At 42.0% G+C, this 60,948-nt stretch overlaps 1 protein-coding gene across 1 annotated transcript; it reads right to left on the reverse strand.

The window, feature by feature from the left end:
* Positions 1–29,945: 29,945 nt before the first annotated feature.
* Positions 29,946–60,681, reverse strand: nsg2 (neuronal vesicle trafficking associated 2). The gene is made up of 5 exons (XM_062405505.1): positions 60,394–60,681; positions 59,913–60,089; positions 48,962–49,072; positions 32,502–32,612; positions 29,946–30,206 (listed from the first exon to the last, which is right to left on the reverse strand). The coding sequence occupies exons 2-5, from the start codon at positions 60,039–60,041 to the stop codon at positions 30,009–30,011; spliced, it is 549 nt and encodes a 182-aa protein (XP_062261489.1). The 5' UTR covers positions 60,042–60,089; positions 60,394–60,681; the 3' UTR covers positions 29,946–30,008.
* Between the last annotated feature and the right edge of the window lie 267 nt (positions 60,682–60,948).

The following is a 60,948-nucleotide window of genomic DNA, read 5'->3' on the forward strand; positions in this document are numbered from 1 at the left end:
ATATGGCCGACGCCAGGACCCTGAGAGAGAAGAAGGTAAACGGAATTTATCCATCGTTGCTTTTTATTGAACCATCATTATTTATATCATACTGTTGTTGTAAACACAGATCAATAAACCAAACATCCGACTGAGATGAACAAGTGATTCCAATTTTTTTATTTGCTGAATTAATTGGTTTCCTTCAGTGAGCTCCAGTGAAAATGCTCCCCTGCTGATGTCTCCCCCGTGTGTGGTGTCACTGTTTGTGTCACTCTGCCCTTGCATTGAGCGTAGAAGGAACATTTCCTCAGGAAGTTTCCTGCTGATTCACAGACCACTCTAGAACAACGTTTGCAGCACTGCAACGATCAGATATGGAAACAATGCTGACACTAGAAAAAACATTGGAACTGCATGAAACCAACACAATCAGCCATTGTTCCTCAAGTTTATAGAGACTCACATATGGAACAAGGCTGATTGTGCTTAGATTGAATATGGACGAGTGGATGTTTCATAAAAAACATGCATGAAGTATTAAAATGTTGTAGATGTAACCACGACACTGCCACCATGTTACAGTAATGTCGCTTCACAGGAGGAAGCTCTGGGTTTAGTGTGAGTGCGTGGGTGGTTTCCCTGGGTACTGGGACTTTCTCCCACTGGCCACAGACATACTGGGTGGGTTAACTGACAGCTTAATTGCCCGAAGGTGTGAATGTGAGCGTGAATCCGTTGTTTTTCTCTAAATGTCAGCCATGTGACAGACCAGTGACCTGTCCAGGGTGCAAAAACTGAGAATACTCTGCATCTTTGTTTTATGGGTGAACGGTGAGGATGCTGAGCTCCGAAAAACAAGCTGGTTGTTTTCTAATTGCATTAAAATGTCAGATAAGAGTAGTCAGTGAACCACTGCAGAGGATGCAGTTGTGAAATTTGAAGAATCGCAGAAGTTTGAAGGTTCTCTTGTTTTTCTTTTCGTAGAACAATTAAACTTGAGATCGATGGGTTTTCAGACCACCTCTGACACTTCCTTGTTTAAATTATGCCTCTCTACGTGTGGGCCTCGATTTGCTTTGTTCTCCGTTGTGTTCATCGATGCGTCTCCTTTGTGCTGCTTTTGGCAAAGTTAATGAATTTAGCGGTGCACCGGCAGATGGCCGTGGCAAGTGACAAATTTGATTTGCGTATTATAATGAGCTGGTTCATTACTGCAACTGTTTTCAATGGAGTTAGTTACATTTTGGCTTCAAAGTGTCTGCACAGCAGCTTCAGGTCAAAGGAGGAAGTGAAGTTAAGCTTTTTATATGTGATAAATGCCAATTTTCTCTAGATCTGTCGATTACAGTCGTTCATGAAGCCTTTATTGACCTATCTACCCAATATACTGTATATATAGATGGAAAACATGTCTCCTCTTCCTCCCATAAACAAAACGAGGCCAAAATATTCTGCATACAAACGCTGCTATCTAGTGTCAGTGGAGCCAGAGTCTGTGCAGTAGTGATCAAAGTCCTGCTAGCATTAAATAACAATTTAACCCAAACCTACTGGAAACACTAGAATACACATCAGTGTGATTTGCTGTACGAACAGTTTATTTGTTTTCATTATTATTATTCAAAAAGTAACTAAAATCACCGAAGTCTTCTTTCAGAGAGACCTATTAGATGTTTTTCTTTCAGTTTGGTCCATGTCCCATCCACTTACATGGAGGAGGTAAGATTTACGACCTATACTGCAGCCAGCCACCAGAGGACGATCTAGATGCTTTGGCTTCGGAGCAATGTTGTCCACCTTTACACACAGTCTATGATCTATGTGTCTGGTGGTTGGGTTGAACCTGCTGTGATGGGAAATTGTTTTTCACTCCCATCATTCTTAATAGTATGAAACATCCCATAATTCCCAGCAAAGCTTGACTAGAGATCTAATTAGACAAGGACACAAGGAATTAGATTTTTTTTACTTACCTAGAGTGTAGAAAAGTAAATGGCAGCCTTTTTAATGTCTCTGCCACAGTGAGATTATCTTAGTTAATTATTGAAATGTCTTTGGGATTAGTAGCTGCTCGGATCAAAGGAGCCTCCTCTCACCCTCACCAGCACATTCCCTCCTCTAGTTTGTACATTTCTTCAGTTTCTAGCCTGCGTGTATGTTCTCAAGTCGTGACGCTATAGGATCCACAGATATTCTGCCTGATATCCTTAACCCGTCAGCCTGGAGGCAACGGGTTTACAGGCTCTGTCCAGCAGAGACAGAAACCCACACAGGGGCAAAATGAAATCGCACATTTCATTTAACGTGTGTGTGTGTTTGTGTGTGTGTGTGTGTGTGTGTGTGTGTGTGTGTTTCAGCAGCCTGATCAACGACCATCTGACTGAATGTTAATTCAAGGACAAACTTACACAGAACTTGTAACTAGTGGAAATTCCTGCAGGTTCTACAAGAAAAAAGTAAATGAGAAAAGGTGAAATGTACCTTTTAAAGGAAATAAAGAATCTCTCTAAATAAGAGAAGTTAAAATCATTTTGATCCTCTGGAAGTTTTTCGAGCCGAGACTTGCTGCTCCACACCAATAATTACAACTCTTTTCATATTTCATCTGATCCATGGTTGATATAAAATGTGGTCTAGTGCCTTTTTAACAGCGATATTGAACTAACAATTAAACATGAATAGAAGCTAGTCGGATTCCAGCATCAGCGGCTTCAGATGCTGTTTCTTGTGCCAACACAACACACAATTCTCTGGAGTCAGTCACAAGTTGTGCTTTTATTGTTGCGGTTAATACCCACACAATAAAACAGCAGCTTCCACAACAGTCACACGTTTCTTCCTCGTGAGTTTTCTCCCAGAGTCGTTATCAGGTTTTCTCTGTTTAGTACCTGACTCGTGAGCAAAGCACCGTTCCGGGTGCACGGTGAAACCATTGCCATTCTCCTCCTCGTCGTTACCATGGTGATTACAATATGAACCGGCTGCAAGGGATTTTTTTTTTTTCCTCTTCTTTTAATTCATCTCTCCTTTGCCCTCTCCTCCTCTCTCCTTTCTCCCTCCTCTCTCCGTCTATCTTGCGGGGATGAAAGGCCCGGGTATCAGCCTCTCTCCTCTTCTTCCCAAAGCCAGTCGGTTGCAGACCCAAGCAGTGAGGGGGATTATCCCTCCATTTCTGTTAGTCACACACTCGTAAGCCGTGTATCACTCTGAAGCTTTGTGTCAGCAACTCCACACCCAGAGTGAGGAGACTTCTCATTATTGGAGGATTGAGAGGTTTTAGCTCACAAAGAGAGTGCAATATTCTGAAAGTCAAGTTGTGTTTGGAGCCGGGCGAATGCATTCCACAGATAACTACACGGTGTAATATCTTTTAACTCTCATCGCTCCGATGACGCCTTAATTGGTACGTTAGTTAAACTTGAGTTCTTTTCAGACGTGAACTGAAATCTGAGTTTTTTTTAAGAATTTTTCCAGAGGGGCTGATCTGGCCAACAAAAATACAAATATATTCACAAATATCTCAGGGCATTTTCCGGAGTTCATGTCTGAACATGATTTTAGACAAATGTGGGTGCAAAGAGAAATTCACTTTACCCAGAGTTACAAAAAAGTCTTGGACACTATTTTTTAACAGTGATCTCAGTCTCGGTGTTCTTATCAGGGTGCAAGATAATATCTGGTTTTGTCTATTAGCAATCATCATAGTTTGCAGTTAATGCAGTTTTAAGTGTTACGTCCCATATTGACATTTTGATGGATACATCCAGGCTCTTAACGGCAGCATTAAATTCCTTGTAACTGCAGCCTGGAGTCGCCAGTTACCCACAGACCACTGTTCCCTTCCTCCCCTGTTTCTTTACATCCCCACACTGTGAGGGAGAACGCTGCTTGGCACTCAGGGAGACTGCAGATAGCGAAGCTCTGACCTTGAGCGATTAACGCGACGGCTCCTTTCTCCCTCTTTCCTTTCGCAAGTTCTGAAGCCACAGCCTCTTATTTAGTCTCTCTATCATCGGACTGCTAAATGCATCTTGTATTTGGCAAGAATAACGAAACACATGGGAGCATATGAATATTTCTGACTGATGAAAGAGCATCTCGTCCATTAGCCCCCTCGTACTTTTTCTTTGAGGTTTGCTCGTACATGTGTTCTTTGGTGGATTCAACAAACTGCTTCACGTCTCCGCCTTCTTGATACAATAAAAAAAAACACTGTCAAAATTGGCAAACCATGATAATTGGGGCATGTCAATAAGGACAAGACAAAAAGTCACCCTACACATGGTTACCCTACTAACAACACAGAAACACTTGGCGACTTGAAACACCTTAAGAATACATCATATCGTGGCTCCATCATTAGACACAGGTTTTATTTTCCAGCTAAGGAGAGTTGGTTGCTTGTTTAGGGATTTACTGGTGATTTGAATCCTTATAGTGGAGAGTGGCAGGTTTTATAACAAGAACATAAATCTGTGTATATTCACAGAATAAAACACAAAAGCCACCAACGCAGCTGAGGGGCCAAGATGACGACCACGAACTGAAATGCGACAAGTGTCTTGTTTCCTATCATTTCTCTACTAACACTAACAAAGACCCTTAAAATGTATATTAAAAAAAAACAAATACTCCTCCTCATATCCATGATTATTGATACCACATCCACGCACACGATATAAAGTGGATTGTATAACTCATCTCTCTCCTCCTAAGAAGTGCTGATGATTTTGAGGACGACATGGTGATGCATATGTGACTGTCTGTAGCTGTGACTTTGGAAAATGTGTCAGATGTGATAGATGTCAAGCACAACCTAGGGAAGTGTGTCTGTGAGTGTGTCCCTCTGTGTGTGTGTGTGTGTGTTCAGGGATAAAACTTAATTCACTTCACATCACTCCGAGAAGTGGAGAAAGAACAAAAAAAAGTGCAGAATAGATGTTAATGCCCATTCATCTTCAGGCACAGGAGGCTGTTGTTGGCAGAGTCTTTGTGCATCCGAATGTGACAGATGCTCTTAAGGCTGAAGCAGAGGATCGTCTGATGTGATGTAGTAAACACTGAGTCAACGTAGCATGAAAAATCCTCCGCTCGATGCTGCAGGGAGGAATAAACATTTCATGGATCATTCTTAGGCGGGAAATAGTGAAGTAAATCTTTGTCTCAGTGAGGAGACAAATTGAAACTCCAGGTTAGGCTGCGTGGAGATTTAACCTTCTATGTACATTCCCCTCTTCCAGTGAGAGACTCCATCTTTTCCTTGTCTTTTCATTTGTTTCTTCCACGTCTCTTGATTGAGGGAACTGAGTGAATATTTGGTATCAAATCAGTGAGAGCATCTTGTTCTCAGCAGATTTTCAGTTACACAACCTGATTTTTGGTAAAACGAGCAACTACTTCATTAAAAGACAAAATCACTGTTAATAGATCAAGATGTTCTCTGACACATTTTCCAGTATCCCAGTGATTTGACCTCACTTTTGGGATCCATCTTATTCATTCAGAACCCTTCATCTTATTGGCTTCACACTTGGCAGGTCGGATTTTAGGGGCCAAAGGACGTTGAAAGATAAATGTGTTTTAATCCTGAATTATCGTATCATTTTCTCTTTGTTTTGACTCTTTCTGTCACTGGATTTGCATGACATGCCCAAAGTTGATCTCGGTGGTGAATTATAATGATTTTATTTGTTTGACAAAGTGCTTTTTCTTTCAGAAACGTATGTTGAAATGCTGCATTGCTCTCGTCCTGATGTTTTCTGTGTAAAGAGCATTATTTGTTCTATTGATGCATTCCTAATTGTTATCTGTTCAATATTTATAAAGTTTGAATAAACAGGTGAAGAGAACATAATCAGTTGTTTGTGCTGCAGCAGTGTCAGGGTCCTTCATGTCTCTTTTGCAGTTTCAGAAAGAAAACATTACCACAGGCAAAGCAATCAGCCCAGTCCTGACAGCGGCCGCACTGCTTAACTCAATTATACGAGTGACACATGTCATCGCAGGTGAAATCTCGATCGGGTCTCAAGTGTGTGAGACCAGTACGCCGGCACAGGTCACCGGTCGGAAATGATTGTTTCTTGATATTGAAAAACTCAAGAGTGTTTAAGATGAGTGCAAAACGCCACAGGAAAAAGAGCAAACCTCGTCTGCTAAGATGGACTGTGAATAAAATTGCCAGCTTCCTTTACACTTAAATGGGCGAGTCAGACATGAACAAGAGTCCCCAGAGAGAGAGAGAGAGAGAGAGAGAGAGAGAGAGAGAGAGAGAGAGAGAGAGAGAGAGAGAGAGGACGACGCAGCAGCAGCTCGCCTCATTTCCGATCCCCCTCACATCTCACTTCATTTACTGAGATCAATATTGTTTCCTGTGCTCCAGTGAGTGTGCAATAGAATTTCTCCCACATGACGTCAATGTCAACTTCTTCCTTACCAATACACTACATTAAAACTCATCTGTCTGTCTATCTATCTACACCTATCTATCTCGCTCTATCTCTCTATCACTAGGGTATCTCTTTATCTATTTGTCTGTCCCTCTAACCATCCATCCAAAACCTAATTTCTCCATCTCTCCATGCAGGCGATGAACTTAGGCCCTTTATTTTTGAATTGTGTTGTTTACTGGCGGATCCCGTTCCCGATGAGTCACAGCTCAAGTGTGTCTCTGTAACATAGGCAAAGTAACAGGCAACAAATGTGGTCACAAGCAAACTGAATCAGTAACAGCTTTTATGTTATGTTATAGTGTGTGGACATGTGAGCTTGTGTTTCGTTCATTAAATGTTGTGTTTGTCTCTCCAGGATTCATGCGCTCCACTCCAAAACATCTTAACACTTATTTAAACAACGGGTTCATTCTCATCAGAGATAATAACATGTGTCTTTCTCAGCTGCAAGTGATTTTTATGTGTTTTTTTATTTTATTCATGACCACAGCTGCTCACCTCTATGAATATATATTGAAAACAAAACACATATGCAATTCTCTGAAACTGAGAGCACCGTCATTATCTCTGAGTCTCTGGGTCACATGGAATCTGCCCTGTTGTTTTTTTCTAATGCAGAACAGGATGACGTATAGAAACCTGTGTGTGTGTGTGTGAGAGAGTGAGAGAGAGAGAGAGAGAGAGAGAGAGAGAGAGAGAGAGAGAGAGAGAGACAGGATGGATGACATGTGAAATAGAGGTCACTTCTACATCGGAAACACTAAGGGAAGACTTCACCTTCAACCCACAGGCTTTAACACTTCTGAAAGGAAAATATTTGAATGCATATGTAGAATTTCATGAATATTGTATGACTCTGGTTTTCTTTGACGTTTGATGGTGAACCAGCACGAAAGCCCGTCTTTTAAAACAGATTTGCTCAGCTGGTTATTTCCCTTTAACAATAGTAGCACAATTCTGCTCCAGTCTGGAGCCTGTGATCTGTCTTCTGTATTTAAATTTGCTTTATGTTTGGTATTAGGATTTGTGTCGAAGTTATTTTTACGTTGAGTTTATTACCTTCACCAAGGAGGTTGTGTTTTCGTCCTTTTCAGTTTGATACTTGGCAGGGTGACGCAAAAATGACTGAACAGATGATCACAAAACCCGGTGGAAGGATGGAGGGTGGGTCAGGGAAGAATACATTGAATTTTGGTGCAGATCTGGGACTTTCTTTTTCACTTTCAAATGTTATGTTAATATGTTAATGAAAATATTTTCAGGGATTTCTTGGGGCGGGGGACAAGTGGCAGAAAAATTGGACTATGGGCTGAAAATCAGACTGGATGGACTCTGGTTTGACTCCACGGAGTGACAACCAAAAAAAAAAACATACCTGGATGGACAATACCTGGATCTGTCCAAAAAAGTCCAAGAGGACTCTCCCTACCCCACTGTCTAAGTGCTCCTGAGCAAGGCACCTTACTCCCCCAACATCTGCTCCCCGGGCGCCGTGCATGGCTGCCCACTGCTCTGTGTGTCCTGCTGTGTTCACCAGATGGGTCATAAATGTATCTTGGATCTTGGATAGAAAGATACAAAAAAGTAACTTGCTGATCTGAAGAAAATGTGGGATCTTTTTGAAATTTATGTTAATTTTTTCTAGACTTTAGGCTTTTTCTAGACTGTTCCCCATATATATCAGCAACCAGACCATAGGAATAGTGTTAGGAACTTCAGAAATCCAAGTGGAGCCCACCTGACTCTTAAGACACTTCACATTCCCCACCTCACCCACCAACAGCACAGAGCATGTCAGTATTCTGGTCATCGACCTGGTCCACTCGAGGCAGGCAGAGTCACAGGGCTGAGCGCAGACACCCTGGAGGTACCAGCAGAACGACGGATGATTTATTTATCTGGTATAAAACCTCCCAACCTCTTTTCAGTGAGCTGCTGGTGCAGGTACATGTTCAAAGAAGTGCTCAAAGTGTTCATTTATAACAACTTCCCTCCAGCTACAGGAAAGCTTTCGGCCACACTCCGTGTCTCTGTCGACACCTCGGTACTCGGTTTCTCTATTCCTTAGTCCACAACCTATATACTTCCCTATATCTAGTGAAGATATCATTCTCCCTGAAGTGTGGAGAGATATCAGCCTATTCCAGCTCTGGGGACGAGTTTGAACCATCTGTCACTGGACACTTGTGCACACTCAAACAAATACTGCTGAGTAAATCCAAATGATTTTGAATCATACTTTCTATAAAAAGATGGACGATGCATCCTCACTTCCTCCCAGTGTGCACAAATTAAGATATTTCAGAATTAGATGTGAGCCCTCTTGCCCCATCTTTTGACATAATCTGGTTTCCTGACATGACGGACATTTTATAATCACATGTGGGCCTGGTTACAGTTACCAAGCCCCAATTTGTGTAATAAATATTTCAGGGAAAGACAATGACTGTACATAGGGGAGGTCTCTATTTGCTCCTGTTGTACAAACATTAATCCAAAACTACATCACAACATGTTCTTTGTCTTTTCGGTTTGGCTCATGTCTGCTTCCGCTAACATGGAGGACGTGGGATTCATGACTTACGCCGCAGCCAGCCAACATCAAGATGCTTTGGCTTCACTTTAGCGGTGCTCTCATGTCCTCCATCTTTATACACAGTCTTAGCTGGGTTAGTCTGTTTCATAAACCCAATCATTCTTGCGCTTAGATGCCCACGCTGTATGTAAGAACTGTAAAGTGTTTTATCCAATATTTATCCGTGAATTTAATTTCTGAGTGTGTCCCGAAGCTACAATGATCCCCGATCCCCAGGCCGCATTAAAGTTTCATTCATCTCCTTCTGATTGGGATAAAATGTGAGAAAACACTTCTTACACTCAAGTCATCAAAGTAGCACGACCATCATTACACTTGGGTCTGGATTTTTCTTTTTGCTCTGTAAAACCTTAAAAAACACGGTCGCCCCCGGGAGTTAAAAGAATGTCCTTCCTGTTCAAGACTCCCCAAATAAGTTCAAGCTTCATCCCTGCTTCATGAAGGACAAGATAAGCTTTGTTCTTTTAAACATCTGGCTCCAGCAGAGTGGTAATTACTCAGCAAGGGGAAGAGACGAAAACAGACGAGGGAGAGAAGAGGGAAAGGAACTAGTGGGGGGAGCCCAGGGAGTGAAATAAAGAAAGAGAGGTGGGTGTACTGAAAGGTGTTCATTATGTGGCGTCAGGATGCAACAGCAGAATTATAACAGTCCATGTTCGGTCGCAGCCTTCGTTTGGCAGCTTGTAATTATCACACCCACGATTTTTTACGAGTGAAATCGCAGCACCGGGTGTCTCTGAGGGGTCTGAGGTCTGGAGACACATTGCACACACAGAGAATTTTTTGTAAACCACAAACAAGCCACATGAGCGGTGTAACAAAACACTTGAATCACTCCATCAAATAGATTAAGGCCTTCATCCATATTCACAAGTCTGTGGTGTCAATATATGGTTATATATGGTTTTGTATATGCATGGTTCAGGGGAACTGATTCAGAAGCACTTCCACTCAGGTAGACTGTGTGTGGCCTCTGTCTTTTCTTTGCGAGAGAATAGAAACCTCGAACAGAAGGCAAAGTCCTCCTATGGAAAATACAAAGCATAATAAGAACTCACAATGGAGCGCACCGGGGCATTTCAGCTTTTTATAATTACATTTTGCTGCGAGTTCGCACACAGAGACGTCATAGGAGTTATTGGCGATGAGGGAAATACTAAAGGTGGCAGTGACTCAGCGTACTTTACTTCTTCATGATTAATAACAAGCTGCGGTAAAGAAAGACACAAATCAAACCATGTACAGAGATATTCATAACAGCTACACGTCTTGTCTTTTTAAAAGCCTAAATTCTATTAGACTGCATTAGTTTGAGCTACAGCATATGAACGTATTAATCTGGCACCTGTTTGTATTTACTGTTATGTCCAAGGAGACATGGATATATTAGGGTTGATACTTTTAATCTAGGTTATTACTTCATAAGGTTTACATGCTCTATCATCACTTTCCTTGGACTTTCCATTGCTGGAGCTTTTCTCTTCAGCCTCTGTCTGAAATACTTGTTTCAGCCCCCCCTGTTTGGACTGATGCAAAGAGGTTTGTTTACAAGGTTTATAAACACAGGGAATAAGTCTCAGATAATTGAATGCGTTTTATGGACAGGATGCTTTCCAGTGAATAGTTCTTCCATCCCTTTCCTCCTGCACACACTCCTCCCTTTCTGTGGCAACGGCATTGCACAGTTTTATGGACTTACAGCTTTGATTATTTATTTTCAAGATCTGATACAAGTCATTCTTTCCACTACTGTGTCTATTTTCTGCATTTTTATATCTGTCCCACTTGTATTTATATTGAATTTGTTTTATCATTTTAAAGCTGCCCACCTTGACCAGGACTCCCTGACAGAAGAGATAGTGTATCTCAGTGGGACCTAATTAACTAAGGAAGAGGGGGGGTGGGGAATAAGAATTTGATTAAAGTTTTGAGGGACGAAAGTCCATTTTTTGTAAATTCTTAGAAGCTGTATTATCACTTTATTCTGACTTATACAGTCAGAGGTTTGTTACCTGATAACACATGCTGGTACTGAAGTGTAGTCACTAGAAACCGGAGAGTGTTGGATCATCTTATCATGCAGGGCTCGGACTGAGTGTCTCAGAGAGCACAGGGTGTACGCCTCAAATAATGCTAACTTCTAAGCACCAGGGAGGATGTGACGGACAGAGCCAATGATTCTGATCTTCTGTTTCAGACTTTTTCAATGCTACTATAAATGCGTGCATGTGCATGTGTGAGAGAGAGAGAGAGAGAGTGAGAGAGAGACAGATCTTATTATCACATCCAGACTAGAGGCCAGAAGGTTTTCATCTCTTCACCCTAATTATGCCATTTACTGCTGCAGCTTGGGACAATCACAGATTTCATCTATTGAAACGGAATCGACGGTTTCTTCTTTTAATGACCTCGGATGTCTTCATGTGATTGGTGGTAATTCGGTTGAAAAAGAATTGTTCAACTTTTAGTATCTGCAGAAACCCTCGTGGAACATCCGAGCTTTGTTAGAGCATTCACAGACATGGTTGTTTTTTTTACTTTGTTTGTCTTTTCCTTTGTTCTTGTGCTATTAAAATGTGATAAAATTGGTAAAATATCCACGATTTGTGACGGAAAAATTACACAAATTGTCACAATTACGTATAAAGCACGGTAAAGTTTTGTTGCGTCGAAGTTTTGAGTTGATGTAAACGCTAATAAAGAGAAGGAAAGAAACAGACAAACAGACAAACAAAGAACAGAGGCAAACAAGTGTGGTACGTGTGAGTGTGTGGGACGACACAATGAGACACGTGCACTGTGTTTGCATCCAGAGCCCAGGCTTCAAACAATCGGCTCAATTCTGCCAAATGCTCTTGTGCCGTTTACTGAAAACACAATGAGTTAAACCTTCTGTCAGCGTGACTCTACAGTGCTACTGTACAGACGTGGAGGGACACTCCATTGGCTCAGGCTTCAGTTGTTGGGGGGGGGGGGGGGGCTTTGGGAGACAGATTTTAACTGCTTCTGTCTGTTATGCTACATTCTCTGCTTGTTACACACATTTTTAATCAGTCCAATTTAAATACATCCAGAATCCGTTTCCTCGTCAGTCTCTGTTTGTTGTTTGAAATCCACCATGAGGGATTAGTTTCACACTCCATGTTACCTCCCTGTCAATTCACATGAAGTGAAGTATTTTCCCGTTGCAGTTTATTCTCTGGGTGTTGGATGGAGCAGCGCAGACTGACATATGTATTCTTCTCTGTGTTGTGATATTTTGGCCACACACAGATTCTCAATGTTTATAGACGCCTGCTGATGTGCAGGTTTTAATTCCCTCTCATGGTGAAACTCCCCCCAGACTCAGGCAAGCATTTCAGAACTGATGATCCTTGATTGAAATAAAGGTAATTAATCCAGTCAGAATAATCAAAATTTAAACAACTTTGTGTTATCAATAATGTTTTGTTTAAAGTGTTACATGAATAAAGTTCAAGTTGAAAAATTATAAGAAAAGAACAAAGTCAAAGATAAAAAAAGGAAAGTTTTTATGACATCGAATGAATTAGTAATAATAAACTTGTCGGGAGATTTGACAAGAGCATAATAAAAAAACATGGAGGAGGCGAGATTTACAACCTATGCTGCATCCAGCCACCGGGGGCAGCGCAAGATGATTTGGTTTCACTAACAGCTAAAATGTCATCCATCTTTATATACGTATACAGTTTTGAGCAGCAAGGGGGGTTGAATGGTCAATGTGATGCTCCACTAACTTGAGAATCGTACTTTTCTCTGAATCCCAGAAAAGATCAGTGTTTCAGTGTCCTCGAGCGTCAGGCTAATCCACACCAGCCCTGGGTATCATCATTACAGGTTTCCATGCACACATCGAATACCACACTTGCATCACAGGCTCTGAAGCCGTTGGCTACTTAAAAACTAGCTTCTCACTCTAGCCTCAGGCACAAAGTCCAACATATTGCCAATACAGCTTAATAATAAGTCCTGCAGTCAAACTTCTCCCTAATCTACTTCAGGGTTGGTTTCTTAAATAGTCTGCTATTTGATGCCTGCATTAATATTGGACTCATGCATTTTTACACCAGTATGTCATTAGAAATGTGTCTTAAAGTTACCTTATCTTAATTTAGGAAAAAGCTATTGACTCACAATACTTGTTTATCATAGCTCTCTATGTTCTATTGATGCAAATCAGGTATTTTGAAAGAGCGATTGTGAAGATTTGTTAATCGATGATATTCACGGTTCCTGTTATTGAAATACTTGTAACAAAAAAAAAGTTGTGATATTTCTATTCCGTCTTGATCCAAAATCTTGAAAATATCTCAATGTTTCTTTAGAAACCATGGAACCCTTTTTAATAGCATGCAGAAGTAACTAAGAACCTCAGATTCTACCACAGCCAAACATTTCCTCCTCCAAAAAATATAATTTTACCAGAAGTCTGTGATGTTCTTTCCTCAGAGTAGACACAGTTTCTTTCACAATCCTGATATTTATATAATTATATTTATGCTAATGTGGCTCTGATGTCACAACAGATTATGAATACCATTATTTGTGAAACCTAAAGAAGAACTTCACAAGATGCTCCACGTTCCTCATTTAAATGCAGGCGACAAACTGATCTTCTGCTCTTCCTCCTTTAAAATGACACATGGCCTTAAATTATTATATTATTCTCAATCTCATATTGTTTACCCTTTAAATGGCCCTAATTCGTTATCATTATTTTAGTTCTATGTGTGATCGTCTTCTTTATTCGTCATGTTTTGATGTTATGTGCGTACATGCGGGAGTGATTCAGCTCAGTGCTCATTTGTCCATCCCAGTGCTGCAGATTTCAGGGAGGTCACAGCAACAACAGAACAGAGGATGCCAGTCAGCTCCACCTTAAGCTGCAGGCTGCTGCTGACGGACGCCTTATGAATGACAAGAGCCGGGCTCTGAAAATTGCTCAGACGGTGGGAGTGCAAATACAATACCACTGCTGGCCGAAGGCAAAATGTCCCATAATGTAAAGTGAAGTGTCTTGATCTCAGACCGGTATTACAGTTCCTGGGCGTAATCGTCTTTGCGGAGGACGTGAGCGATGCGATGCAATGATCCTCCGCCTGAACCACCCATCTTTATTAGCTTATGTGGGCTCCTCCCAGAGGTTTCCTGGCACCGCTGCAGATGAGTCAGACTCCTCACAAACACCAGAGAAAGAGAACCTGCTGCCTTGTGCTGTTATTGACAATTTATCCTCCTTCCGTCTGTTACAGCAGTCGTGTGAGCGTCACTTCTACTTCCCTCAAATTGAAGAGTTCTCTCAAAGCACGTTCATCTTCGAAGAGGCTATTTGCTCTCTTTGTGAGTGTGTGTGTGTGTGTTTACCAGTGTGTCTGCTCTGTGTGTGGTTTTCAGTGCAGCTTCTCTGATAGCACTCGTCTTTCAGTCTCTGGCTTTCATATGATAATCCAGGAGGCATTATTCAGAGCAGATATGACACCGGGGATGAGACATGAACAGGAGAGAAACAGATTGAAAGTGCACCGAGAGAAAGTGTAAATAATAATAGTGATATATTTTATTGTATCTTAAAGGGGACAGATGTTGCTTATAGGCTGTTACACCACTGATCTACTGCCGAGGTCTGTGAACTAACTCACTCTGTTGGAAATTGGGATACTCATGTAAACTAGCTGAGGCAGCAACAACAAAGGCAGCAGGGCAACAGTTTTTCATGAATAAATCTTGTAAACTCCTTATTTTTCACTTTGAAATACAAAACCTGTGCAAATCAAGAATGTTGAGGCTGTACCTGACACTGAAAAGCAAAAAACTGAGAAACTGGGACAAGAAAAACACGAAATTACCACATAAACCATAATGACTAGTGGTGGGCTTGGGCAGCGTAGGGTCCAGGGAGATGGGAACCGGAATGATTCTAGCCTAGACGAAGCTGGGGCTTATTACCTCGTTGTGTTTTCACCCCGGTCCAATTATTTGTGTGTTGGTTTGTTATTTTGTATTCAACAATGTTGCACAATGACTTCTCAACAGATTCCCACACAAATTGGTGGAAGGATGGGACATGGTTATGAGAGAGAAACCATTAGATCTGAACAAAGGGGGCATTTGACATTTTCACAGATTTGGCAGGAAATAATTCCTGGATCTTGATGAAATAAATCAGGGGTATGTAGGGGACTGTATCTTCCAGGTGCACAGTGTGAAATTAGGAATAACATGAGAAAAATGCAAATGAACCTTATAAACATAATATGTGTAACAGGGTACAATATCATGCGTCTCATAGCCTAAACAACAAAGACGTTTTTCATTTCCTAACCATATTCTACAATCTGTACCCGTACAATTTTGTAGATATTTCATTCCCAGGTTCAGTTTGCTTTTTCAATGGAGATTAGCTTCATCAGCATTTCAAAAAAAAATTAAAAAGGAGCCTGTGGTCCTGTTGAAACATACGGATGACGGAGGTTTTCCTGATACCAGGGAAATATCCGAATTTTACTCCGGCAGAGCAGTAAACAGCTTACATGGATTTTAAAAAGCTCTCCTTCACTCCTCCCTGCACATCTACACAGACCCCATATATAATAATCACACTCTGATATATTGTGTGCCCGGATGTGTCATTCATCTCGGAGGTGATTAAGTGCAAATTCCTGAAAAGCACACTGTGAGTGCAGTACAGCAGCACCAGTGGGTGTTGCAGGAGGATCTATAAAAAGGACAAATGAAGCAGGGGCAAGTATGTGATGTTTAGAATGAAGAGGTTTTCTTTGTCATTTCTTTATGAATATAGACATCTCTTTAAATAGTAAAATATCCAGCCGATGGTTCAGTGACTTTCAGCATTTCTTAGCATACTGCATATATACGTTTTAAAAAAAAGGCCCTGTGCCATGTTTCTGGGGTTAAGGATTTAATTTGCTGCAGACTTTGACCTTTGTAACTAATCAGACCGTTTTGTTGCACAAACTAGAAAGAGAACATCCCTCCTCTTAAGATGACTGGCTTCTGTATTACCATGGTGCATATATGCATGTATTAAGATTCTCTATATCCAGATCATCCACACCAGATTTCAATTGTTCAAATATAGTAGCACTCTTTGCATGTCTGATTTGAGGAGAAACATCTTGTAGTGTTCCGTCCCCTGTATTGAATCTGCTCCAAAGTTTATTTTGTTGCTTCTTGAACCAGAACCCACCCTGAAACCAAATTTTTAGAAAAAGCGTTTAGTATTGTTTGTGTATTACTGCCAAACAGACCCACACTGATGAAAACAGATGACAAAAGATGTACGACAAAGTACAGATAAAAGGCACACAAAAAAAATCGTAATATAGGCAGTTTTAATGCTTTGTAAAGATTTCTTTTAATCATATTCATATATATTCTATTTAAACTGCATTATTAATCTTACATAACAGGGAAATCAGGTCCAATAAAGCCTCTGTTCGGCATGCTCCACACAAATTATACTCAAGTCGCTATTCAAGATGCCTGGAGTTATTCTCGAAATCAATTAAAACTGAGATGATTAAAAACATATCATGGCTAATGAATTAATAAAAAGGAAGTATTTTTTAAACCTGGAATGGTAGAGTTGCTACAGCAACAACAATGATGAAGCAGATTACATATATACTTTAGACGTTTGTACTAACCAGGCACGAGGTCAGGTACATGACAGCAAGACGTTTGAAAACACAATGAAATCTGAGCTGTTTAATAGAAGGAAGCCAGTCCCGTCCTGTCTTTTAGCCATTCTCTTCTCCTCGTGGGGAATATGACGCATCATTAGAGTTACTGTGGCAACAAGGCAAGCAGAAAAACACAACCTTTTTCCAAAGTAGGGACTTCTAGTGTGAGATGATGGAGGCTACCAGCCAGGCATCGGTCCAGGAGCTTGATATTTTGATGGCGAGTCACTGAACTGAATGTCCGGCAGAGATTCTTCTTTTCAATTCACTTCTTTTAGTCATTTCTGAAATTTCTAAAATGTTTGAGTCATCGCCCTGAATCCAGGGATGATAGGTAGGGTGATACGTGAAGACTGAGCAGATCATTGAAAGCTTTGGTTGGTCAGTTGGGTCTGTACCACATGAGTCAAGATCCAAAGCCTATACAGTGCACTAAGCACCTGCATCTTTTTAAAGTGCAACAGCAAAAAGGAAACATAATCATAATATGTCCACAATCAAACCCTTTCAATCAGAACAATCATCCAATCATTCATACTTAGTCCTTACCCCCTTACATAACCAGTAAGAGAGTAAAAGATAAATTAGGTTGAGGCCATAGACTTTATCCTGCGTCTTAAAAAAATGAATCTAAGAAACAGGTTCCACCATCCTGTGCTTTTGACGTCAGCTGGAGTCAGAGTCTGTGCAGGACTGATCCTGGTGTGGAGCCATAATACCGAGGTACCACCTACACACGTCTGACCAATCAAAATGGGTCTCAGCTGTTAATCAAGACGTCCAATTTTTATAGCCTCACATAACTAAGTTACTAAACCTCAACTTGAACATCAGTGTGATGAGGACTATTCCTAAAATGAATATATTTTGCGAGTGTTTTTCACTTATTATTTTGGTCTATGTTCCATCTGCCATCTGTGAGGAGGCTGGCTTTCTGACATACTGTGCAGTCAGACACCAGGGGACGATGCAAATGTTTTGCCTTCACTTTGGGGAAGCTGTCACGTTGTCCATCTGTATACACACTTCATAGTTCTGGCCTAAAAATCTGTGTGACACTTTCTGTCATGACGAGTATAAAGCAACCCGGCTCATATACTGTGCCTAAGAGAACTACAGTGTGTGTGTTTGCCGCTGTCGTGTGTATCTAAGCCGTGGTAAACCACTGAGCGAGCCCAACCTTCCATCTGGGTATAGAACTGGGTATAGAACTGATTACAATACAGTGAATAAATGTACAGACCGTGATTTCTCTTGTATCCTCCCTCGGCATCGGACATGCCAGCCGAGGACTGTTTGCTGAGCAGTTTCTCCTTGGATGCACCCGTCCAGTTCAGAATCTGCCAAGTGTATGTCAGCCCGGGGATGTCAGGCAGACACCAGAGTCCTCTGTTTGCGCGTGTATGTGGGGGGTGTGTGTGTGTGTGTTTGTGTGTGTGTTGAATGAGAATGTACCCCGAGTGCCCAAGTTTTGGGACACATGCTGCTTGTAGGCAGCAGACGCCACAAGGTGAGCACACGCTGGCCCGAGAACAAGATGGCGAGAGACAAACATTCCCAAACAAAGGTCGGAACTCATTCATGGGTTGAGTAAGAAGTGCAAACGTCTCAGTTGTGATAGGCAACACTAAGACTGCCCCCAGTGGTTAGTTTATGAGTCTGGACATGTGGAGGAAGCAGCACGTCCTGTGTTCTCATGGAGGATTGAGAAGAGATTTACTCTCGTGTCTGGAGAAGAGAAGTCGATTTTCATAAAAGTGTCTTCCTGACGTGAACCCCCTCGAGGCCTGTGCTCAGTTTTGTGGCCTCGTCAGTCAGGTCGAGTTTTGAACGAGAAGTCACGTACTTATCGTCTTTCTGATGTTTGATGAGGGCAGCAGGAATCAATGCAGTAGTTTAATTCATTGGCTGAACAGAAAACGGTGAGAGATAAATGAAGAAAAGTCGATGGAATATTTCTTTCTCGCTGTGGACTGCGTTTGTCTCAATCTTCCTCTGGGTCGCTCCCATCCAGCAAGTCACGTCAGCCTCGGGACTGAGGGACCGACAGCAGGACTTCATGTGCGATTTCTGTTTGCGTGCGTATGTGTGTGCGTTTTAGAAAGAGAGAGGAAGAGACAGGAAGTCAGACGGAGGGGTCCGCGTGTGACTGTGCGTGTGTGTGTGTTCGCATTGTGTGCAAATCAGAACATATCTGTAACCACTGCATGTGACTGTGGCTGTCAGCTGTGGATCTTGATTCGATGGAGCGAACCTGTCATGCAGCGAGTATGAAATCAGATGGATAGGCCCAGAAAGAGAGACGGCTGGGGACATGCCCTTTTTCTTACATGTGCCATTTCTCAAGCGACCTCCTGGTTGATTTACAATCCTGAACGATTTTGTTTAAACCATGCAACAATGTGCAACTGCTGGTCGGCATCATTTACATACATTACAACTCACTTCCTGCCTTGTGACCACGAGCGCCGATAGTTCTACACACTGAAGAATAGTAATTAATACTAACTTTCCCCTTTTCCTACTGAAGTGACACTTTATTGTGTTAGTGACCGTGTTCAGCTGAGTTAATTTAAATATAACAAATGACACAAGTAGACAAAGAAAAGTGGTCTTCAAGGCAGATGCGACTTGATATATTTAGTAGCACTCAAGCAGAAGTAAGAACACGAACATCAACCCTGTTAAGTCCAGAGTGCAGCGATAACACGTTGTTTCATAATTCAGCTTCAAATGCCTCAACTGCTAATTTACTGTGTATCCCTACTTTGGGTTTGAGTGTTTAGTTAATCACATATTCATTTAATTATATTTGTTAACTTAAATATTGATTAATATCTTAAATTAAGATAAATTAGCATGATCGTCTGTAGAACAAAGATTTGAAGGTTTAAAAACAAAGAATATAATCAGCAGCCAGTATTGAATACATTTACACCAACTACAAAATAAGTAACTGTTTGTGTTTATAGCATCAGTTTTTGATTCATATAATCAATATCTGGAAAATGATATCAGCATTGAATTATTGTCATTGAAGAGGATTGAAACTTTTTCTAAACTTGAACGTTTCTAACCATTTTTTCTGTTCTAATTATGAAATAAATTCTTATTGACCCTGGAAATGAGAGAGTGACAACGCAATGCTGCTCATGGACTTCCTTTGTGAAAAGCATTGGTAGGAGGATGAGGAGGATAAGGATGAAGATTTAGGATGGGGATAGGGAGTATAGGGGTGGAGATGGAGATGAGTATGAGTATTGGGATGGGGATGAGGAGCATAAGGATGAGGAGCATAAGGATGAGGATAAGAGATGGGGATGAGAATTGGGATGGAGATGAGAATGGGGATGAGGGATGAGGAAGGGGAGACATGTTGCTGCAGCCTGAAGCTGGATCTGTAGACACTGGCACCAAGCAGAGGCAGAGACGTCAGATTTACTCTTAACAACTTTCTGAGGCTCTGCCTGCATCGATTAAATGTCGGCTAAAGAGGAGTGAAATCTACACACTTAATTGTCTGTGAAGATATTGATGTATTGATATAGGGGAGCAAAACTGGCCTATTTCACTATTGACTCTGCTAACAGGTTGTTTTCAACCATGCACATACTATACCTGCCTTCCTCTGTACAAACAAGCTGTCCCTTTCTTTTGTCTCTCTCCTATCTTCCTTTTTTCCGTTTGTCTCCGGAAGCCATGTTTTTCTCTGCACCTTGTAAATATAATACAGTTGCTCTTTCGATGTTGTCTTTTTTCCAGTGCAATGAAAAAGACAGTCATATTTATGATGCATCATGAATAAAACATGTTCTGAATAATTTAATATTGAAAGAATATGTCTCCCAATATGTTGTCACCGACCCTTAGAATCCTCCTCGACTCCCCCACACTGTGCAGCTCCAGCTCTGACTCCCCTCTCTCATTAATTGGTCCTTCATGGATGTAATGGACTTAATAAAAGGGAGATGTTGGACAGAGGGAGTCGTATAGATGACAGAGTGTAAAACCATCTCAGGCCAATTTGTGATTATAGATGAAATATATTTGCCTCAACTAATGCCCGTTTGTTATTTGTAACTTAATGTCACATAACCCAACAAATGCTTACTCTCCACTCCTCTATCGCCTCCATGCCTCACCCCCCCCCCCCCCCGAGTAAGATATTCAGAAAATGTCATGGGCTTGTATTGATGGTGTTTCTAAAAAGTGACACATCAGAAATTGGAAGTAAAACAATAAAGAGGTGCCATATGCGTCACAATCACCTGCTGAGCTCCTCTTATGGGAAAAGCAAAAGGTCAAGACCCAGTGTGTGTGTGTGTGTGTGTGTGTGTGTGTGTGTGTGTGTGCGTGTGTGTGTGTGGGGGGGGGGGGGTGTGTTTGTGTGACTCACCCTGCTCTTCTTCTGCTCCACATGTCTTATTCCCTGAATTCCTTCTGTCATGTGTTTGCTTACGAATTCACTTATGTTGCATAGGATCAGCCCCCCCAGTCCCTTTGGGCCAGGACCCGACAGTTTGCGAGATGAAGGGAGTTGATTTTTAAACGACAAAACACATAAGGAAGCTCAGAAGCAAAGCAGAGGGGATGGATGAAGACTCCTTGACTATTTCTCTTCCTCTGTGTGTCTCTGTGATTAGGTTCCATTGCCGGCTGAAGGAGTGATGAGGCGGACACGTCGGGGAGTGAAGGGCCATTACAGGATGATTAGTGAGGGAAGTGGAGGAGAAAGAGAAAGGACAGGTGAGGAAAGTTGTGAATATTAACTCAGAATAAACTCTCTGACTTTTAATGAGCCAGAGACGTGAGTCATGATTTCTTCACTTGGAAATGTTAACACTATTAAAACCTCAATTATTTCTCGATACAGCTTCTTTTTTGGAACCAATTTCCACATACATGTGTTTGCTGAGAGTGACCAAGCAAACACTGGGATCCAGATGAATTATTGTTGACTGAATCATAAATCACATTAAAAAAATCTGGATAAAACCAGCAAGTCGAAGAAAGCCAGCAAAAAAAATGATTATTTTAGTAGTCAAATAGGAGGTGATTCTGTTTGTCAAGTTTGTATTATAACATTATATATTATATTATGAATATAATATATATATAATATATATTTTCGGATTTAATGTTTTATGATTCCTTTTAATTTTGGGTTTGATTTTAATGTGCAAAACAAAATACTATAAAATGAATAATGGAAAATCCTGTATTAAAATTTAATAGCACAATGATGAAATAATATGCACTGTTTTTAAATATTCTGCTTATAATAAATGCTCTAATGTGAAGATCTAACCTCAAAGTCACACACATCAACCTGTTGTGTACTCAAGAGGACCCAAACAATCTACTGAACACAACTTTAGCAAAGTTAACAAAATCCAATACAGGAGTTGTGCAATGAATACGACATCTCTATTTAACAGTTCAATTTATGTAAAACTTGTAAACACAACTGCTGAGATAGTAAAATATGCTGATTAATGTTGATTGAAATAACCTTTAAGGCTCAGATTAGTCCTGGGATGAATTAATGTTAGTTTTACCCCGTTCGTGATTTTGGTCCGACAGTGTAACAACTTCTATTATTGATATTTTAACATCTCACGTGTATATTTCATGTTTTGGACTTGAGTAACCTAAATTATAAATCTGCAGGATGGAGATGACTCCTTCCCTCAGAGGAGCTAGGCTCAGAAACTCATCGTGTGTGGGATCAGAGTTTTGTGGACCTGCCAGTAGAGCATTGAGCTTTAGTGTCATGACCACGAATTAACAAGTAACAAACCCATGTTGATGCGTCCAGTCTCCTCAGGAAAAAAAGACTGATTTACATCAGTCAACAAATTGACACACTTGTAGTCGGCAAATACATCTGAAATGTATCCAGGTTGGTATTTAACCTTATCTCTTGGTAATCCCTGCTCTCACAGAGCACGGTTTGCATTCTGCAGCGCACACAGTCTTGGCCCCGGCTCCTAAATATGACTGACATCTGACCGGGGGATTATCCCATTGCCCCACTTTCACTGGGACTGGCGAGCAGAGAGCGCCGTGTCGTAAATAAGCTGCACAGACCCGGCGCTGCAAAGATCAGAGTGTGTGTGTGTGTGTGTGTGTGTGTGTGTGTGTGTTTGACTGCCTGACTCAGTCTGTATCTGTGTGTGAGTGCGCCTTTTTAAGTATGATCAAGCATAAATCTCTTCACATGTTCATTTTATCCTGTGTGATTGATCATAGTGCACGTCTTCACAAGTGTGTGTCTGCAGATGTGAGACAAACAATTAAAAAACATCACATTTATTTACACATGTATGATCTGAAATATCATAACCAAAGACCAAAGCTATGTTTTCTGTCCTGTGCGGTAACGAATACAGCAGAGAAACTTAAATATCATGTGACCCCTTTAGCCGCTCTGTGAGAGAGACAAGACTTACATTCTTTAACCCAGACATTTTCTCCCATAAATAATTTAACCGTGCTGAATATTTTGAATATTATATGAACCAAAGTCAGAGAGCGCACCCTGGGAGAGGCAAGGGTCTGGGAACATAGCTGGTATCTTTCTTAATGGAAGAAAAAAGGCCAGAACATAGTGCTCACACACTGACACACACACACAAGGGAACACACACTTAGATACATTATACATTCTACATTCATTATGGAAAGTCCATTCTATATGTATGCAATAATCATAAATATACAGTACTTTGTTCTGTTCTAAAATACACACACACACAGAAACACAGAAAGAGAGAGAGTGTCAATTTAAAAACATCAGTGTGTGTCCTGTCATGAAAAAGGAACACATGGAACAATTTTACAATACTTTACTTTAGAACTCTAGGTCCTTTAGCATATATTATTAATTGAGAAGCGTACACACACACATTTACACACTCTAGCATTGTATATCTTCTTCTCGCGTGTGAGATGACGGGTGTGAGAGTGTCACTCCCATTCCCTTCAGGAGTTTATAGATTCAACTTATCTTAATTAAGTCAATCTATATTAAAGCAAAGATTTGCCAAATTTCATCATCAGCAAAAGAAAGAGAGACACATGCATCGAAAAATTCAACCACACAACCTCTGGAAACATGTGGCGCTGTTGATAATTTGGTCAAAGTGTTTTTAACCGTGGCGATCGATCGCACTCGGTGAGATTACAAGATTCTCATAAGTCAGTCAGTTGTTCAGGTATTAGGCTTTTCTATGGACAGGTTTTTCTCCAGCTTCCTCACACTCTAAAGACATGCAGACTGGGGTTAGTTTTAATTGGAGACTCTAAAGTGACTGTAGTGAGAGTGAATGGTGATTTGTCTCTGTAACATATGTTTGCTCTGCGATGGGGTTCTCTGCCTCTCGCCCCCATGTCAGCAGGGATCTGCCTCCACCTCCCCTGCGACCCTCAAAGGATGAGCAGTATCGATGATGGATGGATGAATGGATGGATGGTTATCAGATCCTGATTCACTGTAGTGCTGTTTGTTTGGATTGGACTCTCCAGTGTTTGTAATCCGTCGTATAAACAGGCTGTGAATTCCGAGGCTGTTGTTTCCCAGATGAAAGATTTTACATTTTTAATAACTCTAATATAAAAACAACCTCTTTGCTCTGTCTTTCATCATGTGTTCATTGACTTTAAGACAGAATGCAAAAATGTCAACACCTGTCGATGTGCAGGTCTGGTTAGCACTACTGCTGCTTCCTTCCATTTACGTGAATCCTCTCTAACTCTCTCCACCTCCCACACTAATTCCCTCTTTCTCTTCCTTCTCTTCCTTCCTCTGAGGGCCAACTGCTGAGAGGCAGCCTTTCTCTGACAGCAGGGGAGCTCGCCGACAGGAGAGATGGAGGGTGTACAGCACACATTACCCAGTGTGTATATTTTAGTACATATTCATTTTCTGTGCATGTGTGTGTCGGTGTGTGGGTGTGAAGGAAGTTGGACGCAGGACTGACTAATCTTTTTTTTATTTTTAGTTCCATTGTTGAAAAACATAAGACAATTTATATCAAAGAGCTTTGAAAACATCGTCTTTTGCATACATTCTCTTTTATATAATGTAATAATTAGAATGAATAGGCATTTAAAGGCAATCAATAAATCCTGTAGTCATGTTATTATTAACTGCTCAGACTCAAAAGCTGCTTTGAAACGAGGAAAAAACTGGGATTTTAAAATTTGCAAATTCATGGAGGAGATCAAGGTGTATGAATGAAAAAGACTAAAGACTTTAACAGGAATTACAGAATGATGAGGAGCTGTAATCAGGATCTGTGAAGAGTGTGGATGAAGAACAGGGACTAAGGAGATTGGCGATGTACTTGAAGAGCTTTACTACTCCGTGCTTAACGAATCTTATACCACACCCACTGAGACTTCTGAGTTTTGATTGGTTACAGGGAGTTGATGCACTTCTTGTAACCATGATTACATTTTGACGTGTCCCCACAGTCCAGGCATGAAGCCAAAATATAGATACGAGCGCTGCCATCTTGCACATTTCGACCTAAAGTCTTCACCATAAGTTATTAATTTAATTTCAATTGTTTGTGAGCACATCTGTAATTGTATCATCTAGTAAAATATGACAGCAGTTACTGACACAGAACATGTTTCCGCCGCTTCAACAATGAAATCAGTAAAGTGTTGATTAACGTTTACGTTGTCTCAGAGACGGATCCTCGAAGCAAGCAGCAGTTGAGAGTCGAGGGGGAAAAGCGATGACAGCAGTGAAGGGTGAGTAAAAGAGAGACAGAGAGTTTGACGATCAAACAAAGAGGACAATTGTGAGGAGGAAAGGTATACAAGGGGAATGATACTCTGAATACAAAGGAGGCAGTTCTCATCATTCTGTAGAGGAGTCCAACGCAGCACGTCCATATAGTCTGAGAAGCAAGCACAAGCCATTTTATTGTGTAGGGAAAAGAAAGGATGTATATGTATGGTTGTTCATTTCGACCATAGACTGTAAATAAAGATGGACAACCCGTCTCAATTCCTCCTGCTACTTAGAAATTAAACCGAAACCACTTTTGAGAAATATATTTTTGATGTTTTCTCTGACTTTTTAGTTTGATCCATGTCCCATCCAATAACATGCAGGAGGCAGGCCTTATGACCTACCCTCTAGCCAGCCACCAGGGGGCGACCAAGACTCCTAGAATGGTTTCCACTTGTCAGACTTAATCTCTGTCTTTGCCAAGAAAATGGAGAACCTTAATTTTTCACTCTCTCCACCTCCCTCTCCCTTGTTTCCGATTTTCCTCCAACACCATGTCTGATTTGAGAAAAGCCCCAATGACCTGTCTGCAACAATTAGTCCTTCTTCATTTCCACATCTAATATCCTGCGCTGGAAGTGGTTTGGCATGAATTGTGGCGCCGAAAGCTTTTTGCTGCTATAATTAGAGGGTCACGGAGAGGATTGGGCCACAGGTCATTCCATATCTGATGGCCAATTGTCCCTCGCAAGTAATCAGGTCCGTATAGGAGTTCTGAAGCCATTTGACATGTCAGAGTGACACTGCTGCTGTGAAAAAGGTATTTCTTGAATGAATGGTCTAATGGGCTCGGTGAGGATTGTTCACAAGTGGATTCTTAAATCAGTCGATAAAAAATGATGCAGCGATGCTACATCATCCTCTACTGGTGTCGAAAGAGGACGTGCATCTCCAACCGTTTCTGTCCTTTCTTTAACTTTTCACATATTTTCAACAAATTTCCTCTCGGTTGAGTCACTGTCGATTCAACCTGAAGGAAATGGATGATGTGCACACTCTGTCGTCCATGTTAAGTCACCAGCTGCCTCCCCTTCAGTCACAACATGCCAGTGTTGTGTTAGCATCGTGTCAGCGCTGCAAACCATCTCTCGGGTTTGAAAAGACTGATTCAGTTGTGTCAAGAAAACGGCAAACATTTGGAAAGACGTCTTTCGCTTGTCAACATCCAGCAACTCGTAGAATTGAATGTCATGCACTTTGGTTTACGTGCTGTGACACTCCCATCACTGTCAGGGCTTTAGTGCCAATTAGCAAAGGATAATCTGAGATGGTGGGCACTGTAAAAAATAATGTGTGCTCAACACCAACAAGTTTGCATTGCTATTGTGAGCATGTTGATTCAAAGAGCCACAAGTGACTTGGGCTGTCATGCACCATTTTTTCAGAGCATAGACTGAAAGTAAAGCTAGATGACGGGTCACAACCTCCTCCCACTATCCACAGATGAAGCCCAAAGATCACTGATATGAACGCCTCCATGTTCGAACCAGAGTCTGTGCAGTAGCGATCTGTGGACAGTTTCACCTGTCAATCATGACAGTTAATCAAACAACCAATTAAAATCAAATATGAACAGTTGAGCAAACATCTGTGTGAAAAGAAGTGTACTTTTAGTTTTTGGATTTGTTAATGTGCCATCTGTTAACACGGAGGAGGCAGAGTTTATGACCTGTCTTTACACCCCAGCCACCAGGTGGCGACCAAGATGCTTAGACTTCACTTTTGGCCAGCCGTCATACCATCCATTTTTTATACAGTTACTGGTTTCTAAATTGAATATGTGCTAGCGATCACATGAAATATTTATTTTAATCAGAAATAACCTGATGTTGAAGCTTTATATCATAATTTTTCAGAAGGATACAACAAACTGAGAGAGACCTGGGTTATTTTTATTTAGGTATATATTTATTGAATTAGCATTGACTGCCCTATCCTATTATGTTACTAACTAACATACATACTAACGTCAACTCCTGTCAATTACTTAAAAATGTCCTTGTTTATGTCTTTTGAATAAGCAGTAGTTGGATTTAGGATAAAGAAAATGTGTCCACCATTATATTAATGTTGTAAATAGTATAGTTTTCCATCAATTAAACATTATATGGCAAAATTAGATTTTTATGTTTTTTCGATCATTATATCTTTAATTTTTCATTTGCTTGATTAACCAACATCAGATATTCATGCCTGTCTATTTTATAATTTAAATGTGTCTATTAAATTCTTATTATCATGTAATACTATATGCAGATAGTGATTGACAATTTCATTCAACAAACCATGATGTATGGTTTCTATATGTGCTTCTTTCTATTGTCCCCGAGCATCATGTGACACCACTTTTAATGTTGAGATAAGAAAGCATGTAATTCTGGGAGAAAAGGGAGAGAAACCTTTAATGGCTCCATTGTGAACTAATTATAGAAAACATGGCCATGAGCACAGATTAAAGATGCTGTCTGCCCGGCCCTAATGGGAACACAGTTGGTTTTACGACTGGATGATCATCTGTTGTTTGGAGATACTTTGGTTTTATGCCAGACGACAACATATCACGTATTACTGAGCGTGAGCAGCAGCTGGATCATGGCGGAAATCGTGAAGAATAAAAGTGTTGACTACGATTCTGGTGTTATCGTCAAAGAGAAAAAGCTGGTATTACTGCTGCCACTGTGTCACAGAGACATAAATTACCCTGATTTGATGCCTTTTCATCCTCATGCATTTCAGTAATGTTGAAGCTGGTGCATTCAGCTCCTGTGTTGTGAAAAGACCGAGAGCTGACGGATTCGTTAGAATACAGGCCTCTAATTAGGAAATTCAGCTATTCATGTCACTCACTGCAGGACACTGTTGTTAGTGCTACACATAAGAAAAAACCAAAGGCCTTATCTGTCATTTGCAGCAGACCCTGCACATGAATAACACATTCAGCAGCCATTACAGATACAGGTATTTTTCTTTCCCTGTCAATCACAGGCGCTCATCATTACCGACAAACCTGCTTTTCACTGCTCGGAACGTTCCACACACACACACACACACATCAACACACAGCAGAGACCATCACTCATGTAATATGAATGTGTGTAGGTGGATTTGAAAAGTGTGAATAGCGGAATGCGCCGTGATGAGAAGTCATCACTGTCATTCACGTCTCTCTGCCTCGGGGCGGCATTAGGCGCCGGTAGGTGGGACTGACAGACACGCTCGGCACAGGTCACAGCTTCTTTTTATTTTCAATTCAAATCAAACAGAGGAGGGACGGGGATGCACACTGATCAATTACACCAGGTATCGCTACATATTAACTAACAACATCACAATATCTCGTAAAAGCGCTCTTTGACAGCAGATCCAACGTTACAAACTTAAACGAAAATGCGATAAAATACGATTTGGCAAGAGACGGCGATGTTCTTTCTCTCTGCAACACTGTGTCCGATGGAGCTACAGGTCCAGCAGCTGAAGCAGTAACTCGCACGGAGGAATTGTAAAACCGAAAAAAAACAAGAAACAATGTGTAGAAGTAGGAAAAACCTCCTAAGAAAAGCTACTACAATGCATACACACCAAAAACTAGCCTGAATTCAAAGTTCTATGTACAGCTTGGGTCACTAGAGGATTTAAAATGTATCACACAGCACATTGGACATGTCATTGAATGTGAGCTATTAAACAACCAGGATGGGGAAAAAAATAATTCAATCAAACCAGGATGTGCAGTGGATGTGGACATAGGCATTACACCTTCTCTAGAACTGAAATGTTCTATATAAAATGTGTTACAGCAATACAAGACCATACTGATTTATTCTGGATTGGGGTATAATGGGATCTGTGTGTGTGTGTGTGTTTGTGTGTGTGTGTGGTGTTTGACAGACATGCCTAAAGTTGCACAGTTAGGACAAGAAAGGTAAGAAATAATAACTGTACTGTAACTCTGCAGTAAACACACTTTGAACGTGAATCTCACGGAGAAGAAGCGTCGAGCCAAGCATCGACTCGTGCCTTTGTACAAAGAGTTGCCGGGTAATCACATAGAAAACATCCATACAGTACAGTTAAAAAATAAATATATCATAATGACAGTCAATAAATAATAAATAAGAGGTACGCGAGAAAACAAGGTAACGACAGAGCAGACTGTGTATGTGTGTGTGTGTGTGTGTATGTATATTAGCCGATGAAGATGTTCCAACGAGTGCAAAGGATCAGTGGAAAAAGCTCTCTGAAATGGGCAGACGATATGGCCTAGCATCTGCTTGTGTGTTTTCATGTCTGCATGCACGTCTTCAATCTATATTGGCATTACATATGTAGCTGCTGTGTTGGTGTGTACCTCTTTTGTCTACGTTTCTACATGTTCTCCCTACGTGTGTGTGTGTCGTCCCGTCTGCGTTTTGTCTGTATGCGTTTGTACAACATCGGTTATGGCAGCTAGCTCAGTGGCCCTCGTTGGCGGGGGGTTTGGCGTCGTGCTGCTGCCCCGCCACCCCTCCAGGAAGCCAGGGGGAGACGGAGTGCGAGGTGGTCTGCTTGGCCATGCTGTAGTGGCTGATCACTGTGTAGAATCGGCCCCTCGAGTTGGCGTCCTGGGCGGCGTAGTAGGCCTCCAGAGAGGCTGGGATACAGCGCTTGTGCTGCCATCAAGAGAAGGAGAACAGTGTGAGAAGATTCATCAAGTCATTATCTGTTAAATACGTAGCATCTTTGTAATCGCCAATTCTCAAGATAGGTTTCGTATAATCCTGTCAGTGTTCATGTTTATTGTTGTTGGCCCTGTAATGCCTTGTTTATTTATAACTTGGTCGCTGTGTGCGAGCCACTTTGCGTGCCGGCCCGTGCACGTGCGTTTTTCTCCATCGGCAACTTTGCACCTGGTGAACGTGCACAGCTAATAATACCTCTGCTGACTGCAGTCTGAGCGCCTGCAGAGGTTATAAGCCTCAAACTAGATTTATTCCACCTAAAAAAATAAAAAAAGGATTTGACCAGAGACACAGACTTCCAAGGTGACTGCGTACAAAGTACCGTGAAGCCTTTAAGTGCAGTGGAAATCTATACCGGGAAGTAGAGGACGAGATAAACTGCATCCCTAGACTGTAAAAACCTTAAAGATCCAACTGTGATACAGCACTTGAACAGCAGATTGTTCCGTGTTTTACTACCTCAGCCATATGGATATAGCCTGGAAAGCAGACAAATCAGAAAGCTCATTTTTTATTTGCTCTTGCAAATGGGTCTGATCCTCCTCTCATTCAAAGACTGTATATAAAGATGGACACTTCCTCCCACTATCCAGAGATAAAGCCGAACTTTCCCATATGAGCATTGTTATATTTGCACATTTGGAGACAGTCTGAACAGCTCTGATCCGGGGGGTGGAGCTGTGGTAGCGAGGTGCCGCCAATGCACACTCATACCTAAAATTATAGAAACCAAATTTGCTTCTAATTGTCCTACGTCACTTTGATTGGTTGTAGGGCTGTTCCACGAATGCTAATATTTGAGGTTTAAGACCCATTCCCAAAGCAGATAGCTCAGGCAGTGCAGGTTAATGTGGATCAGGAGTTATAAGGTGGTCGTTAATGTGAAATAGACAGTGAGTCTCATTTGTCTCATTTTCTTCTAATAGTCAGCCCTGCTAATGACTTCTGCTATGGGCTTCAAAAGAGTCTCTTTATTCGTCTTTAGTTTTAAGGAACAAAGACATAAAATTACAGCTGATGACACAGGTCACGATAAAAGCCCTGATATCACTGATGATGATCGCTCTTCTGATGAGACGTGTTACCTTCATCTTGTAATGACAGCTGAAATGGGTCAAGGAGGAAGGGAGTGTTTTCATGTTTTTCCCTTTTCCTTTGAGAGACTAATGGAAGATGACCTCATCTTTGAGTTATGATTTACAGGAAGAAGTAAACGTATAGAAAAGGAGATGGTGAACGATCAAGAGGATTCAGCACATCTGCAAGGCGGATGTTTGGTGAAGTTGCAGAAAACATTATTTAGTGTCATTATTATTATTTAGTTCATTAACCCCTTAAGTCACTTCTCAGTCAAAACAAGGAAACTTTCATGGGTTTCATTTAAAACGTGTGTGTTTTGTTAGAGACATAGACTGTATATGGTCTATGTCATAGACTCTATATGACTATATAGGCCAAACTGTCCCGGGTTTGATCGCTGCCTTTTTACACATTTGGAGCGAAGGTCAGTAGTGGTCAGCGGATGGAGCTACGACAGTACCAATGTATCCACTTGACCAATCACAGGAGTCTCATCTGTCAGTCATCAACAAAAAACTATTAAACCAAACATCAGAAAGATGTACACTTGAACAAAGTGTAACTATCCAAAATCTTTTATTTGTATAGATTTCTTTAACATGTACTTTGACTTGTTAGTTTGTCCCATCCACTACCATGAAGGAGGCCAGATTTACGATCTATACTGGAGTCAGCCACTCTTTGGCTTTACTTTAGGTGACTTATAATGTCGTACATCTTCATGCCCAGACTACGGTTAGTGATGAACAGTATGTCTGCTTTTACAGGTTTCGGCACCACCCCCTTTAGTAAAACTATATTTCAAATCTGTTGAGACTCATCCTCCCTGTTGATTAGGACAGATAACTAGACAAGCTACTTTATGCTACATAGCAAAATATGCTACAGTGCACTATCATGAGCCCCTTCCTCTGGTCATCCTGCCCTTAGATATTGAAATCCCAGCGGTATATTCACATCATCCTGTTTATTTTAGGTCTGACAGTCTGTGTTCCCATTTCCCATTATCCATATTCTCCAGAGACACCTGTAGCTTATGTTAACTAGCACAGTTGTTGTCACAAAGTGGAGAGGATGTCCTATGACCCTCTGCATAATCCTGCAGCCCACAGATGTGTTGCGTCACTACTGAATACTGCATCTTACCTTGTAAATGAATCCATCTGGGCAGGCGTGGTCGTAGGTGAAGGCTTTATAAACCACCAGGAACACGATGCAGGCGAGGAAGGCCAGTGCCAGGATGATCAGGATGGTCACCTGCAGGGAGGACAAATGCTGGTCAGTATTTTGAGGGTATGGTTTATATATATGAGACAGAATTAGTGTTAGACAGTGAGGAAGATGGAGTAGGTGCACTAGTGTGTCTTTGCGTGTGTGTGTGTGTGTGTGTGCAGTCATGATAAATGGTAAGATGCTGCTGACTGAGGTCAATGGCTCCTGCAGGCAAGGTGTTCCTGTGGAGTTGGGTGATGAATGACTCAGGTTGTGACACTGTTAAAAACTACTTTGTTTCCATGGACACGGCGCTGCTTGGAAAATTATGAGATGTCAAGTCAGTGACGTTAATCAGGAGGAACATGAGAATAATCACAATGCTGTTCTAGGTTTCTACTGATCTGTGTTCAGCATTTTAATGATGCTGCACAAAAGATTGCAATATGACTATTCCGAGTAAAGGTCTTACGTTAAAAAACAAAACACAAAAGAAGTAAAAAGGCACTCAGTAGAGCTTATACCTCCACGGACAGGCTGACCCTTGGTGCACTCATAAATCAGTGCCCTGAATATGCCCGAGTTTTTCATCACAACCCATTACTTTTTAATAAAATAGAAATGTTAAAAAAAGAGAAATAAAAAAGCCTTGATCTGCCCTTTCAGGTCCTTTCTTTACCAATGTGCCATCCTTCCTCCAAGTTTCACTGAGGGTAGTTTTTGTCTAATTGTGTTGACAAGCAAAACCTAACCTACCGACGAACAAACAGACAGGGGTGGAAACAACCCCCCCCCCCCCCCCCCCCACAAATACATGGCTTTTATGTATCGAACGTTTACGATTCATACTGAGTTGAACTCTGCTGTTGATTTCACAGGTTGAGCTTTTTATTTAAGAATCTCTCAAGTATAGAAATCGTCCACTTTCCGAATGTTTCCCTCTGTTTTTCCTGCCAAATTCAGAAAAAATAGAATCTCTTTCCCTTCCTCACTGTTGGCAACGATCTTTATGAACTGCGTTTCCTGACACTGCATAAAGCTGAGTTCCTGACGTGAGCAAAATGAAGCCATTAAATCGCTTTATACAAGATCTCTAATCATAAAGTGGGACACACTCAAAATGTTACAGCCAGTTTCCTCAACAAAGAAGTATGAACTGTTACATTCTGTTTCATTGTGTTTGCATTTGTTTCGGAATCAAACCACATATAGTGTGACAAATGCAGTCAAAAGCAGAGCTCATCTAAAGCGATGGAAATTATGCATTTATTTCTGCATGTTGATGCCTCTGTCCTGTTTGAGGTGAGAAATATTCATTTTGCTGGCAGTTCCAGACAATGTCGAGGCAAAGCAGATTAACATATAGAAGGATTTGTTTCCTCCAACTCATGCAAATGAAGCGGAAGGGATAGCAGTGTTTAAAAATGGTCCTGTCTGCCAAGTGGTAAATGCCACTGTGGGTATATGCGGCGCATACATATTCCTGCATGAGTCTGTTTTGCCATTTAAAAAGTCATATCGACCCCAGTGAGTTATGTTGAAAATGGGGCCGTAATGGATGAACATCTCTAATTTCCTATTTCCATTTCTAGTCAGAGTCCAGCGTTAAAGCTGTTTTCTTCCGCCCCTGAGTGTGATCTATCACCACGGGATGTCGGAGCAATTACACAGGGGTGTGATCATCAGTCTCCATCAGCGCTGTGGGGGCGGACGGGGACACGCAAGTTAAGTGACTGTTTACTTGGTGTCAACTGGGGGACACGACTCTCAGCTCCGGTCGCCGCTGACATCCTTTTAAATTGCTTCTCCCGGTACGTTCAAAGGGACGCGTCTAAAGTCACAGCGACCCGGCTTTTGGAGAGGAAACAGATGTGGAATGACTGATTAAGACCAACCCTGACCCCTATTTGAATAGCTTCGCACATAAATAACAGTTTATTAAGAAGAGGGATTACTGTAAAGCTCCATATCATGAGGCCAGCTATCAGTGTTTGGTGCATGTAGAGACTTTGCTCTGACACTTTGAAACATGAAGCAAAGACTGGAGTTAATAACGTCAGAGATTTACTTGTTTACACACTGAATCCAAAAGGGAGGAAATTTGCCTGCATGTATTCGACACTGACATAATCATCCAGCGGATTATTTATTGAATAAAACTGCCTCCTCCGTAATATATTGTCTGGCCACTCTTTAATGATGCTTCAAATTAGGTCTTGACATTGCACATACAGGGCGTGAAACCGATTAGTGGAATTAACCCTGGCACGAGGGGCAGAGCCTTTGTGAACATGAGCAATAGTTGGAGCAACAACATGGCCTTTGTGTAATAGAGAATGATGTGGATGCAGCTGCAGCCATGTGGCGTATAAATCCATTAAATATCTACCCTGACCTTTCTCCATTATTCATAATCTGGCTGAAATCCGCAGTAAACCATAGGGGGTCGTCCGGGCAACGCACCAGCTCACCGATGAAGACTTCCTCCTTGCATGAGCTGGATTCATAACTTCTGTCTGGCAGCGTTGGTCTGATGTAATATTCCCCTGTTCTCACGCTGAGCATGAGAACAGAATAGAATTAAATATAAAAACCTTTCCGGTCAACACTCGGCTCCGATATCTCCCTACAAGGCATCTTCCCCCGCCACACATGCGGATGTTGTGTCATCACTGCACCAGTACTTGCCATCCTAAACCACTATCACCACCAGCACAACCATCATCCCTGTTTGCTGTGCGCCACAGATAACACACAGACGTTTGTTACCCTTGGATGTAGGTATAGACGCACAGCATGTGGCTGTAATTTGGACCAAGAACAATGTGTCCTGAGTCAGAATTGGCTGCATCGGTAAAGAAGATTGGATTGACTTTGTGGCAGGTGTCTGTCCCCACTGGGTTTTAACCGCCCCCCCCCCCCACCCGACCCCCCCAAAGCCACTCAGGGTTTATTGAACCCTTTTTGAAAAATAAGAAACACTGTGATTGTATTTAAGGCTTTGATGCAAAAATGGATTTTGACCGCTGTTTCACCAGATGAAACTGCAACTGCCAAAACCAACATTTAATACAGATAAAGAAAACATTAAAAAATATACTTCATTGTATATTATCCTTTTTATTAAAATTGATATCATCAAAGAATCTACTATCATGTGATAAATATTATAAAACATAAGAATTAAGTCAAGAAAATATGCTATTATGAAACAAAAAATAAATATAGATCACATCCCATAGCCAACTACCTTTATACAAGACTTTTAGCCTATATACTCATTCTATATTATGCTGTGAAACTAAAATGAAATTATGCCAAGTTTCAACTTTTATTTAACATTGAGAATGAAATCTCCCAAGATGAATACTGTAATTGGATGAAAATAATTGTTAAACTTGACATTTTGGGGAGTAACTCTGGACAAATTTATTGAATGATGTCAGCACCGAGTTGATTCATGTCATAAATTTAAAAAAAAGTTAAAAAGCTCCCTCCAGAAAATGTATAGTTCTGGTTAAGTTGAAGTCATGTGGTAATAAAACCCTTTAAAATTGTGAATTTTCATTTTTGGACTTTGCACAACCAAATCTTTAACGGTACTTGTAGTTGGATTTTGTCAACTTGTACAAACCCATACAGCTGCTTATCTGTTTCCAGTCTTTATACTAAACTAACTTCTCATATTTAGTGTAAAGAGAGATGAGCTTCACATATATCTCTGCAAGACAGTAAACAAATGTATTTCCCCAAATTTTCCCTTTGACATATGTTTAAAAGCAATGAATACAATAAAATAACTATACACCGAATACAATCCATCCAACACAACATTTGAATAAAAATCTAATTTTCTGAAGGCCCACTTTTATCAAACAATTCAAATCCTAAATTTACTTTAAAATACTTTGGTACGCAACTGAACTATGGATGACTTGTCCCATTTGTGTTGTTGTTTTTGTTGTTGCCTCACAGAGCGGTGTCCGTGAAACAACAGGCAGCTGCAGCTGGAGAGGGTTGTGTATTATGGACAAAGACAAACAATCAAAGCAGATTACAGAAGATCCAGGAGGATTGTTCTCTGTTCCCCGGGCTTTCTCATCTCCCACCGCAGATTAAGTATCTACACTTTGCTCATTGTTGATGTTTACCCACAGTTTTCCATTGACACACACGCACACCCACACATACACACGCACACACCACCTGCTTTAACACTGACTGTCTCTGAATCTGAGAAGAAAAGACGTCTCCTATGATTTCCACAAAACACATTTGCCGTCAATTATTTATCGTTGCTCGGTGCATGACGAGGTCAAAGACAGTCTCCTCAATGGATCTGCTTTTTCACGGCCTATTTAACTAACGCTCTACATATGATTTCTCTCTTCTTTCTTTTGGGGGGGATGGGGGGGTTAACGCCACGCTTGCAATACACCACCCACACTCTCACTGCTGGAACTTGACAGGCCATATGGGGAGGCAGACACCTCCTCACATTCACCCAAGGAAAAGAGGAGAATATGTAGAGAGAGAGAGAGAGAGGGAGGGGAGGGGAGGGGGGAGGTGTGACAGGAGAGGGATGCGAGAGAGAAATGACGCTAATAAAAGTGGATAACAGAGTGACGGAGGGAGCAAAGTGAGAAATAAAGGAGGGGATGACAAGAGACAATAAAGCGGCGAGCGAGGGGGCAGACAGAGAGCAACGAGCGGGCGAGCGAGATCCAGGGGCAGATGGAGGATGTCGCTCCCTCTCCCGGTTGGCAGGTGGCACAGACAGACAGGCGAGTGGGCAGCAGACGCAGTGGGATATCAGTTGAAGCATAAACAACTATTTTTCATTTATCCTCCATATTACTCCTGTGACAGCTCCTCAGCAGCAGCATAAAGGGAGCTCGGTGGACCCGTATTTCCCGAATCATTTGTTCCGCTCTTTTGTGACCGAAGCCTCGTGCTGCACGTGGAGGATATGAGCCGAGCTGCACGCCAACATACAAGAAGGAGCTATTAATATCAAATGTGAAAAGTTCTTACATTAAATACATTTGATCTCGGCTGTTACAACGTTGAATGCCTGCAGGGAAGTTTGTTGATTAATAAAATGAATGAGCATAACGGGTTGAGCTTGCACAGAGAGAAAGACTCCCTAACCAAAACATAATTAGAACCCTTTAAAGGTCAGATCGCAGTGAAAGCCAGTTCACTTATATTTAACATCTAACATGTAAGGACAATAAGTCCTTAATAAGAGAGTTGTGGGAACAGTTTGTCCATCAGTTCAATCACAGTTAAAAAATCATGTGCACAGTTGTTTGGTTAAGTGCTGTGTATTTTATCAATATTACATGTGAACCTACTCTTTAATAACCTGATAGTCTAACTGTTACAATTTGTCTGCACTTGGTGTTTCTCTCCCTTCTCTTACCTGCATTCTGGGTATTTTTAGTAGTCTCAGCTCATGCAGCATCTACCTGCGGCTCATACGAGCTTTGGGGGGGTTGGGGGGATTGGGGGCTCAGTGCGAGGGGAGCACTGGACCTAAAGCTGAAATTTTTGATTGACATGAGCTCAGACCCCTGTATTAGGCCTTCTGCGATTAGCTAGAGGGCCGAGGACTGATTAAAAGCTTTTGATAGCATCTCTACACATTAAGATGTCTTGTGGATTTTAATAATTGTAAAATAAATTACAATTACAGTTATTGTAAATGTATCATAAATAACATCAACAGTAGAGACAACTCAGCTCAGGATATTAAAATGCACAGATAGATTCTTCTCTCATCCCCTCTGGAAACAAACCAGTCGGTGGGTCTATAGCCTGGAGGTTCAGTGGTGCCGATGGAATCGTGTCCTGCTGAAGGGTCTAATCGAGACGCTAAGCCTCTCCCACTCGTCACATGTATGAGCGACTAAGTCAGGGATCAGATCCCTACATAAAAATGTAAATGAAATATTCTCCTATCCTCTTAAGGGCAAGTTTTTACATTGATGAAATAAATAAAGTGGGTCACAGCGTATACCAGTCGGGGGAGGGGGCAAGTGGGTGGAAACTGGCAGGTATAACCGAAAGGTCACAGGTTTGATCCCTTTGTGTCCTTGAGCAAAACACTCAGAGCCCCTATCTACCCTGTCTCTGTACATGGAATATACATGTGCAGGATTATTATTTGAAGTTATATGAAGACAAAACATTGACTTCTGTAAATACACATTATATTAAAAATCTAATATTCAAGTAGTTTAGCAAAAACCAAAAAAGAACAGCAGCAGCCATTTTGGCCTAAAAAACACATTTTATTATATCGTTTGGTTTTTCAGAGGCACATGAAGAATTTTTTTTCATTTAAATAAAGAAGTCCTGAAAGCTGAAAGTACTTAAAATATTAAAATGAAAGTGCTCTCTTTGTACATTATTAATACTGATAATTTAATGCATAGTCAGCATTTTCCTTTGAGTTGGAGTTAAATTAAACTTCTTCACTTTAGTCTAGTGGTTTCTTAACATAATGGTCACTGTCCCCCATAACACACACAGACACACACAGACAGACACACAAACAGACAGATAATGAAAGGGTTTTAATCAATATCTCTGCCAAGTAGATTTTCAGCAGCATTGGTTTGTTTGTTTGTGGATTAACAACAGAGATATGTGATCTCCCAGTCTTTAGGCCGTGCACTGTTATTTTTAACGAAAACACCCGAGCAGAGTAAAGGTAAAATGTCTCTTTAGTGGAACTTCTAATAACTGGATGACTGAATACCTTTTGGTAACACCTGAAGTGTTTGGAAATTCAAATTCAGGATTATATGCATACATATTTTGTTTATGTTAAATATGAATGCGAACCATAACCAGTAGCTGGAAAAGTTACATAAATGTATAAAGTACATGGGTAAAGCAAAGTAGATCTGCAAAGGGATATAAAAGCCTGAAAATAATACTGTACGGATTTAGACATTTCTATCCAACAGAACTATTTTTGTCAGTATTTGAGAAAAGCACATGGTTTTTAGGTATTTTCCATTTTGCACTGTCCTTCCTCCCAAAGTCAAACTCTCCAAGCTCTGATCGCTCGGGGAGCCGGCCAGCTCAGAGCGGAGGATCTGAGACGGGGGCGGCGGGATGTCAAGGAGACCGTGTTGGGGGATTTGGGCTCTGGGGGACTGGCCATCCGGTGGAGACGAGCGCGGCTGCAGTGGTGTGCCGACAAGGTGCAAACACTCCACTGCGGAGATGCTGCACAGCGTCTCTGATCGGAAACGGCAAGTGTTACAATGTTAACCCGACAAAACACAACAAGCCGCAAAAACATCCATTGTCTTATTGCTTGCCAAAAGGAAAAAAACATCGAATAGAGAGCGGGACCTTGTGGATCTTTAATCTGTGCCCTTGATGTTTTTTCTGTGCATGTGAGGTGATTTTATTACAGAGCCACCACCTCTTATAAAGGTCACTCGGATGCAATAAAGAAAACGCTGTCCTCAGTAAAGCTGCATATGTTGATGACTGCAGGTTTGATCCCTGAATTCGAGGATTGAGACCGATTTAAAGCTTCTTTGTCACGTACAGAGAAAATAATGCACAAGTGATGAGGGTAAAAATAAAAAGAAGCTTTTACTGCGTACATCTCGAGGTGAATATCTAACAAAACACGTTGTACTTGAACGTCCTCTGCAGCCTCCTCCGTAAAGCTCAGTGGCAGTTGTTGTGGAAAGCTGGAAACAAAGCAAGGGCTCTGCTTCTTGCAGATTTATGTGTTCAACCTAAATGGGACAAATTCCTGGCAGAAATGAACCCGAGGACATTTAGAATCCTCACATGCACATGAAAAGTACACGTGTAACAACTTATTTATGCAGATTAGAGTCGTCTCAGTTCAAATACTTTTGGATTTATCGTCTTAAACCACAGTTTCCCAGCAATATTAGGCTATTTATATTGTAATAATCAATCTATTGTGATTTTATCTTGAAGCATCCGGCCGCTCTGCTGCTTCTGTGGGCGCTGGGAGATTTTAAATTGTGAGATAACTCGCTGAATGTCCGTTGTGACTTGGCCTATTTTCCAGGAGACGATCGAAGGCAAGACTCTTTCAAAAGCATTTTTCATGGGAAAGTTTGGAATTGAAATCAGTCCTTATATCACATAATGTGTTTAGTGAAGGAATATCTTGTGTGACTGGGATAATAGTATCCTGAGCGTGTGTGTGTCTAAATAAATCATAGCGTGCATCATTGTGAACTTCCACTTCCTGTTCTTGTCATTAAAGAACATCAAAAGTCAGTTTCCCTCACATGTGCACAGAAACCACAGGCGCCCGACGGGTAAGACAGTGCATGTTCTGCAGGAGATAGACGCTAATTATGCTAATGTTTCCCAATTAAGCCAGGTCTCTATGGAGACAAAACTTCAAAGGTTTCCCGAGCACACTGTCATATTGGTTGGAGACTGCGCTCGGAGTGGGATGTGCTCCGGGGGGAGGGTGGGGGGTAGACTCCAAATCAAATAGCAGGTGGGCTCATATTGCCCGAAATGAGAAACGCAAAGTGACAGAAAGGGTAAAAGAGACAAAGACACTGACGAGTAAACAAGGCCTCGATGAATAAACATCATCGTGTGCTGCCACTCCGCAAAACCCCCGAAATCCAAAGACCTACATTAGGATCTGCACTGGGGAAATAAACAACGCAAATCGGTAACAACGAACAAATTCAAATTATAACGAACAACCGTTCTTCCTCTATAGCATCTAGGCACAAGTGGATTCTAATTGTGAATCAGTAATGGCTCTCTGAGGAGACACTAAACATCTGGATTAGATTTACTAATCAGCCTCTACTCTGCTGGCTGAAGATGTTGCAAAAGAGGGAGATATTATTAATGATGGGATCGGCCTTCCATACACACACACACAAACACACACACACACACACACACACACATAAACACACAAACACACGCACCCACCCACTCTGACTCACTCAGAGCACACCCATACAGACTTGTTTACATCACCAGACAAGGTTGATTACTCTAATGTCTCCCCAGCTCAGTCTCATGGGTGTTTTTTATGTTCCTGCATATGTTCACCATGTACGCAGCTGTGTGTGTGTGTGTGTGTGTGTGTGTGTGTGTGCAATGCTAAGTGTTGTAATATTGTTTAAAACAAATTGACATCTTAATTTCAGTTAGTCCTTTGGTATCTGTGTCATGGGCGGGGCTTACTCCTACTGTCCTATTATTTCAGCTTGTTATTATCATATCAAATCAAGTGTCTGCACCAGTGATGGAAAATACTAATGTTAACATGTCAGTTTTAATTATATGTTCGTACAGACTTTGATATATTGTTTTTGACACATTTGATTTGGATTCCATTTTTAGAAGCTCCTTAGAAACCCCCAAATTTGATAAATCACAAAGCAAGTTATTTATCTGATCCTAATTTTCAACGTTTGAATTATTGGACTTTTATTCTAATTTTCATATGAACATGAATGGTTTTCATTATCATCAATATGATTAACCCTTAAAACACTTGTGATCCATGTACAGTAGTGTCATCTTGCTAATCCTCTCTCTAGGGCTGTAAACTAACCACGTCATTTATTACTTTTTTACTTTCAATCCATTAAAAACCACTGTATCAGCACTGACAGTCCAGATAGGAGGAAGCCTCATCCACTAGCCAGAAGGTGGTTGGTTCGATGCCCAACCACATTCTAAAGCTCAATATAAACACAGTCCTTTTACTGTTCACCGTTGAAATATAAGAAATATCTTAACCAACAACCAATCCCCAAATTTAAACCTAAAGAAATCTGGATTTTAATAATATCAAGAACACGAGTGGAGTCTACAGTGTTGACATAAAGAAAAACACAGGTATTTGTAAAACCTAGTAATGATCCGTTCCAGAGGATTTAAAACTATCTGAAGCATTTTCACTTAAGTCCGGCTGCGTATGAAAATGTGAGCTCAGAGATTTAAAGCTGTTGGGTCACACGGACGTCTGGGCCATCGATCAGCCTCTCAAATCCTTTTCCATCTTGGCAACCTCTCCACTGGCAACTTAATTACAAAGTCCAAACAAAAGAGTTTGGATCCAACCGACCTCCGCGTCCTCGTCTGAAAAACCAGACCCAGATCTCAGACAGATCCCACGTCCTGGTTCGGTGATTGCATATCGGATTTTCTCAAAGCGCTTTGACCTTTGAGATAAAATAGGACGCGCAGTGAGAATTTGAACTTGTCCTCGTGTATTCACGTCTGCTGCTGATGATGATAGGCCGACAGTGCCTGAAGCCTGACGTCCTTTGAGGTGCTGTTTGATTCGGGATCTGAGGCAAGAAGTAGAGCAGAACAGAAGCCATCTGGACGTTTAAATCATCCCCGATGTCCCTCACACAGCGGCGGCGTCTGTTGTCCGTCCCTGTGGTTGTCAGGCTGTCTGAGCGTCTGTCAGCGTGTCTCACATGGCGGCTGACACGGGGGGCCTCTTTGCACTGACAAATGACTCAAACTCGAGTCGGCTTCCATGCTGTGTGGGGACGGCGGACTGACCTCACCGAGATGGTGTTTGTGCTTCAGCGGAGCGTGAAGATACTCGTGTGGAACCATCCAGTCGTGCGCTGGTTCTGATTTTACACCGTTTAGATTTTTCCGCCTGTTAACAGCACCCTGTTCCCGGCCTGTTGTGCCCTGATAACCGGTGCTGTTGCTCCTGCTCGGCCAACACAAGCAACATATCCAGCTGAGATCTGAACGCAGCTCTTCAGCCGGCGCCAATTCATAATTCAACAAAGACAGTCAGCTATTCAACGTGCGTGGACTTCAAGTGTGTGTTTGTGTGTGTGTGCACGCCAGGGCTGTGAGATCCAGGTATCACATCTGGCTGGTCTCATTTTATAAGAAGCCAATTTGGAACAATGTCTTTGACTACCAGCCAAGGGGAAGCTGGCAGAGCTATATCAGGAGCTGTGAGGGTGTTGGTGTTGAAAGTGTAAAATACAGCGATGAGTTTGATGAAAGGGAGAAGGTGAAGGAGAGAGAGAGAGGGATGGATGTGAGGAAAAAGGAGCAGAGGCTTCACAATTTCCACTGTTGGTTATGGAGCCAAGTTCCGACTTGTCTTTATCCGAGAGTAAACTGTGGGCATCAGTTTTTCTTGCAACAGGAAACAACATCCACCGACAAGATTTACTTTCAATGGGGCTCAAAAATTGTTCTGCTAAATAATGCAGGGGAAAGTCTGTACACACTAAAAATGATTGGCATTTTTATTGTTTAAAAAAAAAATATAGATTTAAAAAAAAAAAATGATAACTTTGGAGCCCTTTATCAGACGTAGGCAAAATAGACTAAATAAAACTTTCTGGTGCACGTCTGAAAGTTTTGTTTGTGCATCAGAAACTAACTTTCAAATGCAAACGAGTTCCGGAGAGTTTCTGGCAGACACTGGAGGACGCACAGTCACCTACTGCCTCTTGGCTTGTTATGTCTCCATTTGGAAATTAGCTGTGTCATATTTCAACCTTGGACTTCCTCATGAAACTGTCTCTGCTCGCATGTCGTCACTGTTACGTTGTCTCCGAACGTCTTTGCTCAACGGATACACCAGATACACCTGAAACTTCCTGGCACACACCTGAAAGTTTCTTTGGGCTGTAGTCAACCAAATAAATTGAATATTAAATTGAATATGAAAACATTAGACCAAACATATTTGTATAAGTGCATACTCCGATTCAGGCACTAAACCTGAGGAACAGAACATCCCAAAACAGACCCTGTAACCTTTTGTTACTAGATTATGTGTCATGTTGGTTGTTGAGCTGTTTATAAAGTTTGTACACAACTTTTTGGTTGTAACAAAATGCACTTTAAGCAAGTTAGACCCAGAGGCCGTCTCCATCAGGCCGGGTCGAAACATAAAAAGCATCCTCCCTAAAGCGTATCGATGTCGGGACGTGGAGCGTTAGACTGCAGCTCCACTTCTGACTCCTCCCTCTGATGTTCTCCCTCCGCTCACGGCAAACAACGCTCAGACTATTAAACCAGTGCTGACGGTAAATCAATTGTGCATTTAAATGTTTGTGTGTTTGTGTGCGTGTGTGCTTCAGTGTGGGTGTTTAACGGAGGGCAGACAACTGGGCTATAAACTGTCCCTGCAATCAGCATAGCATTAGTCTTCCATACAACACAAGGAGGAACAATACGCGGAACAGTGAGGTTGTGCGAGGTTTCGAGCCGCAGCAGTAATCACCTCCAACCTGACAAACAGCGCAGGGCTTGTGTGGAGGCGGCCGACTGCAGCAAAGCTTTTATCTGCAGGCAAAGTGCAGGTAATAATGGGATAATTGTTTTGGACGGTGGCTGTCTCTCCCACAGCTACCTGCGCAGGCTATGCTAACTTCGGCTTGGCAGTCACGGCGCTGTCAGGGGGTCAGTGTGTGTGTGTGTGTGCGTGTGTGTGAGATGAGGATTGTGTTGGCATGTGTTTGTGGGGGTATAAGGGTTCCAGTCAGGCCTGTAGGAGTGAGGCGTGCACCATGTTCCCAGGACGGCGGGGGCCAAACCAGAAAGCAAGCAGGACGACACGAATGAAATCTGCCCCTTCATCACACTCTACACCTGCATCGTCTCCCCCCCCCCCACGAGCCACGCTAATCCTCTCCTCCAGGTTTCTCATTTTCACAGATCCTCCTCGTGGCATTTACTCTTTATTAGAAAAGTCTGCCGTTGAGCGTGATGGGGGGGGGGGGGGGGGGGGGCGACGGACAAGAAGTAGAAGAAATCTTTTGCAGCAAAGGTCATTAGCTGAATGTGAACCGAAAAAACACAGCATCTCAACACCTTCCTCCTATCTCGGTTCCATCCTTCTCATTAGAGCCAGACCTGTATTCGTTTTTTAATCCAATCCAATACTAATACTTGAGAGTTTCCATGTGTTCAATGATGGTATATTTGATGATCACATAAAAAAATGTTGCAATCAATCTAATTTAATTAGTGTAGTTTACAAACCACAGTTTGCTTCAAAGGGTAAGAGTTAGGAAAAACTACCCCAGAAAACTCCTAAAACCCTTCACATCTTCATATCACGAAAACTACACAGTTTTACATAATTTACATATTTAATCAAACATAACTTTTAATTGCCGCCTGAATTATTTTCCCTACAAATGTTCAGTCATTTTACCCAGGTTTTAAAACTCATTTATAGCTATTTATGATAAACGTTTATATTTAAACTGTAAAATATCAACACTGATAACATCTTCATCATCTTCAATCATTGTCCTTAAAATAAATCTGTATCAGTGTATCAATATATTGATTGGGCTCGACAACAGTTAGTGTAGGAAAAACAATAACTTTTGATAATATGGTAGAAATGACATAATAAAGTCATCTTATAGTATATTGATGCATTAACTGTTACAACCAATATGATTACTGACAAGTTATACAGTTTATTTAGATAAATCTAATTTTTTATGATGATGTCATCATAAAGTGCTGGTATTATCACATTATACAAAGTAACCCTGGTCCGATTGGAGATAGGTATAAGCCATGTGATGGAGGATATGCATTGACCTCTGGTTGCTTTTCATTTCACTCGCTCATGTATTTTATCTGCCATGTTGGCAGGATTCTGGATCACAGGAACACTCCATGGCCACGTTTGTCACTGTGGATTAAAGCTGCAGCTAAATGCCTGAAATGTCATTTAGGAGTGATGCTGTGTTGCATTTCGGAGTAAAGCAGTTTAATCAAAAAGGGGTCAAAGTGTTGCAGTAAGCAGAAACATGCGAAGAGAGGAAAAAGAAATCCGCAGCAGGGAAGGAGAGCGGAGGAGAGGAGGATGGAGAGGAGGAGAGTGGTAAGCAGGAGTAAGACAGTGAGGGAGGGCAGATTAGAGAACGTTTTACACTCTGAGCTCTTCATCCATCAACACAATCTGCAAAGCTTTGAAGGGAGAAGAGATGTGCAAGCTTTTCATCCAGAAATGTTACACTGTGTGTGTGTGTGTGGGGGGGGGGGGACATGCATGTGTATCTGCAGAATCAGTACTAGTAGTCAAACACAACAAGCGCTTCGGTCGAGAACCCAAAAACAACCGACATCACAAAGACTGAGAGACTGAAATGAATTTCTGCCAAACAGAAGCTGATGATGTGCGACACAACAAGACTCGATTGGAATGTCTGTGGCAACAGTTTTAACAACTCTGGGAATCAACAACTGCTGTTTGGCAATTTGTCGAAGCTGTGTCGTGATTTGTTTCCACCAACGCAAGTGTCCCGGAGCCTCGAGTCGACAAAACACCTGTGCTACCAATAATAGCACGAAGTGACAACATGGTCGACAAAGACTAAGATTAAGCAGCTGCAGGTTGTGTCGATGTTGAACTTGACTCACACGTAGCATTACATTGAGAGGTGTTCCTACTATTTTGTCCAACCCATTCACATGAATGGTGATCAGCCAAAGATCAGACACGCTAACTTGTTACAGTCCAAATCGACACCTTTATGACAGAGTTTCAATACAAACTGAGCATTATAATGATGGTTTGCTGTAGGTCGGCTATATTAGACTGTATTAGGTGTACCTAATTAACTGCAAACTAACTGTATATTAATGTGATTTGAAAAACCTATTTTAAATATACTGTGATACAAGATTTGTTCTGCTGTCCCTGTTGAACCTGTGTCAAATCCAGCTCAGAACACTTGGCTGACATTACGCTGCCATTTGAAATCGATACGGGCTCAGCTGGTTTCAGTCGACTCCGAGGACAAGACGAGGATTTCATCCACACAGACGCTGGCCGACACGCTGGTCCACCGCTGCCACTTCCAAGACACCGACCTCATTGCATCGCTTTGAAGTGTGGAGGTCCAGGTGATGCAGTTTTCTACTTAACCTTTGCAGCAGTGCTCTGACACAGCTTCAGTGTGTGTTTGTGTGTGTGTGTGTGTTGTGTATATGTGTGTGTGTCTGTGGGTGTCTCATCCTGACAATTAGAAAGCCTCTTTTGGTGTCTGATATCTAATCCTGCTCTCCTCCGCTTTCAAGAACCTTTCACGCCCGTGTTACACCTCCCATTTATACACACACACACACACACACACACACTCTGACATTTGCACAACTTCTCTCTCTCTCTCTCTCTCTCTCTCTCTCTCTCCCTCTCACTTTCTCACTCTGTCACTCTCACTCTCACTCGCACTCTCACTCTCTCTCTCTCTCTCTCTCTCTATCTCTCTCTCTCTCTCTGTCAGGGTTGCCATTGATTGAGGTTTTCTTTGCTGCCATGACAACGTCGGCTGTCTTATGTCTCCCCTAACGACAGCAGAGTGGCTCAGACATCGCCTCGGAGACGAAGGCGCTGTTGGACGGTGCAGCTGACGTCCCCTGTCCTAACCTTTGCTGAGGAAGTGCAGTGGCGTAAGAATACACTGTTACAAGTAAAAGCCAAGTGAAGATTGTTTCCAATAATGTGAACAGACTGTTTTAGTCTTTTGCTGTCGGGACGCATCATCAGGTTTCATCAGAGTAGTGACACTTATAAACACATTGGACGACAGGAGGGAAGAACTTAAGATCACAATCTTTACATGTCGCACACAGCATGACTTTATCGACCGCGGCTCAACACCAGGTGATCCAGAGCTCGGCCAGAGGATCCGTCACAAAACCAAACCTCATTCAAAACATGCTAAACAGTCCTAATGAGTGTCTGTAGAGGGGTTGTGAGATGAATCATGAGAGAAAAAACAAGTTCTGCTTTACTTTTACTGTTCTAATCTCTCTAATCTGTTCTCTATTGATCTCAAACAGGTGATTGAATGAGGCAAAGGCACCAAACTGCAGCTTTTTCAAGTGACCCCAAGCCAAAAGGTCAAGAGCCCCTGTGAGTGTGTTGTATGCTATAAATACATCTTAATTTGTTATGTAAAGTATTTAAAGGTTAACTAACTAGCAATATTATCTCTCCAATAAATGTAGCGGAGTAAACACTATGATGTTGCACAAATCTTCAGTAAATAATTATACTTTATTATCAGTGATATTTGTGTTTGCATGGGTTATTTATCTTGTTACCAGTGTTCTGCTCGCATGTCTACCTCCTGAATATTTGCATTGTGAACAGACTCAGCTGCCGGAACACTTCTAAACCAAACTGGCAGCCGACCCGGTCACGCTGATTCAATTTTGGTGAACTGAAGGAGGAAATGTCAGATGAATAAACATCCTGCTTCGAATTGGAACGATGATGACAAGAATGACCTCAGATCAAACTGAAAAAGAGAAGTTCAACTATATAATCACGTAGAGCTTTTGTTTTTGTATTCATCCAACTTGTCCGTTCTTACCTTAAGTCTCTCGGACACCCCGTCAGTGAAGCTGATGGTGAACTCCTCCACCTTGGGAACCTTCAGTCTCTTCTTCTCCGTCTGGTACTCGGTGCGAGTTTTCACCACCACCTGCAGGAGGGAGAAACGGTTCAACCAGTGAGACACAGAGAGATGCTTTAATAAACTTTATATTAAAAGGCGTTAATGTTTAAAATGTAGAATACAAGATGCAGAGGCACATAAATAATGGAATATATTTGAGAACACTGTGTCCAGGACACTGTGAGCCGAGTAAGAAGACCTAACAAATCGAATGTGAAGATAAGAAAAGTCTGCACAGGCTAAGGGTGCATCTGTCCATGCGTATAAATACATATTCCTATCAGTATCTCAGTGGAAATTCTTCCTACAGACAACGTTCTGACATTGTCGGAATCGGTAGAGTCTCAGTCTCGGTTGCTTCTCTTCACAAGATGTACCTCTGAACGGGAGTCACATGCCTATGAATAGAGAGAGCGCCACACGGGTCATCTGTTGCTATATCTCCGCACATTCAATATATGCCACTGGAGCTGAGTGTGCACAACCTTCTCTGCTTTGTTGCAGCTGTCCAGAGAATTCAAAAGTTGAAGAGATTTCCATTTGTCTTCTGAGTTTTTTTTTAACAGTAATAAAGCAACAAAGCATTACTCGTACCTTTAGTGCACACAGTTTCATATTCACAGGTTGATACGACACTAGAAGCACACCAGGGGCTCAGAAATGTCATAAAGAGAGATTGAGAAAAGGGCACATTTCAAAACCCAAAGGTGTAAGTTAGGATAGAAGAAGAAGAAGACACAAACAAATATTGAGCACAGGTGGCAGATATAATAACACGACTGCTGATATATCTTTCTCCAGAGCAAGTTCACTTTATTTTACTGGAAACCTGGATTTGGGCATAGAATGAAACCCAGCAAAGCTATAGAAGCCATATCCTGCTGGAGATACTGGTGGCAGGTATCTGTTAGAGCTCCACTGTATCTTAATAAGGTCTGGTGCCCACAATCCAAAACCCAGGGTCCGGAGAGAAAACACTATGCTTTGGTGCCGACAGCTAGAAGGGGGGGTGGGGTGGGGGGGGAGAGTCAGAGCAGCAAAGGCTTGCCCCAATACTGTCAGTCCAAAGCTCCTCAAGCAAACCCGTTTAGAGCTACGGTCAAAATACGGGAGGAGGAGGAGGACACGAGTAAAAGAGACGGAGTGGAACTCTCTCAAAGTCAGTGAGTAAAGAGAAAGTGGAGGAGGTTTCTACAGGAATTTGGCAAATGCAGCTGAGGTTCCACTGAGCAAAGCGTCAACTCTTCTTAAGGTTAATTCTGGTTTACCAGTCGAGTCGTGACGCGTCTTTGTTTCCAAATGTCAGGTAAAAAATCAGGTAGTTACTCTAGGCAAGATCATATCTGTGTCACCTGAATACTTATTTAAAAGACTTAACTTGATATCAAATAATTATAATTTTTTATATTTATATCAATCTGAACCTGTGCATAAATGATTAAAAACAGTGATGAACTTCCTCCTCATTTTCACAATATAAACTTTAAATTCCGAATCCTGACACAAATCTCTTCTTTCCCGTCACCAACACAAATGGAAGAAGTAATAGTTTTTACCAGGTTTCCCCCTCGACTTTGAAAAGGAAAGGACAAAGTGTCCCTGCTGTTTTGTGCATTCACTGTATATTCATGTGCACCAGAGGAAGGTGAATGGACGGCAGAGCAGAGGTGAAGGGAGAGGAAAAGATCAATGTCTCAGTGTCCTTGTGGCTAATTGTGCTGCCTCTGAGCCGCTGTCTCCGGGAGAAAACCACAAACTGCTGTGCACACGTCGCGGCTCCGCTATCTGAATAGCAAAGCAGCCGGTTGGCTCCAGTAAGCACTTATCTTAAGAGTTCAAGGCCGCAGTGAAGACAGAGCGTTTTGATCGGACCCCCTAATGCTCCGGAGCCCTGTGGCTTTTCTTCGTCATAACTAATGTCTCCGTTTTGCCTCAACTTCCTGGTTCTCTGACTCATTTCACAGTTACGTGTTCAGGATGTCGAGGTTTAAATACACCAGAGCGTCACGTGGGTTGATCAGTCCTCATTCTAACTCCTTTATTACATATCCCCTGATGAAGAGGTTATCAATCCAACGTTGGCTCGTCTATACAGCCTCTTAGCTGTGAGTCAGTGGTACAGAACAAAGTGCCTCCTTCTTTCATTAGATACCCGCTGGTAAAACATTTATCCATGAGGAGTAAAATCGGGTTTGACAAAGTTTGATGTTAAATAAAACATTCCATCAATGATGCAGTCATGAACAGTCACGACAGGATGAGTGGAAATGTAATTACAGCTTAATTACAAAGAGATAAAGTCACATTTTTGCATTTGTAATTTCTCCACAGTATTTATTTATGTTTTCAATGGGTCAACTGGTCCATTGGTTTGATTCAAATAGCTCAACAGCTGTCGATGGCATTGCCTTGAAATTCAGTTGAGACATTCATGGTTCCCAGAGGATGAATTGGACAAAATCGTTATGTGTGCTTCCACATCAAGAACGAATAGTTTCAGACTCACTAATATCATGGTCGCTGTCTGGCAGCTTTTGGTTTGTGGAAAGATTTTCAGAGTCATCAGTAATGTCTTATTTTATATTATTAGTCAAGCAATGAATCCTCTTTTGATTTGTTTCTTTGATTTGAACAGTATCCATTAGCCTCATTTCCCCTTTAATTCCCCATCATTTGTTTGCTGTCAGATTTTTCTTTAATCTGTCTTAGTTTACAGCATTACAGCCTCACAGAGTTTGGAGTTAGGCTCTAGCAGGAGGCGATTTAAACAAAAATGACCAAAAATCCATGCCCCTAAATAACCTGTCAATTCTGCCATTTCCTCTCAGCCATCACATCCCTTAGGAGACTGCTGTGTGTGCACATGGAGAATTTGCTTGTGCAGGTGAACATCCTGTCGTCGAAGCTGATGACTAAATCTCACAGTCCACAGTTTAAATTGAGATGGCAGGAGATCGGCGCTCGTTTCCTCGCTCTCTCCCTCATCCACACAAACACATTGACGTCTGTCAAACTGACCACCAGCCACACCAGCATGTTGATGGCCAGTGGCCTTTTTAACATCCATAAGGATTTTACCATCTTCGGCAGGCAGGCAGGACTCGGTAGAAACTGGAACTAACTAGTTTAAACATCAACAGCAGTAATCTATAACATAGATATTTCAATACAAGTCCAGTCAGGCACATTTCAGAAAAGACCATTTAAGCCGGTCAGACTCAGCCTGTCGATCCTTATTTATTTTTCTCCATCCTTCTTTCTCCAATCACAGTATTTCTTTCTGTTCTATACTCTCTGTAGAACAGCTGTCAGAACTTCTCTTTCCTCCCCGTCTTCCCGTTGTTTCTCAAACCTGTTATCACTATCATTTCATTTTTTCATTCCCAAAGACTGCGCTCCTGGAGTGGATTTTTATGGGGATGTTTTCGGCACGGGAGGTAGCTCCTCGTGAATAAAACAGTGAATAAAATCAATAGGAAAAGCAGAGGAGAGCCGTATCCCTGTGGCAGAGTGCGGGTACGATGTGAAACTCTAACAAGATGAAGTGAGGTTATAGACAAAGGTGATGAATGTTTAATCGACTTCTCTCTTAGTGTTTAGATATTTGGTTGATTGGACTCAGACAGCTCTGCAGACACAGACCTCCAAAGTGGGAAATGACTCGACAAGAAAAAATCAGGGTAAAGTTTGCAAAATAAGAAATCAGAACCTTTATATTAAAACCATTGAATATCACTTTTATCACTTAAATACCATTTCAGGGAATTTAGGTTTCTATGTCTGCTATAAAGTTGAGTCAGTCACCTTCATACTCTCTTTATTGTGCACACTATGGGCTTCATTTGAATTATCTAAGTGCTTGATCTGAAGCGTATTGTGCAATTGCATTTAGGGAACTGAATTTTCTACTTTAAACGCAAAAAAAACGTTGCATGGCTCAAAAAAGTTTTTGGGCTATAATGTGCAAATATGCAACAAACCAATCAGAGTGCCACCTCGGATCCACTATAAAAGGCTGCAGCACTTGTACCTATATTGAGTTATTTGCATCCCCCAGCATTCAAGGCCTAAATCAATCTGTATTAAGGCTCAAATGAAAACAGATAAACAGCAATGAAATGCCATTGAATTGGGCAGTAAACAATACAGGGGAGATGTTGACTGCATAAAATTATATAACATCTTGATCTTTCTCTTGTTGGAGCTATTCCTCAATTTAGGGACTGTAGGTCAAAGGTCAAAACACGACATCTGAAGACGTTGCACTCGGCTCAGGGATTTTCTGACACTTGACAAATGGTTCATCGCTCAGTAGAGAAGATCTACAGCAAACTAATCGATAATGGAAATAATCACTATCTATAATTTTGACTGAACTAGAACCAGGATGACTGAATCCCTTTGATTTGTACAATTTGAAATTAATTTAACAATAACCAACACTTGGTATCCTAGGAGATACAGGCTCTATCTGTGCGCAGGCTTTCATAACCAGTGTGTCAGTGATTGGGTAATACATTTGTTTTTCTTCAGAAGTCACATGTACACAGCCGATCGGATTGATGCCATAAAAAGTATAATTTGTGGTGATTTGTGAAATTAACCTCAGACGATGTTTCATCTCGTCATGAGGCCCCGCGTCATCGCAACACGTACGAAATTATTCAACGCTCCATTACTGACTTAACATCGTCTGAGGGATCCCTCACTATTTTATGACGAAAGGGAAAACACGGCCGTGAAGGAGGAACGAGACATAAAAGCTGCTCCAGAGGAAGTAAGGAGAGCAGAGGAACAGGGTGAGGGTGTGTAGGGAGGCGTGTCTGGAGAGGAATAGAGAACATTTGTCTATCACAGGCTTTGAAGCAGCTCTTTGTACCTCGGCTCTGTTCCCAGAGAAACGACGCGCGGAGAGAGAGAAAAGATTTGGCTGACTTTATGTGAGTCTATTTCTCTCTCTCTCTCTCTCTCTCTCTCTCTCTCTCTCTCTCTCTCTCTCTATCTCTCTCCTCCCTCTTTTCTTTTGTATCGGCAATCCAATCACGATATTGGTGACCCGGCGGTGGCTGCGACGCGTCCCTGCCCAGATGGAATCAAATCTAATACCTCTCTAATGCCTCAGCCTCTGTTGGCCACAGCCGCATTGTTAAGAGTGTGTGTGTGTTTGTGTGTGTGTGAGTGTTTGTTTGTGTGTGTGTGTCAACTTTGCTTCCAACCATGCCATCACCACAATCCCTCCCCTGCAAATATCCCTAGGTAACCCTGTAGTCAGGAGGTCACGCAGCAGGTCCAGGCTGAAAAATCGCTGCGGTCATATTTGTAAAGCTGCTCAGAACCAGGACGCTGATCTGGGGTACTATTGAGGTCACATGACCAGATAAACCTCCCTTTAGCTCTGAAGGACGGAGACACAGAAACTGGTCTGACGTCAGATCCTGAAGGACAAATAAAAGCTGATTAACCCTGAACTACTTCTGCGTGAGGCCAGCGGCAAAAACAACATATCTTTGCCTCACAGGGGTATTGTTGGTGAAACGTCTTTTAAGATTTAAGTCCAAGCTGTTCCACTGTCCTTTTCTGAGACTGGAATTGGGAATACTCTTTTCTATATTTACCACCAACTACATTGCTGAAAACCTCTGGTCTTTTAGAAATATACTGTTTAAAATCCAAAAACAAAATATAGGCATATATATAAACATTTGCTTTATGGCTACATTTTATGTTCATGAATACAGGTTAAAATCTGAACTAAACTGGTTTTAACAAAGCAGGTTAAACAGTAAATAATGAAGCTATCCTAATAAATATGGCTGAATTAGTAACTTTCTTTAAATAAGGGGTTAAAATATACTTTTATCATGTTGCATCTTCTAATTATATTTGTGTTATGGGTGTTTTCATTCTTTCGTTTATTCTTTAAGGATGTTTTTTTATGTATTCTTGCTTTTGTGTGAAGCATAATGAAGATGTTCTATTTACTCAGCTCCAAAAGAGAATGGATTATTCTTTAGCCCAACAGCGTAATCACGCTAACAATAAAAACATAACATCCTTGCTGGAGGTACCAACGCCAATGCTTCTGATGACTGCTTCTGTTTTTGTTGAATGTTGTTGATAAGAATCCTCAGAAGTGACTTAATACAGATCTGACGCAGATGACTGTTGGGAAACTAACAATGAAAACTGCTTAATGTTACTGGTGCAAAACACGGCTCTATTAGAAGCCAGAGGAATATCATCACACATAGAGTATGGAGGAGAAAAAGCGATGCGTGTAGAATTTCAATTAAACGACCTGCGCTCGCCATCATCCATTCCCTCTGTGCTCTGATGTTTAATTACAGATTTCATTATTTCTCTTCTGTTGCCTTCATGCATCACTTGCCAGGAAGACGAAATGCCCAACCTCACAGCCGGAGACAAATGCAAAAGATTCCGCAGCAAACTGACCTTTGCGACTCCCACACTGTCCCATTTGAGAACGAATAATTGACCCGTCTGCATTTACATAATGACTTGGAAAAAGAGAAAAGTAGTTTCCTGCATGTGCCGGAACACGCAGTTGCTGAGCTGACCCTTTCCCTCGGCCCTGTGAGCGCAGCACCAACACCACCATGTGATTCAGCCGGTGTTTCCAGGAGCAGCAACAATCTCTGTGCCTGCGTCTCCTGAGGCGTGTAGAAATTCACTGATAGTCGACGGAACAGCAAACCTCAAACGACCTCTGTTGCATTCAAATGTCAGCGGCTGTAACATCGCAGGAGCTCAGACTCCAGGTATACGGATGTTTGAGGGAGTTTCTCACAGCTCACGGCTTCTTTCCTCCTACTCCAGCTGATGTCGGGGTTCGATCAGTCCTCCTGGTTTAACACACGGTTTAATCAACATCTGAAATCTCTAGATTCAAGATTTCTTTCCTCATCCTGTATTGATTCTGCACTTCTCTGTGTGCTTGGCTCTTCGTCTGCAGGGAATACCCACATCCCTTCATCCTCCTTCTCTCCTCCTTACCCACATCCCTTCATCCTCCTTCTCTCCTCCTTACCCACATCCCTTCATCCTCCTTCTCTCTTCCATACCCACATCCCTTTATCTCCTTCCCTCGTCCATACCCACATCCCTTCATCTCCTTCTCGCTTCCTTATCCACATTCCTTCATCTCCTTCTCTCTTCCTTACCCACATCCCTTCATCTCTTTCTCTCTTACTTACCCACATCCCTTCATCTCCTTCCCTCGTCCATACCCACATCCCTTCATCTCCTTCTCTCCTCCTTACCCACATCCCTTCATCCTCCTTCTCGCCTCCTTACCAAAATCCCTTCATCCTCCTTCTCTCCTCCTTACCCACATCCCTTCATCCTCCTTCTCTCTTCCATACCCACATCCCTTCATCCTCCTTCTCTCTTCCATACCCACATCCCTTTATCTCCTTCCCTCGTCCATACCCACATCCCTTCATCTCCTTCTCGCTTCCTTATCCACATTCCTTCATCTCCTTCTCTCTTCCTTACCCACATCCCTTCATCTCTTTCTCTCTTACTTACCCACATCCCTTCATCTCCTTCCCTCGTCCATACCCACATCCCTTCATCTCCTTCTCTCGTCCATACCCACATCCCTTCATCTCCTTCTCTCTTCCTTACCCACATCCCTTCATCTCCTTCCCTCGTCCCTACCCACATCCCTTCATCTCCTACCCTCGTCCCTACCCACATCCCTTCCTCTCCTTCCCTACCCACATTCCTTCATGTCCTTCCCTAGTCCATACCCACGTCTATTCATCCTCCTTCCCTCATCCATACCCACATCCCTTCCTCTCCTTCCCTCGTCCCTACCCACATCCCTTCACTTCCTTCCCTCATCCATACCCAAGTCTGTTCATCCTCCTTCCCTAGTCCATACCCACATCCCTTCATCTCCTTCCCTCATCCATACCCACGTCTATTCATCCTCTTTCCCACGTCCATACCCACATCCCCTCTTTTCCTTCCCTCATCCATACCAACATCCCTTCATCCTCTCTTCTCTCATCCCTGCCTACATCCCTTCATCCTCTATTCTCCCATCCCTGCCCACATCCCTTCATCCTGTCTTCCCTCATCCCTAGCCATGCCTGAGACTAGCCCCCAATCTGAGTCTCCCTCCACGTCATTCATCACTGCATCCTCCCAGCGCCATCCTCACCTCAACTCCTTCCCTCAGTGTCCTCGACATCCAATACATCAATTTGCATTCAAACCTATAAATCTCATTGTGTGGTGGTGTCATATTTGCAAGTGAACAAACATTTAAGCTCCAACAGAAACCCCCCCAAAAAGCACGCTCTTCTTCACATGTGCAATGGGGGCAACTGAAAGCAAAGCAGTAACCTGATGGAAGATTGGGATGATGAGTTATTTTACTGATTCCGTCTACACCCATCGGCCTGAGGGCATCACTTTAAATTCTAGGTCAGATAGACAGTCTCACATTAACCTCTCTGCTCACATCTCCTCACTGACTCTGTAACATTCAAGATCCAGGTTAAAAGTTAAAACCTGGAAAATTCTTAAAATTCTTACTCACAGAGCTTTGCCCAGGCTCCTGCACACGCGGCTGATTTATTCCGTCCTCGCCCATCAGCTCGATTTCGTAGGTCAGATCATCTAAACTCAGTGTCTGTCCCACGCCCACGCTCAAAGACCCGCGGTAACCGAGCTTATGAGGCTGTGACGTCTCAACCCTGTTGCTCCGCCTGCACCCATTGTGTTTGAAAAGGCTTTTGAAGACAAGTCCGTTCAGACGAGCCTTGAGGTAATCTCTTTACACCAGGAGGTCTGTGTTTTTTATTCTATTGACTTCATCTGTTTTTATGTGGTTGTGTGAAAGCACTGTGACTTTTATCTGTAAAAAAGTGCTGAGCAAATAAATTGTATTGACTACCTGCCTGAAGTTTAAATCAGGTTATCAGTAAAAACCAAAACACACCCCTGAGCCATCACTCGATATGTGTGTGTGTGTGTGTGTGTGTGTGTGTTTGTGTGTGTGTGTGTGTGTGTGTGTGTGTGTGTGTGTGTGTGTAGCTGTGATGGTAGTATGAGTGTTGTTCTTGTGTCTACTGGGACAGATTTAATCAGTGTAAATTGACTGACAGCTCTATGAATGTCATGTCACGAACTGCTGCTGACTTGTGTTACACACTTACACACACACAGACACACACACACACACACACACACACACATATGCCTGCATTGGACACAACACACTCATAAAAATGCAAGCTATATTGTGTGTGTGTGGGGTGTGTGTGTGTGTGTGTGTGTGTGTGTGTGTGTGTGTGTGTACTTAACATGAAATACATGAAATAGAAAAAGACTGCGCGTCTGTCAGCAGAATAACAACAGTAAGCGCTCTGAATGCTCTGGGTGTTTTTCTGCAGTGTACGGAACATTTCTGGGATTATTCTAAGACTTCACTGTGAAACCCCTCGACTCTAAAAACCACTTAAAGAGCTTCAGCACATATGAACAGTTGGTATCCATCACACAGAGGACGTGACCCTGCTCTGCTGTGCTTCTCAGGGGCCGTAAACTCAGGTGTTACATCTTTACTTTTGTGTTGTTATTTATTTTTCTTTCTTTTTCAGGGCATAGCAGTGATTCAGGGTTGCAACTGACTATTCTTTTCATTGTGTATTATTCTGTAAAGGTTTGTTTTGATCAAGTGATTGATTGTTGTCTATATCATGAACTCTACTTTTTCTTTTTATATTGATGCCACTCTCAGGCCACAAGCCCATCCAGTTAGCTTAGCATTTAGCATACACACTGGAAATAAGAGGCCAATACTAACTGATCAGATATGAAGCTTCTCATCTACAAGAAGGTGAGAAAAACATATTTCTAAATATGTCAAACGGTTCATTTAAATTCAAAAACTGCAGTAAATCTTCAACGATAAATCATTTATCAAAATATTCATTTTCTTGATGGTCCTCTAATAAATTAATCAATCATTGCAGCATAAGCATTGAGGCTGTGTTGAAGTGAAGTTTTTTACAAGAAGAACAAATCTCAAGTTATCGCTCAACATGTTTTATTACAAAACTCTTTTTTGATTTTGAATTAATCCAGTTTAGCTAAAATCTCATAGTGAGGTTAAAAACACTGACTAGCAGGATTGGGGTTGATTCATCAAAAGGGATCCATCAACCTATTGGACTCTAGGCCGAGCACACTGACTCAAATACTGTTTTATTACCATGAATCACACGAGAACCGACGAAACTGTGCAGTGATGCTACGATTCTTTTCCCTACAATAATCAATCAGTAGCTCAGTGTAGAAATATGGATGTAGAATCATCAAACTATGACTGTTTCCCTGAAACCAGCCAAACCCTGTCCCCCAGTGAGTGAGCAATAAAGATTCCATATGTGCACATGCAGAGCGTCAGTGAGCCTATTGTCCAAATCCATTAATTTTCAGAATGTGCAATCAGTGCAGCTCTCCGTCCCGACCCCATGGAAACACCAGTCAGCTCTCCATGTTGCAGAGCCACCATGGTAACTGGATTAACGCGCGGCGGTGCACTTACTATGGGATGTCGAGATGATAAATGACAGCCTGTCTGGCACCAAATCTGTCTCCTAATCTCAGCAGGAAAACAAAGGACGCGGCTGGGGGACGGCGGAGATGAATGAGTGTGTGAATGTCTCAAAGTGTGTGTGTGTGGGTGTGTGTGTGTGTTTGGGGGTGGGGGGGTGTTATTCAGCATAAAAGTGTGTGTGGGTGGTGGGTCAACAACACAGAATTAACAGATACAGAGGAAGACACAAAGTAGTAGACACATTGCCCTCTCTCTCTCTCTCTGGTCTCTCACCTTGTCAGGTGCTTGGCTCTGGAGGCTGCCCACGTCCAGCGGGGTGATGAGGGGCACATTCTGAAAGCCGTCCTCCACGCTCACAGGTTTGGCCCCTTTGTCTTGAAGATTACTCCCCAGTTTCACCATCTTTCCCCCGGCCTTATATATCCTCCCTTATTTCCCCGAAGACTGCTCCTGAACAGAGGGGGTGGTTTGGAGAAACAAGGATTTTACCTCAGAGCCTTAAACCTGGCACACCTAAAGACAGATCTATTAAATGAGGATTTCAGCTTCAAACTGCACAGCAAGCACAATATGCATGTTTTGAAATTACTGTTTTGGTTAACTGGCGACTGAAGACAAGAGGAAAACACTTCTAAAAGCACATTTTATTTGCCATCCAACCAAAAAAAAAAACCTTCTCCGATGGAATCTTAATCAATCACACTGAGGAACGACTGATTCACAACATAGACATTGATTAAAAGTAGTTACTCACAGAGGCTCGTCCTTGTCCGTCTGCTTGCTGTGCGCTGCGGCAGTGTGTCTGTGTGTGTGGTGTGTGTGTTTGTGTGTGTGGGCAGCAGGAGGAGAGGATGCTGGAGTCTGGTGCTGATGCTAGAGTCTGGTGCTGATGCTGGAGTCTGCTGCTGGAGGTTGATGCTGGTGCTGGTGCTGATGCTGCGGGAAGGCGACGCTGCTCCGGCGGAGACAGACTGGGAGTGTGGCGGCAGGTTTCCGACCAGCAGGCAGCCCAACCCCCTAATCCCAACACAGCCTCCTCCTCTGTGCTGCTCGGCTACACCCAGCAGCTGCAGCCACCGCTAGGGGGATGATGTAGACACCTATTTACAGATGTATTATTACGGTGTTACTTTGTGATTTTAAAGATAGAAGATACGTGCAGATTTCTGAGTTGCTTCTCAAATTTAACTGTGAGTTACATGGGTCAATTTAACCCCCAACGACCCATAATGAAACGGATCTGTTTTATCTAATCCGTCTTTAATTTCTGGCTCAGCAAATGTTAGAACTTCACGTCCGGCACGTTTTC

This window comes from Platichthys flesus, chromosome 15 (genome assembly GCF_949316205.1).
Source record: "Platichthys flesus chromosome 15, fPlaFle2.1, whole genome shotgun sequence".
NCBI classification, from domain to species: Eukaryota; Metazoa; Chordata; class Actinopteri; order Pleuronectiformes; family Pleuronectidae; genus Platichthys; species Platichthys flesus.

Excerpts from the sequence above, each read along its gene's own strand:
- nsg2 (XM_062405505.1), bottom strand. The coding sequence starts at position 60,041 with ATGGTGAAACTGGGGAGTAATCTTCAAGACAAAGGGGCCAAACCTGTG. Across the intron at positions 32,613-48,961 it reads GGGTGTCCGAGAGACTTAAG|GTGACCATCCTGATCATCCT; the intron begins GTAAGAACGGAC and ends TCCTCCCTGCAG. Across the intron at positions 30,207-32,501 it reads CAGATGGATTCATTTACAAG|CACAAGCGCTGTATCCCAGC; the intron begins GTAAGATGCAGT and ends TCTTGATGGCAG.